The 72089-nt window shown below is 41.8% G+C and overlaps 1 long non-coding RNA gene across 1 annotated transcript; it reads left to right on the top strand.

Moving 5' to 3' along the window:
- Nucleotides 1–53140: 53140 nt before the first annotated feature.
- LOC143839061 (uncharacterized) lies at nucleotides 53141–65211 on the top strand. Its single transcript, XR_013231567.1, has 3 exons — nucleotides 53141–53234; nucleotides 58142–58212; nucleotides 64892–65211. It is a non-coding gene; the product is annotated as an uncharacterized LOC143839061 (long non-coding RNA).
- The last annotated feature ends 6878 nt before the right edge of the window (nucleotides 65212–72089 follow it).

Raw genomic sequence — 72089 nt, 5'->3', positions numbered from 1 at the left:
TTAGTAACCTCTACAGGATGCAATACTTCAGTGTCAAAGTCCTGTTCACTGGCATCCCTGCACTGATTGCTAATCTAATACCACTTTAGAATATCAAGAGTACATCCTGTCCTTGAGATTGAACCCTGAGATCAAGAACAGTATCAATCAATTTACCTTCTAGTTACATATTGTTTAATTTGTTTGTAGTGTCAGCACTTAGTTTGCTGAGAAGAGCACATTCTATCAAGATCAGCCAACTTGAAAACAGGTGTATTATCCTGTATCTTGCTGTTCATGTTTTATGTATGATATGAGTAGAGCAAAAGTAAAGCTACATAATGTGCTATCAGTTTATTCCTTTTTGGAAAGTTTGGCCTTGAAGTTGGCACATCTACAGAATTAGGTAAGGTGTTTGAGATGATAAATTAAATCTATTGCCACTAAATTGTTACCTGATGACAATTTTGAGCAAGTCCGGTAACCCTCATGTGGCAGAATGGGCCTGTACTTGGCTGCAGACCCTGTTCCATCCTATCCTGTAAGATTTTCCCAACACCTGGATAAGCTTTTCTTTCTCTCTCAGGGAACTCACTGCCACCATCTGACCTTTGTAAGGAATTGCCTGCTGGGAGGTTCAGGACTTCTCAGATCTGAGATCTTGTCTCTGTGTCTCCCACTGGGCAGTGTCTGATCACCATGGGGGCAGTTCATTGCCTTGTGCACCCCTAGAGAAATAGTCACTCCTTTTACAATAGCATGTCCAAGATGATGGAGGTCAGTGTGCAACTGAGAAATCCATGGTATAAAGCAGTGGTCCCCAACCTTTTTATCACAGGGGACCGGTCAATGCTTGACAATTTTACTGAGGCCCCGGGGGGGTAGTCTTTTGCCGAGGGACGTGGCCCCGCTGCCTGAACCCCTGCTTTCTCGCCGGCACCCCTGACGTACTGCTGCCCGCTGGGGGACACTGCCAACAGCAGCTGTGCAGTGCCACGCCAAGGGGGAGCCCCAGCCATGGTGGCTGCCAGAGAGCACCAAAGGTGAGCTGACAGCAGAGTGGCAGGGCAGCCCCCAAGATAACAGATGGGGAGGAGGAGCTGTTGCCCGGTACCAACTGATCCATGGACCGATACCGGTCACCGGACCGGGGTTGGGGACCACAGGTATAAAGTATTTATTAAAAAACAAATGTTCACAAACATACTTTTAGTATAGCACCAGATGGAGTAAGGGATTTAAATAAATGGAATCCAATGCATTCCTCGCTCCCTCTGTCTATACATGCTCTTTCAGATGCTAAATTATAGGACAGGCTGTTTAGCTTAGGAAGTTGCAGATCTCTACAGAGCTTTCACAAATTTGAACTTTTCTTCAGCTGTCCTCGGCTGTCTCCTCCAGAGTTCAGTTAAAACCTCTGCCTGTCCGGAGGAACTCAGCACCCCTTCCCCTGCCCCAATCCAGTCATACTAGGTCAAGGAAGCTTTTCCTGAAGTTTCCAGAATGATTTTCCTGAATTCCTTCTAGCATTTACTGCCCCCAAATCTCTGTTCCCTTCTTGAAAGGGTGGAGCTTGACCATCCCATTGTCTAGATCTATTAGCTTTTGAGAAAGTCTGGAAAGCAATTGAACTGACTTTCACCCTTCCTGCCTGTTCACTGCCCAGAGATGGGGGAAAAACTTTTTACAATGCAGAATGAATGCATTTCTTCAGACTTCAGTTCAGTCATAATTGAAAGAGACAGTTGAACATATCCCAGTTTACTTTTCTCATTTCCATCATACAAAGATACTTGGGATCAACTTATCTGCGGGGCAACCCACTGATTTTTGTTCTATCTTCTGATCAGGTCTTGACATGATTAATTCTATGAGACCAAATATGATGCTAAATGTAGGGGAAGAATCAAACCTTAGATAGAGAGGAGTACTCTTCTTCTGTCTATGTCATGTCCATTTAAAAAATCACGGACAATGGTCTGCCAAAGTGTGAGGAAGATTTGCGTGTTTGTTCTGGACCAGTACAAGTTCTCTGAAGATCATCACAAACATTAAGGTATCAACTTCTGGAAACTCTTTTAAGTCATATGGACATATCTCTCATATACCACAAATAAAGACACTCCTTATCACTGTGGCTTTTCTAAGGTTCAACTATACATTTTGTGTGACCCAACTTGACTTGCAGTACATGTGACATCCGCAGTACATGTGACATTATTCCCAACTTCCCAAGCACTGCAGGGCTACTTTCTGTGGCTGAATTTGGTACAGAGGAAATATAAAAATATAAGAAGAGTCCTGCTGGATCGGCTTAGGGATCCATCTAGCCCAGCATACTGTTTCACACAGTGGAGGCCCAACAAGATGAGACAGAGGCTGAAGTCTTCCCCTGATGTTGACTCCTGGAACTAGGACTGGTATTAAGAACTTGCAGATGCCTTAATGTGCTTGCCAATACAATTAAACTGAAACATCTAGTGGGCACAAATGCTACCCACTCTTATTTGTGGCTTAAGGAAGCTCAGTGAAACCATGCCTGTTAATAGAGCAAAGGAAAAACTCCTTAACAAAAGTACTATGAAGGAGAAAAAAGGAACTTCTTACCATTTTGAGAAAATTTCTGCTCAGTAATGAAGTGACCAGTTAGTCTTACTCTGTTTTATGAAGGGAAAAGAAATCCACCATCCCCTTTTATTTTACTTCATTTATTCCCTCCCTGTCTCTCCTGGCATCATTAATTTGATCAGCCAATGGTTCTCTGCTGGAAAGTGGGAACATTTATCTTTTCATTTTTATGTTTCTGGTTCTTGAGTATTTTCACCTTCTATACTAGCAAATCACACATTTTGTCTATATGGATGGACTATGACATAACTTTGTGTTTGAATTGTTCCACGAGGAACAAACTTGATTTTATTTGTGACAGCTCCTATGTTGATTTGGAAATGATGCTACCTGCTTATTAAAATCACTCACTAAACTGCAAACCTGAAATTCTAAAGCAATTACTAACATTACTAAGCAAATGCCTAGCAACCAGGCATTTCAGAAAGAATCACAATTAGCATTGATTAGAATACAATATATTAACTATGAATAGTATGCAATAAATGTCATCACCAAAGCATTTCAAGATTAAAATTTTCCATATGGTAATAGTAGAAATATTTCATATGCTCTTCTGCATACCAATACACATTAATGTCTCTATACTTTTTGAGAATTAATTTATCTGGATTTTGAAAGGAAGGCACAATGTAGAGCAGGGGTAGTAAAACTGCGGCCCTCCAGATGTCCATGGACTACAATTCCCAGGAGCCCCTGCCAGCGAATGTTGGCAGGGGATCCTGGGAATTGTAGTCCATGGACATCCGGAGGGCCCCAGTTTGACTACCCCTGATGTAGAGTAACCAGGGCTGACAATTACTCACAGTCCTCTGCTTTTTCATTCCTGCAATACGTTACAATCAATAAGTATAAACCTGTACTGTAGTGATGGTCAAACTGTGACTCTCAAGATGTTCATGGACTGCAATTGCCATGAGCCACTGGAAGCATGGCCAATTGGCAGAAACTCATGGAAACCACTGGGGCTTACCTCCTACCTGGTGGTTAAGACAATTAAGGTTTGGGGATACATTTTTTGCAAGTTAGACATTATCCATTATATGAGAATCTGTTTTGGAAAACAAATTACAAAGCTGAACAAGGTTAAATCTGAGTTGGCTTTTTTATCTTATTTTTGTCAAGATGCTGAATACTTGTCCCAAATTGCATTTTTCTACTCACAAAACATTTGCTTATCTTAGCAACTCAGCTATAGTACATAAGCAGGTAAAATCAAATGGTTTTCACATTCTCAAAATGCTATTGCTTATAAGGATTCATTTTAAATGGATCAATTTTTTTCAAACATTGTGTTGACATTAACACCAATCAATGTATTGCACTGTTTTTGAGAATGCCCCACAGTACTCTATAAATATAGAAGTACAGGGAAAATATTAGTGTACTGCTTATGGAAGGTTACTTGAGCAAGGGAAATTGGAATGCAAGTACAAAATCAGAAAATGTCAAGATTTGGAAAATGGATTTGAACAATGCACATTATATTCACTTTCCCATTTTTTAAAAGGTCTTTTAAACCACCTTTGCTTCACAAAGGCAAGCCAAAGAAGCTCATCATTTGCTTATTAAACAGAGTGTGAAAAAAATTAATGACCTTTTTGATTAGTTGTGCTGCTTTAAACCAATTAAGCAATTATATTTAAATACATTTTAACAAGCCAAGGCCTTAACAGAGATGTCTCTTTGAGGATCTACAAGGAAGGAGACAATTTGCCTCAGGTGTCAGAGGGAGGAAACCAGGTAACCAGAGAAACCTTAGGGCCAAACTAAATCACACAGATCTGGAAGAGAGATTCCACTATCCCCGAGGTAGCTTATTCCACCTATGAACAGCTGTCATCATCAGAAAATGTTTTCTAATATTAAAGTGCAACCTTCTTTCCCATAATTTGAATCCATTGTTTCTAGTCCTTGTCTCTGAAGCTGTATTAAACTAGTTGGTCTCTCTTCAACATGTCTATCACTGACATAGTTAAACACAGCTATCATATTACCCCTTGCCCTCATGTTCTCCAAGCTACACATTCCCAACTATCTCACCCTTTCCTTGTAAGGCATGGATTCCAACCCCTCAACCATCCTAATCTCCCTTCTCTGACCCCATTCCAACTTGTCAATATCCTTCTTGAACTGTGGCACCCAGAACTGGACACAATATTCCAAATGAGGTCTAACCAATACACAATAGAGTGGTATATGTGAGTAGGGGTCCCTGACCCAACCTACATACTTGTGTAACTTTGGAAATTAATATTATTAAGAATTATAGGGCCAGAGTTGCCTCAGGAGCATGGTGCAGACAGTTGAAGGGCATCAGTGCTCCCTCATTTTCTCAAGCAAAAATGGCTGCCGGGGTCCCCTGTTTGCTCCACAGTAGGACTCCATGTGCTACAGTCAATGTACGTGGAGATTTGTATCAGGGCAAATAGGGACCCCATGACTGTTCTGGCACTGCAAAATGTTGCAGGAGGGAATGTTAAAACTTCTCCTCCTCCTTCCATGATATACTAATGAGATTATTTTGGTACTAGTGTCATGTGTGATAGGACCCCACATCAATGGACTGTCATACTGTCCCCAATAACCAGTGGTGCCCCTCAACGGTATAGGCTTATGCCAAAGCCAGACACTGCTATAATCTTCCAAAACCCAGCTGCTCTCTAGCTTGGTCTAAGCTACAGATTTGACATGACAGCTGCAGTCTGAAACATATCTTGCCTTCTTCTCCCCCCACCCATTGTATTGCTGATCAAGTGGCTGGCAGAGTCAAGTTTTCCCAGGGGCTTCTAGGCAAGTGCCTTCGTCTCTCATTCTGACTCATTCTAAGCCAATCTGCCAGAGGAAATCACTCCCCCAACCCAAAAGTTAGATGTATTGAGATATGATAGTTTCCTTTCTTAAAGCTCATCAACACCCATCTCCAGATCCAGCCAGGCCATTTCTCAACTTCTCACTCCTGGAAAATTCCACCATGCTGTCATCTTGCTCATATCACACCCTCATTGTGATCCAAGCATGACCCTTTCATCTCAAAAAGATATAAAAACACTGGCTTTGCTAAGCCCAAATGTATATCTGATCAGGATCCATTCAGGTCACCCTTTATGCTGCTGGCTGGTCATGTTGCCTTTCTACATCCCCGCTCTTCAGGACAGGTAAATATACTTATTGCAATCCTATTCCCCCTTTGATTTTTCTATCCAATTGTCTATTAGTGTGCGTGATATATGTTTGTCTATCTCTTTTTATTATTTTTTTCAAATAAAGATTGCTCATTATTTTTACCATTACTTGTTGTCTGCCTTGATTTCCAAAGGATTCAATTACCTCATAAACATTGACAAACTATCCTTTCTTTTGCTATGTTACCAACCTCTAGCAAAGCAATTCCCCACTGCACACACATGTCTTGGACATCAGTAATGTTAGTTCCTTGGACACATGTGTGGCTGCAAAGCATATGGCGGCCACTCAGTCTTATGTGTGTCACATATATTATCCAGATTGGCCCTTAACAGCAAACGGAAATGACTTTGATGGGTTCTATTAAACTCAAATGGTGCTAATAAATAACTCCAGTTAACTGATTAACAGTCTGATCCTAAGAACACTTTCCCGGGATTAAGCTACATTTAATAGATCTGAGTTGAATTTTTAGATTTCCTCCCTGAAGCCCCAATTCCTCCAAAACCCATTTCACTGTTTATTTTGTTAGAAATGGGAATAGAAGAAAATAGGATGACTATTTCATTTTCTGTTTCTGTATAAACAGAAAGAAAATGGGATGAAGTTAATTCTATCAGACAATGACAGACTTTAGTAAAATCTACAGAACTGTTCACATGTATGGACCATGGAAAAAAGACATTTAAAAATTCAATTATAAAGGAAAGAGGGAAATCATGAGCACTGATCATTCTGTAACAGCATGTAACAGAATTTTCTGGTTTCTCTCTCTTATCAGGCAGTTACATGGGATATGTCCAGCTACCAGAGTTCAAACGGCTTTGTGGATTAACATGAGGAGTGGACAGAACTTCAATAACAAATAACTTCCATACAGCTATTTCTCTCTTTCCTTATCAGTAGTCTACCCTTGAGTGACAGCATCCATCTCCCCAGAAGCATGTCTCTAAGGTCTTTGCACCTTCTGTGACACAATACTTTAATACAACTTCAAAAGATTTTGAGACAGTACGGAGACAGGGGCCTTATTTGGTTTCTTACTGTATTGAATAACTTGTCTCTGATCTTACATCAATTCCTTCTTTGCTTGTCAAGTATCCCTAGCTGTAAATAAAGAAGTAGGGGTTTTGTTTGTTTGTCAACATGTTCTGAAAGAAAGGCAAAGGTAACCAATTGTGTAGGACACAGATTTATTGTAATGCTAGCAAGAAAGCCCATTGCAACCAGGAATGCAATGGGCTCTAGGACCCAATGGACACCAGACTCTCTCTCCATGGCAACAGGAGCCATAGCAGGTATTCAGGGCTGTTTGTAGCAGGGAATGAGGGCTCATTTGGGTCTCTCTCTCTCTCTCTCTCTCTCTCTCTCTCTCTCTCTCTCTCTCTCTCTCTCTCTCCCTTTCTCCCTCTCTCACAGCAGGAGCCATAGCAGGTAATCAGGGCTGGTTAGCAGTTTGGCAGGACTCTCTGTGTCTCTCTCTTACATGCTGGCTCCTGCAGTGTCTGAGAGCAAAGTGGCTAGCGTCTTGAGAGGGAGGGTGGGAGCTGTAGGTGAAGGGCCAAATCAGGGTGCAGCCAGCTTTGCTTTGTTGGCTGCACCCTGATTGGCTATATTCCAACTCAGACAGCCAGGATACTCTCCACCCACAAGGCTATTTCACAAATATTTAGGGAACAATGGATAAGAATGGCAGTGAACTATGAAAATGTGAAAGAAAAACTGTGGGCAATCCACTTCCTTGTTTATATAAAAAATATGTCTTAATGAAAAAAAACTCAGCTAATCAAAAGGATTCAGGTAGATAAGAGATACAGCCATTACTTTAGTATTGTCATTTAACAGAATTCTAATTTAGAGCATCCATTAAATGCACTAAAGTTGCTGAAGCTCTGAAGAACTGGCATAAGAACATAATGAATTGTTGGATTACAGCAATAGTTTATCTAGTCCTGCTTCCTTGTCAACCAGAGACCCTTTAGGACCAACAAACTGGACATGGAATCCAAGGTCTTCCCTTGATATTGCTTCCATGGGCTGGTATTGAGGTTCCATTTAGTCATTATGGTTATTGATGGATCTGTCCTTTAATCTCTCTAATCCGCCTTTAAAGCTATTTTTGCTAAGGTCATTACAAATAGGGATTGGCATGAACCATCTCGCGAACTAAAGTTGTTGATTAATTTTGGTCAATTCATGTTTTTCAAAGAGAAATTAAATTCATGGCAGGTTAATCAGGACAAACATTCCATGAATTGTCAAGCTGTTCATGGAAGTTCATATCAGTTTGTGAATGGATACATTTCCAGACAGACTGTCTCTGTCAAATTTCAAAGCAATAGGGGGACAGAACTTGGAGGGCATATAGAGGAGTATCCAGGGGAGGTCCTCTTCAACTTTTATCTCTCTAACATGCTCAGAATTAATTCTATGCACTCCTGAGCCTCTTCCTGTTGGAATTACAAATAGTCATTTTTTTCCTAGTGATACCTTCTTTGGAATGGCTGTAGCTTGGACACTGATAATTCAATCAGCACCAAACTTGGAGAGGAAGCAGAAGAGAGTGAGCTTAAGGTCCCCCTTGGGTTTGGTGTCTCTAACATATTAAGGGGGCATTCTGGCAAAATGTGAATCTCATGAAATGAGCCAATTCATTTGGCCCCTAAAAGTTTGCAACAAGTTGTGATTCACAAACAGGGCATGCAATGAACCATGAACCAAACTGCATTTTCCACAAATTTAAATACTTGTTGGGTAAAGAAATTTTTTTTTCTTCCTGAATTTACTGCTCACCACTCAGATACTGTTCACCTTAATTGTGCTCATTCATAATGTGTGCTTCCTCTAGAGGCCATATCCCAATGGTGCTGACTAGAAATGCTTGAGAACCTTCTGGATCAACTCATGTTTCAATGGTGTGAGCTAAGCATCAAACAAAATTATTAAGACAGTCCAATCAGGGTCTTCATTCTTATGTAAACAAGAGTTTGAATTGAGGTAAATTCATTGGGCCATCAAAGTGAAGCCGTTTTTTGTTATGTTTGGCATATAACCTATAACTGTTAGTGGAGTCCTCCTTTGTGGTGTTATGCCTTTATATATATATTGTATATATAATTTTTCAATCCTGAAATGTTTCAGTGCGGAAATGTTTTAATGTTTAGTGTTTTAGGGACCCAATTCAGATATAAAGAATAGGAAAATACACATAGAATTGTTTTAAATGAATGAATAAAATATTCCCATCAAAGTTGTCAGCAAACCTGTTCCTCAAAAGTTCCTCATGACCAAACCTGCTCCTCACGCCTTTTCCCCCACAGTAAAAAAGTTCCATAGTTTCTAATTTTCAAACAAGCATATTTCTCCCTCATGGAAGATTATTACTGTTCATCTGATATCATCTTTCTGATCAGTCAGAGAGTATTTATCTGTCTTGTCAATGTAAGTTTCCAAACTAGAAATTTAATTCATCCAAGCAGTTAAGTGCCACTGAAGTGCTTTCACACCTCTAGTGCTGCCTCATGTATAGATGGGTAGCCCTGTAAAAGTGATATTAAGTGACTGAATCATAAACTTTCCACAAGATTCCTACACTTTACTGGTAATATACCTTCTAAAAATGTGTTCATAATGCATTTGTAGCCTGGGATAATTTTGCATTAGAACAAAAGAAAAGGGAGAGTAAGAAAAAAGCAATAATAAAATGTCAGCTTTATGATACGTTCTATAAATGGAAACTCAATTCACAGAAGTCTTCACTGATGGTATCATGCTAAGGTATTCATTTCCCATAAAATAATCTTATGTTTTCTATCGGAGGTTCAAGCAGCATGAAGGAACCAATGACAGGGTAGTGAATTTACTAGAAAGTCAAAGGTCTCTCTTCTCAAAGAAAGCATCTGGCCAAGAAAAATATATTAGATGCTTCAAAAGTGGAGTTAACTGGCTATTGTACCCACACACTACCATCTTGTACAAAACCCTAGCTAAAACTCTACAGTTAATACTGCTGTTAATGCAATTTGGGTGATATGCATGAAATTATTTGTCACAATAATCCTGACAGGTAACATATAATAGGTTTTCCAAAGTCTCTTTATCAATACAGACTTTCCTCAGTCAAGTTCAGGGACTTGGCTATGAGTCTAGGGATACACTGGTATTTTGGGGATATATTTTGGAGTCTGGGTGTGGCATTTCGGGGGTTTTCAACATACTGGTAATCAGTTCTCCAAAATTATAGCAATACTCAGGCATATATAGAAAGATTAATGGCTAGGTCTCGGGTATGATTTCCTTTATTTTACAGTGTATCTGATCTAGCATCTTCTTGCCAGATCTTAGAATTTGCATGCCAGTTTGGTGTGTCTTTGATTTTCTGGCTTGATATCAGTTCTGTTGTTCTGCAGTACTGTTTCTTACTTCAGTGGTCCCCGACCGCTTGGCTGCAGCCCGATGCCGGGCCGTGAAGGCCTCAGAACAGGGCCACGGCTCCTTCTCCCTGCCCCCCCCGCAGCGAGAAGCTTGCCAGGCTGTGAGCACATCGCCTGGGGGGAAAGTGGGGGGAAAGTGAAGTGTGGCCGCTGGCATGGCAGTGGCGCAAACATGCAGGGCTGCAAACGTGTGCGCACAGCAGTTTTGCGCATGCATACATGTGCAGCACTGCCATGCATGCACATTTGCGCTCCCGGCGGGGGCACAAATGGGCATGTGCGCGTGCATGAAACTGTGACATGTGCGTGTTTGCAGCCCCGCCAGATGCAAACGTGCATGCAGACCAGGTCCGCGCATGCACATTTGCACCGGGGGTGCCACGCATGCGCAGGGCCTGGGTCGCCCTCTCCCCCCACCCCGTGGCAGCGGTCTGTGGCAACAAAAAGGTTGCGGACCGCTGCCTTACTTAATTTAATTTGCATTGGATTCTGTGGATTAGATGAATCACTGGTCTGATCCCTCACAGCTCTTAATTTTCTATTTGTATGCTGGTAACCAGCCACTATCCTGCTCAAACCCATTCCTCCACTTTCAGAGGTCAATGGAAGAGAGATGAAGGTTTCTGGGCTCATAAGTGCCCTGGATAAGGGAAGCCAACACCTTCCTAGGTCTGCTGAACAAAAAAAAACAATGAGTCTAGGTTTTATACCTGAACACCCAATCCAGCTCCTCCATGTATTTATTTCACAGCATTTGAATGTACAAAACTAGTTTATGGATGCTTCTGAATTTTGCTGTCCCAGTGCTTCAACATGAAAATCATGTTTAATTTCAGTTTTATTTCTCTTTTGCGTAAATTAAACCTATGAACCTTTTTTGCACAACTTTCTGTCTTCTAAAGCCACACATTTCCCTTTATTTCTTTACTGTTCCTCTACAACAAAGCTGCCCAGCAATCTAGTACAAAACCAACATTGATATTTTAAAAGTGACCCTGTTAGTTTTTATTTGTAACCTCTTGTGGTTAAAAAAATGGCACATGGTACATTGAGAAACCCTTAAAATATTATTCAGGCTTCAAGAAATCACAGAAGTGGGATCTGCAAATCCCAGGTGGAAGCCAGCAACCCTGCCACTTTTCAGGGATGCCAGCCTCCAGGTAGTACCTGGAAAACCCTCAGAATGAAAGCTCCTTTCCAGAGTCTAGGGTTGTGCAGTTTGGTCCAAATCAATCCGAATCACTTTGATTTGGAGACAGATTGCTCTGCAGTTGTCCAAAATGCATCACTTATTTAAAAACCAGAGCCAGATGAGACCACTTCAGAGAGATTTGGACTGCTTTGTCACCCATTGAAAGTCAATGGTATCATTTACTCAATGGGAATTTTGTGTTTTCCACTTTTCCCAGACCCTGGGAGGCTCTTCCCTGACTCCTGTCCAAATTTCAAAACGTTTGGACAAAGGGGTCCAATTCTAGAGGCTCCCAAAGAGAGTGCCCCTATCCACTATTATATCCTATGGGACAGACCCCCTGGTCCAATCTTTTTGAAATTTGGAGGGCAGTCATGAAGGAGCCTTCCATAGGTACCCTGAAAGTTTGGAGGCTTTAATATAACCCCCCTCCAGGCCCTGGGAAAAGCAGGAAAGCCAAAATTCCTACTAAAGTCAATGGTGCCATTGACTTTAATGGACACCAAAGTGGTTCAGCTGAAGATGAATCAGTCCAAGATAGCTTCATCTGAAGCCAGATAGATCCGGATTGGACCCTTAGTACACAAGCCTACTCCAGACTTCAGAGATCAGTTCCCCTGGAGGAAAGGGCTGCTAGGGTGGGGAGGTCTCTGGGCATAGTGCCCCAGGGTAGATCAGGGATGCCAGCCTCCAGCTGGGAGTTGTGGATCCTTTGGAATGACAGCACCTCTCCAAACTGCAAAGCTCAGTTCCCCTGGAGGAAAGGTGGCAGTCCCCTATACAAAAACACAGAGAGAGAAAATGAGAGAGAAAACACAGAAGACAGAAGCATTTTCCCTTCTGAAATTGGAAACCTTAGGGGCTTTTTGCACGCCTTCAAAATAGCACAATGGTTGCCAATTGAAAACGTTACTGATTTGCTGTTTTCCACAACGTCGTCGACAATCTGCCACACACCTGAAACCAATCTGCAAAACGCGCTTCCTTGTAGCGCTTTCAGGGAAATCCACAAAAGTGGATTCACCCTCCAGAAAGCGATACTCTCCTGAAACCAATCTGCAACACTAGCGAAAAAGACCTGTGCATTAACATTGTTGCGGTTTCTACAAAGTCCCTCCCCCTGGCTCTCTTCTCTGATCTTCCGGCGAAGCGATCGCCATTTTTTTTTCTCTAAGTGAGCGGGGATAAACGCACCAGCGAGCCTCTTTCTGTTTAGAGGCTTCCCTGGCTTCAGTCCCTCCCCTTTAGTCACTAAGCACAAACCACAGAAAAGCCCGTTTGCTGATGTATTTTCCCATTAATTTTTACACATTCAGTCAGCTGAAAATCGGGCCTGTGAGGGGGGGCGGATTTTTTTTTTCACTCGGAGGAAGCGTGGCAACGATCAAACGATCAAACAACAGCTCAAATACATTAGGCAGCTGGATGGGTCTCTCCGTTGCAACGAATCTACACAGATTCGTTGCAATGGGTCTGTTTTTTTTTTTTAAAAAAACCTTTCTTAAAGGGAAAGGGGCTGTTTGGGAGCATGCTAACGGCTGCCCATTGGCTGCTTGACGGCCAGGGGCGGGACGAGCTTGGCAATAGCGCTTCCTTTCTAGCGATTTCTGCCGAGACCGGAAGTCTGTGGGAAACGCTACAAAACGCAACTGGATTCCACTACAAAGGCAGGTATGCATAACGACGAATTCCACTATTTTAAATGGTGATTTTTCATTCAGTGACCAATTTGCTACAAAGATCCCGGTGCATAAAGCCCCTTAGTAACCACACAATCCCATCTCCATATAGAAAATACCTGAGTGTCTCCCTTCTTGGACTGCTCTGAGAAGTCATTGGCAGAAGGTCCAAATTTAAAGGAAAAGAATCCCATAGTCAATGAGCAAGTAAAAAAAGACATACACCATCCTTCTGCAAAAGCTTCTTCTGTCCTTTACCTACATCTCTTTAAGGCAGTGGGAATTTGTACAGCTTAGTGTGGCGGTTAAGAGTAGCAGCTTCTAATGTTGTGAGATGGATTTGATGCCCTGCTCGTCCACATGCTGGGTGACCTTGGGTCAGTCACAGTCATGTTAGAAACTGTTCTCACAGAGCAGTTTCTCCCAGAGAACTCTCAACCTCACCTACCTCACAGAGTGTCTGTTGTGGGGAGAGGAAGGTAAGATGATTATAAGCTACTCTGAGACTCCTTTAGGCAGTGAAAATCAGGATATAAAAACCAACTCTTCTTCTACTGTGAAGGTACAACTGGGAAACTGTATCTCCCTTTTGTGCATTTCCCCATTTCATGGTGCTTATATGTCCCATTTACAATTTCCCCATCTTCCATGCCAGTGGTCTCAAATTTGCTTTGTTGTGATGGTCTCGGAAAGTTTGCAGCAAGACCAAGATGGTAACCATATGGAAAGGGAAAGTCTATGTCTTCCTAGTCCCACCCACATCACCATTATTTTCCCTGCTGCTATTGCCTGTGATGGCTGCCCCAAAAAGCATTCCTCACTTCTCAGATTGCAAGTTACAAACCTCACATGATTTCCTCATCAGTAAATGAGGGCAGAGGCTTTTCCCAGGCACCCTGGGTCCCAGAGTGCCAACAAGAGGCTGTTTCTGGACCTCCTGCAACCCCCTTCAACACCAAAAGGCATGCAGAAGCTGCCCCAGGAAGTGCTGGCTCCCTTCCCACCCACATGTGCTCAAAGTTGAAAAAGGCTAGGAGGCCAGGGCAATGTACTGGCAGGTGGGCATGCTCCGAGGCCAACTCCTCTTCCACCCAACAAACTTCTGAAACTGGCAGGAATTTGGAGGCGGAGAACTGATCTTTTATTAAGCCCTTCCTGGCTGAGGGCTGCTTCCTGATTGGGGCTAAACTACCAGGGCGGCCCATACCTAACTTAAGCCCATTACTTACTCATAAGTAAAGATTCCCAGGGCAGAGGTTTTTTCTGGGCATGGGTCCCAGAGGGCCAAGCAGAGGGCTGTTTCTGAGTCTCCTGCAGCCCCCCCCCCACCTCCAGAAGGCATATAGTGGCTGCCCCAGGAGGAGACAGCTTGCTCCTCCACCATGTCCTCCCAGTTGAAAGTGACCAGGAGTCCAGGGCAACTTACTGGCAGTAGGGCATGCTCTGGGCCCAGCTCCTCTTCCATCCAGCAAACCTGAAACTGGGAAGAAATTGAAGGTGGAGAGATGATCCCTTATTAAACCCTTCCTTGCTGAGGTATGCCTCCTGATTGGGGTTAAACTACCAGGGCATGCCATTCCTTGCTGAGGGCCAATCAGGTAGGGGAAGAGTAGTCAGTTTGGACATTATAAGTTTTACATTACTGAAGGTTTATATTACAATCTACTTGTTCAAATAAATTATTACAATTAAGAGATAAATTAAAATACAGAGAACATTTGGCCTTTCTGAGGGATTGTTGAGAATGTAGGCTAGAATATGTAGTGAAGTTAAGAAACTAATACCTTTGGCTTGGTGTAGTGGTTGGTGTAGTGTTTAGGAGTGTGGTATAGCCAGTTTGGTACAGTGGTTAGTGTGTGGACTTCTAATCTGGTGAGCCAGGTTTGAATCTGCGCTTCCCCACATGCAATCAGCTGGGTGACTTTGGGCTTGCCATGTCACTGATAAAGCAGTTCTGACTGAGCAGTAATATCAGGGCTCTCTCAGCCTCACCTCCATCAGGGGGTGTCTGTTGTGGGGAAAGGAAAGGGAAGGTGAATGTAAACTGCTTTGAGATTCCTTTGGGTAGAGAAAAGTGGCATATAAGAACCAACTCTTCTTCTTAGCCAAAACATGCAATTGTTCGTTAAAAGTGACCTGTCATACCTCCATAAGCTTGTCTGCTGATTGGTTAGAACCTGGGAACTAACAAATCCCTAACTAGAGTTCAGGATTTCTCCTAGGCCCATTATGCACGGCAGCCGAAACGGCGATTTCGGGTCACGTGGAAAACGCGGAGGGGGAAGACGCGACGCATACCGGTTATGCACGGGGCGGGGCGCGACGGCGGCAAAACCCAGAGTAACCGATTATGCACGCGCCAATCCGGGCGCCGCTTCTGGTTGCGCCCCGCTCACCCGGAAGCTGCGCTTTCTTCCGCGTTTCACTGACGCGGCTTTTTCGGCGGCATGCACCGAAGCTGCAGCCGGTTGCAGCCGGCTCCGTGCGTTATCCGTGATTTTAGTCGCCGCCATTCCACCCCGAATGTGCGCTAAAACCCCCGTGCATAATGGGTCCTAGAGTTCTCAAGGCTCCAGAATGTCTACAGACACAACAAAACTTACTTTCAAAGACAATGTAAGCTGGGAATCCAAAGAGCGTGCATAGTATACTTCTAGAGGGGCATTGTCCCCATGTGATTCGTCATCTTTTCTCTCTCTGCCAGTCCTATAAACTGTTTACAAGTAACTCATGGAGGGTTATCCTGTGCTCGGTGTTGCTAAGTGTATATAACTTTTACACACTATTAAAATTCCAACCAATGGATATTGTCCATCACTGTGCATTGCTCAGCTTGAAAGGGAGCATCCTTATTGAAACCCATCTTACAGAAGTGAAGGAGGGAATTTCAGGCCTGCCAAAACAAGAGCTTTTTATTTCAGCAAACTTTTAAAAGTAAGAATCAGGGCCAATGGGAAGGAAGGAGATTCAAAGGATGTTATAGGTCAGTGGTCCCCAACCCCCAGTCTGGAGACCGGTACCGGGCCACGGCTCCTCCTCGTACTCCTCCCCAGCTGCTGCCTCAGTGGCTGCCCTGGCACTCTGCCGCTGGCTCACCTTTGGTGCTCTCCAGTGGCTGCCATGGCTGGGGCTTCCCCTCAGTGTGGCACTGTGCAGCTGCTGCTGGCAGCACCCCCCAGCAGGCAGCGGGAAGTCAGAGGTGCTAGCGGGAAAGCAAGTGGAGCAGGGGCACAGGCGGCAGTGGCAACGTCCCTCGACAAAAGACTACCCCCCCTCCTGGGCTTCAATAAAATTGTCAAGCCTTGACCGGTCCCCAGTGATAAAAAGGTTGGGGACCACTGTTTAAGCTACACAGCATTCACAAACTGAACACGTGCAGTAATGTCCAAGTTTTTGAAGCAGCGGGGACAAGCTGAAACTAAAAGAAATGTCTTTATTTCACCTGTTCCCACTAAATTCACCATTTTAATGACTGGAACCTAGTGCAAGACTAAAGAGAAATTTCTCACATAGTCATCGGGCCTGTCAGAGCACTGTGAAAGGTACAATATATTTTTAGAGGAAGTGCAACTTTGTATTCCTTCAAATTACCTCATGAAATGTTTAACATTTTGAGTGCATGTCTTATTATTTCGACCTCTCAGCAGAGTCCCACTCACACTTTCAGGCTCCATAAGACAATATATATAATAGCTACCTGGTCTCATTGGCCTGCTTGACATAATCTAAAGCTTTCTTGTGGAAAACCTTGTCTGCCCTCACAGGATTTAATTCCCTTTGGGAGGTTTTAAATCAACCTCATTTTTCTAGCGTTGAGACTCAGGCCTACAGTCTGTAATATTCAACATCATTTATCTATTTTAATTAAAACTTGACTGCAAAATTCATCTCTGCTTTTGTTCAGCGGGAACCAGTTCGGCTTTACACCAGCATGGACTTTGGCACTTCAGCCACCAGTCCAATACTCATTCACTGTTCATTTATTTCATACTCTACCCACTCATTCTGGCTGGTGCAGTAATTCCTTAACAAGCACTGTTAACAGTGATCCTTAAAAAATAAGCCTCAAAAATTAACTAGCCAATTCTCTTCCCATATCATTTAACATTTTGAGACCAGCAATAAAGTCCCTCTAATGTATCATTACAAGCTGTAAAAACAAGGGATACAAGTCACCCAAAATAACCCATCTTCTCTGAAAGTAGTGGGAGATCACACATTTTGGCTTCATGCACTGCCAACCTACTCATCAACAATTTGGTCATGCTACAGAAGCCTTTCCTTCCTGTTCAGGGATTTAAAGTAGAATATATTCATATATGCATCTTCCTTCCCTTAATGGCACTACAATGCAACACTGTTGAAGCATTTAAGGACATCTTAAAGACTGTGTATATTGTGTATGATTTCAATGGATCTTAGTCCTAAGAAAACGAGCATCCTTAAGTACTTACAGTGCAATCTATGCAGTTTCTTGAATAATTCTGCATAAATTTGTACTGTGAGGTCCATAAATGCAAATAATTTTTGCTAACTAGTCTGACGAAGAGTGCTTGCACTCAAAAGCTCATGACCTGAATAAATCTTTGTTGATCTTAAAGGTGCCACTGGACTCTGATTTTATTGTGCTACTTCAGACCAACACTCATTTGTTGCTACCTAAAAGGTAGACCCAGTGAACTTTTTTCTAGGATTGTTCCCACTCTCTGTAGTATTTCTTCCATCTTGGCAAAATATGTTGAGTATATTTGCATTTCTGCAGTTATTGGTATCACATAGTAAATCATTAGGGATTCCTGGTACATGCTCAGAACTTATGAAATTGTCTAGATTGATTTAAAAAATGAGTTTACTCAGCGTTCCAGTTCAATTAAGGTGATTTTACAAATGGCAATCTTTACCAGTACTCGCAGGAAGTTATATATACAAAGATTTGGAAGAATAATATACAGGAAAGACATATCTCAATCAGTGCCTAACCTCTCTTTAAAGATCCATCTACTGTAGCAGGTAAGGAGGGAGTGGTATCATCTGTTTCTATCTTGCCTCAAATCCCCCTTGCTGGGGTTTCCATAAGTTGATTATGACTTAAAAGCACATGTGTACATATGGCAGGCTGTTCTCCCCCACATGGGTAATGGCTGTCGCCTGTTTGAGGGAAATGTCAGGAAGAAAACAAGCACATTTCTATCTGTGCACATACACTTGGTGAGCATCCCACCAAACATTTCCAAATGTCTGCAAAGTAGGGGATGCTGGCCTCCTAAGGAATCCATCTGATGTTGCCTCTGTGGTATGGAACCATTGCAAAGTGTTTTCTTTCTACCCCACTCTGGTACTTTGAATGTTTGATTGGCTTCTTCCCATGACAGCACTGCCCCATCTCCTGTGTGTGATATTGTGAGCATGGCTGGTGTCACCCACATGGCAACGGTCTTCTTATTTTTGTGCTGTACATGCAGAAGAATGAGGTGACAAAAAGGAGTTACATGGAATGAACCACATCAGACTAAAGAGGAGTGTTCATATTTTGGAATGGTTCCTGTGTTGAAAACGTCCCCAAAGTAGAAAACTAGCACTGTAATAAAAGGGAGGGCAGAGGTTTTCTCCTTGCAATACTAATTTCCCATTTTCATGAAGCTGTATATGCATTCGGAATGAGAATCTGTCACCTGCAGTCTGAAGTGGTGCATTCCATTCAGTGACTGCAGTATTCTGCCACTTCGTTCTCTTACTCGTATACATCTGCTCTGATATCACCTGAATGGCATCAGAAAGGGATGTCTCTGTACAGGAGTCCCTGTACTGCTGAGGAACAGCCCTCAGTATTTTGCAGAAATGCAGCTGAATATTTCTAACAAATAAAATGAGGTGAGCATCTATGGGGCTCTGTTTTATCTCTTATTAGCAGTAGTGCTGCCTGGAAATATATTCATTTGAGACTCCCAGATACCTTTAAACATTTTTGCTATTATCCTTTTTGTAGCAATTCTTCCTTCTCTGGGTATGGTGCTTCGTCCTGAACTGCCACTAAATCTCAACCTTACCCATTGGTCTTTGTAGCTAAACTAGATTATCACTTTGCACAATACACACACCAGTGAAATGTTAATAATCACTATGCTCTGTAAAATAATTTGCAATATTACATGCAAGATATTCTGATTTTTTAAAAAAATATATGTATATGTGTATTTTTAAGATATGAATGACATGAAAAAATAAGTTCCTCTATAAAGCACAGAGAGTATCTAATGGACAGAAACATCAGTTTTAAGGTGTTTTGTATTATTAGTTATTCACATTACCTTTGCTAAGCCAGCCTCCTCATTTCATGCTTTGGTAGCTTTAAAGTTGTTTATTGCTCTGTTATTCCTTATCACCGAGAAACATGTTGAGAATTCCTGTCACTTATCTGTCTTCAAGGACTTATGTACTGGACTGGTGTGAGCATTCTATAGAGGTTAGAATGTCTTTGTTTCGTGCCACCAGAGAGCACTGTTGGATTGTTAAGAAGTGGTTGTTCTTTCCTTCCAGACATTAACTATAGTAATGAGAACTAGGGAGACAAATAAAAACTTTGCTAAATATTCCTTCTCTCAAACCATATGACAAATGTCACTGGTGCAGAAGGCATAATAAATCAATTGGTCTTTTTCCCCCCCTTTGCATCTAGAGCTTGGCATTCCTTTGACATTCTTCATCCTTATAAATAAATGAGAGGTCCAATGCTCCCAAGGTTGCAATTAGCAGCTTAGTTTCTACCAAACTCTCATAAATGTTGCTCTGTTTGCTAGCCCAAATGAGTTGACTATGTGCTGGGGCCCCTGGGGAACTGGGTGTCAAAGTCTCATCTCTGATTGCTCCATCTCACAGTTAGAAAGGCCACAAAGGTAATAAGCTTGGAAGCAAAGGGACATGCTGTGTGAGCACATGCCTGTTGCACCAATCAATCCACCTTTGTGGAGGCTGTTCGTCTAGGTTTCTAACTTAAGAGGCAAGTATCGCTTCATTGTTCTCAAAGGTCAAGAGAAGGAGAAGTAGAAAAAATGAGCTCAAAACTGAAGCATTAAGATGGTCAAGGAAAAAGCAAAAAAAAAAAAACCCAACTGAATGGCCATATGGTCTGTTGACATTTTCAGCACATCTCATGGGTTTTTTCCGCTATCAAGAATAACCACAAAGAGAAGTGGTACATCAAATTATTAGGAAACTGGCATTTATTAGGGCAAATTCATCTTTAATATTTACTTTCTAATTGTATCTGGTTTTAAAGCTTTCATCAACTTTCATAAACTTATATGATCTAGATACATATACATTCCCCAGTCCTGGAGATACATTGATAATCCTACATTATTATTCTGTTTTCCCTCAAAATTCCTACAAGTATTTATCTGAGTAGGATGCAGAAACTTCATGCTAACTGAAAAATAAGCAGTTCTTTTGCCATTTTGAGTGGAAGAAACAGAACTTATGGTCCAGTACTTGCACAAAGTCATGATTAAATTCAATAGATAAATCCACTTGAGAAAAAATATGTCTATAGGAACAGAATGCTCTAAAAATATAAGATCAGAACAGGAAAAAACTCAATTTTCAACTCAGAAAGAGGAAATGAGAAATTCTAGATTTTGTGTCCTCAGGGTATACAGTGGACAAGACAAAAATTACAGCTACAGACCTATAAAAGACGGATGCAAGAACAGAGAACCTTTGGCTGCTTAATTATCTCTCTGCCCTGCCAATTTATTATATTTAGGTGTCACTTCTCTGTCCAAAGTTACCATATTTATAGCAAATGAATATTCATACATTAACAATTAATTTCTGATGTTTTTTAAATGTATACACCTTTATAGAAACTATAGAAAGTTATATATGAAAGTTGTGCAGTCCATGACACTCTAAGTCATGAGTGACAAATTAAATGCTTGAAGCTTTCAAAAGTACTATCTTTGAGAAGTCTGTCAGATCTTAGAAGCACATCCAGGGGTCAAGATAATTCTGTAAAGAGACCTGGTGAGGAGACATTTAAAATGCAGTAGACCAGTTTGCAGGATGGTTAACAGTGCAATCCTGAACAGTTACACCCTTCTAAACCCATTGACTTCAGTGATAGGTACTTAACAAAATGATTTCTTTTCCACTGCCTAGAGGAAAATACTGACAATTTGTGCTGTATTTAGGTTTCATAGTGTGGTACAGGCTGGAGTCTGACTGCAATGGCAATTTACAATGATTCCTACTTCATCTGAAGACACCCTCATGCCATTCCTATGGGTCCACTAACCTCCATTTGGTGGAGAAGAGTGGACAGTACTGAAAGAGGGAGAGGCCAGAATGTAGTGTTCCACTGGTGGAAAAATTAGTCCCCTGAATCTTTGATATTCTGGTAAAAGCTCTGGTTGAGATTCTAGAGAACTAAGTAATACTGGTCGGCATATGAATTCTATCAGAACCACCATTTAGGAAACATGCTTTGTAAAAGTTATTTTGAACAAATCACTGATCATTATTTCCATGTTATCATGCATCATGTGTTCATCAGTGCACAACAAAAGAGGGAACACAATAATCCAGCCTGTATATACAATCTGGGAACCTTAGAGGTTGAGCATTAGAATATAATTAATTTTAACATACAAATATTTATTACTATTATTACTATTCATGCACACATTTAAGATTTTTAAAACATCAATATTAATCATACATTATTGGACAAATCCAATACATATTGACACATACATAAAGTGATCTCATACAAAAGACAAAATGTGTTTCATCCCCTCTTGGGGACTTCCTCATTGGTCTGATATTAAAATGCACTAATACAATGTTGTAATAGGGTGGCAAATGCAGTGGCAAAAAGAATTCAAAGAGGTTTCTACTAATATAAAATGTCTCCAGATATATCTCTCTGGGAGCCCTCTCTGCAAAATATTTATTTTCCAAAAATCCACCCTTATTATTGTCCTCTTTTTAGCCTGAGTGCTTTCTTATGTGTCTTTAATAATGTAGCAAAAAATGTAGTGGACAATAACAAGGGTAGAATTTTGGAAAATAAATATTTGTATTTTCACATGTAGTATAATCTGCTGCTCAACCTCTAAGGTTCATCAAACATGGAATGGCAAACTATTTTGCACACAGAAATGTAATAGTGCAAGTTCATGCTAGGTTTGTGCTAGTTAAAAACTAGCTGGCTCTCAAAATCATACCTCATATGATTTGTGTAATGGCTGTTAATATAATTGAATGAATTACAAGACGTTGACTATTTCGTTGACTCATAAAATAATGTAGATTGCCAGCCACAGGATCCTAGGCTGTCTTTTTCCTTTGTCTCTGATTGTTATATCTTAGTCATCTTTGTATCTCCAGCTTGAATAGTTCCCATTCCTGTCCTTAATTATTGGCTTGTTCCACTTCAGGTCCTAACTTGGTGCTGTGATTGTACCCTGTAGGGTTGATGGGTGTGTGTTATAATGACTTCTTTCTCCTTTGCAAACACACACATTTTTGCAGTGGAGTGGCATTGACATGAAAATGTCTTCCACATCATTTGTGGAAATCAAGCATTAACAAGAATCTTAATAAGTGCAATCATATTTTAATCCAAACCCATTCTGAGCTGAGTACTTTAATCAAAGCTCTTTCCAGTGCTTGCAGGAAAATAGAATTCTTTGATAATGTTATTCAAATTGTTTCTCTTCCAAAATAGGTCATTGGGGTGCAAGAAAGGAGGAGAAATCATGAATTCCCTCATTTCAGGAGAGAATTCCCTTCAAATAGTGTTTCTGAGGTTTGATAATACACGAATGTAATTGTTACTCTTGTACAAGCTCAGCTAAATTAAAATAATATTTTCATGGGGGGCAAGCATTTAGTAGATTAATGTCTATATTGCTATGCAAGTTTCTATATCTATGGCCCTGATTTTTCCAACTTCTGCATACATATGTAGCTGCTTTATGCTGAATCAGATTCTTGGTCTATTTCAGTTAATGTAGTCTAGTCAGAATGGTAGCAGATATCCAGGATCTCGGACATAGCTTTTTCACATCACTTACTGCCATAACCTTTCACTGGAGATGTGATGCCAGGGATTGAACCCAAGAGGTGCATGCCAAGCAAATGATCTACCACTGAGCGAAAGCCCTTCCTTATATATACCAAAGTGGATTCTGAGGATTGCTCCAGGTCTGTATCCTCATATTGTTGGCTATTTTAAAATTCTTGCACTTTAGCAGAACTCTACAACCTATGGCTCTACAGTCTAATGTCGCTCCAAAGGGAAACAAACATGACTTTTAAATAGAACAAAAATTGAAATGGTTAAGTATATTGTCCTGGCAGAGTTTGTATATGGAAAGAGACTGCAGTATCAGGCTGCTTAAAGAAGAAAATACTAAAAACCATGGAGAGAGAGACACACACATCTCCCCCTCCCTTATATCTTAGTCTCCTCTCTACTTTTTTCTTACCTTTGAGCCTGGTGGTGGAAGTGGTCCCCGTAAGGCATTCTAAAGCAGAGCAGCTCCCCAAAGTGACCAAACCCAGAACCTGTCCCGATGACTACCACTGCCTTGGCTGGGCCTACTGTAGCTCCTTGCAGTACTCACTGACATATGGGTAAGTTTTATTGGGGGGGGGGATTTAACTTCCCATTGTGTTTTCTTTTTTTCAAAACTGGAGAGTCCCCAAAGTTTGCAGATCAACCTATTTATGGTAAATGATGTCCCAATCCACAGATTTTGGTATCTGCAGATGGGATCACACTTGAGAAATAGGTATAGGGATGAAACAGGAAACTCAAATGCAACTCCTTACACTGTCATGAAGGTCATTGAGTGACGCCAGACAACCCAATATATGATGATAGCTCCTTCAGAAAGTCAGAGGAATTTCAGGATTTAAATTTTAAAAATGAAAGCAAAATGTGGCAAGTACAAAATCCTATTAAATGTGGTATAGCAGCGTGGCAGCAGTAGCAAAATGTAATCAGCACCCTCTGTTTTCCATTACCCCTCTAGAATGGTTATCTGAGGTAATATATAGACGTGATTAGAATTTTTGCCGCATCTGTTTTATTTTATTTTGTGTATTATTGTGTATTTGGGATTTTATGGATTTTATTGTATAGTTTTATTGAGGGGTTTATGCTGTAACTCTCCTTGAGCCTCCAGAGAGAGGAGAGTAACAAGTCTAAATAATAATAATAATAATAATAATAATAATAATAATAATAATAATAATAATAATAATAATAATAATAATAATATTGATAGTTTGGGGATTGAAGACTAGGAAGACAGGAAGCTCCATTGGGCAGGTGGTACAGGAATCCCATGGAAGAATGTATTTCAAGCAGTTTTTATTCTTCGACTATACTAGATGTGCACATAATACCCCACGATTGTGATAGTCTCATCTAAATTAATGTTTGAGATAGCTGAACAATAAAGAAAAATATTATTCCGCTTGGAACATTTGAGCAACTTTTTCTATAGCACATTGATGTTGTTTAATGCTATTATGTAGCAATTTATTTCCTTGGGTACTATCTCCTCTTGATGTCATTTTCTTCTCCTTCTTCTTCACCACCTACATTTCAACTGCCCATCCTGCTGTTTTCCTGGGTTGGCTTTGGCAACTCACATTGTTTTGTTTACAAACCTCATTATGTCACATTAGGATCATAATGTCATAGATATCATTGTCAGTGATGGAAAAGATAAAGGAGAGTAGGGTCAAGAAGAACGGCATCAAAAGATGGTGAACATGTACAAAATATCTTTCAAAAATAGTTGAAAGGGAAGGCAATCATTGACAGTAATGAAAACAAAAATGAAATAAGGCATGCCCTTTAAGCTCAGCCCTTAAATGGTGATGCACTTCAATGTTCTTTAGTTCATCTTAATTTCTTTCCAAAAAATCATTGAAGAATCTCTCTTTTAGTATTTATCCATGAAATGTATGAGCTGGGAGTTGTCTTCTGTCCTAGTGAATGTGGAAGGGGAACTAAACCATTATATTGTGCTTTAAAATTAGCCTTTTAATTATATGAACTCAGAATGATTTTTAAAGAAAACTATGAATATTCACTGCATGATGGGCAAGACTTTTATGATTTTATGGTTTTGTGACAGCCCCAGAAGCCATTTGGGTGGGAGTTAGTTAATTAATTAATTGGGTGGGAGTTAGTTATTTAATTAATTATATATTTTGTAAAACAATTATGGGGTGATAGACCCTATATGGTCATGTTGACCTGGGTTGGGGAGGGGAGGGGCCCCAGCCAAAGAAATCCTCACTGGCTGAGATTAATCTCACATAGTAGTGATTGGAGTCCAAAGAGGCAAGTACTCTCATTTTAACTTAACTTTGGCTTGCTCTTCTCATCATTGGCTTACTCTGTCCCTGTTTCTGGTGTGTCTGTATGAGGGGGGGGGGGCAGGTAGGAGCAACAGCACTACAAATTTGCCCCAGACCTGTTTCTGCAGGCTCCCATTGCAGGTTCCCTTGGTGATGAAGAGCAAACCTATAGCCATCTCTGTGAGCAGGTATGGTTCTATTTACAACTCACCTGAAAATATTAAGTGCTGTCACTCCCCGTGCAGTGGGAGTCACATCCAATGGAGGTGTCTGGATGATGTCTCTTATCATGACATGTGATGTCTGTGGGCATGGCAGGAAGGTGTGGCCTGCTGACATCACTTCCAGGGTTTCGTGAAGCCTGAAGAATGATCCAGGGGGTTCTCAGGAGTAAAAAAAGCTGTTCTAGAGCTATAAGAATTTGGAGGACATTTGAAATTCTCAGTTTTTAAAGTTTCATGTAAGCATGTGAATGCTAACAAGCAAAATATAGAGACTAACATACATCATCATCACTTGTCCCATGAAGACCAAATCTTCATGTTAATTCACAGAGTACTCTTTTAATTACAAATATTGATCACTGGTTTCATCTATAAAGTAATCATTCCAATCTATGTAAGTGCCAAGCAGTAACAACTGTTTTATAGTGATCCCACCAAGGGGCTTTCAGAGCAAGTGGAAAACAGAGGTAAATTGCCTTGCCTTTCTATGCTGAATCATGCTTGATGGTATCCCAACCATGTACTGTTACAAATACTCTAAATGTGTGTGTGTGGGGAGGGGATTAGCAGAGCGAGAGGGAGGTAATCTAGTGAGGCTCTTTCACCAGAGTTTATGAGGTGATTGCACCATTCTAGGGACCCAAGGCAGACAACAAAATATTAAAAATAAAGAAGAAAAATACACAAGACACATAATATATATGCAATTACAGTAACACAAGTATGCAGAGAGAAATAAAAAAATGGTTAAGTTTCAGGGGGGGGAAGGGGCAGCAAGGGGTCTATCATAAACAATCTAGATGTGAAGAGTGCAGAAAGAATGAACAGATTTTGGAAGCCCAAGTGAAGGGATTTATATATTTTTCCTAGCCTGATACTTTGGTTTTAGATAAAAGGTATGGTTGCCCTCTGATTGGTATAACATAAGATCTAGGATTGCAAAGAACAAAGTGAACATAGAAGAATTCTTGGGGGAGAATGGGAAGCTTTGGGACAGTTTTGGACCCGGGATGATATTCTAATATCTAATCTAGTTGATATAAGAGTAATAAAACTCTTGGCAGGCTGAGATGATGGCGGGGGATAGGAAGGGTTTATGAGAGGAGGCAGCCAAGCATTTTTAAGGAGTCTGCCAGTTAAAAGTGTAGCAATAAAACGGTTGGAATGGGGAGGATATCATGGAGGATGCTCTTTGTCTTGATTGAAGATGCATACGTACTTCTTAGCCAATGCAGGGATGCAGAATTCATGAACAGGTCAGTTGGTCATAACATGGTCACTGTTGCTCTCGTTTGAATCCATTGTGCTATTGGCCTGACTTGCCTAGGACAAAGTGGATATCAAGTGTGACTTGATTGCAGAGGCACAAGCGTGCCATTCCAGTTCAGCAGTAAGCCAGTAACAATACTGGCTCCACTTATCTTCCAAGCTCTGATGTGATTAGTTTATACTATGCTGCCTTCCCTCTCTTTCCAACCAAAAGACTGTTTTTATGGATAGCAATCCTGTGGTAGCAAATATAAGGACTATATTAATCAAAATAATATATAATGAATGGTACAACATGTATTATTTTTACATGGTCCTGGTGGACGCCAGATGAAGAAATTATTAGTAGTAGTCGGAGAGGAAGAAAATAATATTTATCCAAACAAGACTTTTGGTCATGAAAAATATTCTGTTAGCCATTGTGGATTTTCCTAGTTGACTGAGATGGTTGGTTTATACACTGCTCTCCTAGCAAGCAAGCTCCACAATATGTTTACACCACAACATGTAATAAAGTGAATGCAATTAATTAAAATTTAAATTCAAAATTCAATTTAAATGCACATTGAATAGAATATCAGCAACAACAGTCCCAGTTATAAACTTCTTCAGTTCTCCTGGAATGAGGCTATGGTTTGGGGGCATCTTATATTGGTGAGGGCCTGATGGGATGGTGCTCATTTCACAGGCCCCCCAAAAAGTCTTGCCTGAAGAGCTCTATCTTTCAGGCCTTGCAGAACTGAACCAGTGGAGGATTCCTGAGCATTCTGTGTCTTAAAAAGAAGACCTATGGTTCCCATGTAACATAGGAGTTTTCAAAAGGATGCACTGATGTGTCATGTGGAAAGTTCTTCCATCAATGGTCTGAATCATAAAAAAAACACAGGGCCATCTGAAGACCAGCATATGCCCTAGAGCAGCTGCATTAGGATGAAAGTCTCCGGTCTGAGACCGAAGAGCAGTAAATGACAAAAGCAATTCTATAGTCTTTGTGTATGTGGTTTTAATTCTAGGTCACCTTGTTTGCTACATTATTTACTTGAACTTTGTAAGCTGCAATGACTAACATCTGAGCTTAAGCTACTTGATTGTATTGAGTTTATACATCCTGTGTGATAAGTTGGCACTAAGAAGGATTTTGATCTTTAATCTGGTTTCCAGTATTCTAAAGCACTCTGATTGCAGCCACGGGCAGTACATGTTCTAAATGAGATTGGAGAGCAAATTAAAATAAATAATGTTTCAGCAAATTGCATTGTCCTGGCTAAACGCACTTAGCAGTTTCATTTTCCTTTGCTGAGCTGGTTTCAAGGAAATTAACCATCAATTTATGTTTTTTGATGGAAGAAAAATGCCCCTTTGTTCTCAGGTAAGCTAAGTGCTTTAAAGGCACATAGCACCTCCATGCATCCCAACACTACCAAGGCATCTGAATTGAAATGTTTTTTTTTTTTTTGGGGGGGGGGAATCAGAGCACTGAAAAATATATATTGCAGTGTTTGTTGCCAGAGGCAAGGCATGGTAAATTGGCTGAGGCTTTCTTAACAATCAGAGTTCACTTGAGTAAAGATGTTAGGTTTTTTTGACTGCTGCAGTTGTTGCAACCAGACACTAGAAAGTTTTGTATTTGCCTGGATTTAAGAAAGAAGACGAATTAATGAATTTGGAAAGATATATACTGAAGCAACAAGGGCTTATTGTTCTATTGATCTACAGTGCATGATTTTCTGGTCTTTATTACACTAATAACTCAGAGATTTCTATATACTTTGAAAGACAAGAGATTCAAAAACAAGATTCATTACCATAATAAATGGGGGAGGAGTGGGGAGACCATATCTTAGTGGTAGAACATCCAGGCCATTTCTGCACGTACAAAATGTAGCTGGGCAGCATCCAGATGTTGGTGGTATATTCAGCCATGTCCACATGATGCTGCGAACATCCAGAACATCCACCTACTCATGTCAAGTAGGTGGCTCACGATTCCACCATTTTAAAATCATGATTCCATAAATCCAGGAGAATGGATTTACCATCCTAAAATGCACAAGCCACCAATGAGCAACCAGTGGTCAACCAGCTAAAAGACCATATGGGTGGTGAAACACATGATAGCCTGGGCAACTTTGTCCTACCCTCGTACCCAACCTCACCTCTCCTCCATTCCTACCACCTTGCTGCCCAAGTGCCTCCTTCCCTCCTCTTCTGTCACACTCCCATCCTTTCTGCTCCTCTTCTCCCCCCTCACCCTACTGGTCCACCTGCCCGCCACTCAGAAAATGGCAGAAAAGCCTCTCCTTGCCCACATGTAAGAAAGTTAGCTTACAAGAGAAAGGTCCAGCCGATCCCTTCTGCCCAAGTTTCTATATGCAGAGAGTTATGTATCACAATATCAGTTCAAGATTTTTTTAAAGCCATTTAAAGCCTTGGACTCTTGTCCTCTTTCTCCCCAAGTGATTCTGAAGTGGGGGTGATGCCACCCAAGCTGCCACATGCATGCACGCACACACACACACCCACACACACACACACTCACTCACAAGCAGAAGATGCTTCCCCATGAGGCCTTGCTTCCAAGCCACCACCACATTCACCTCTCCCACATGCACACGCTCACCAGCAAAAGATGCTTCCCCTCAAAGCTGAGATGCCTGAGCTTTGCTTCCCCACGAGGAGGCAGCTCAGGTGGAGAGGGCTCATGGGGAAACATCTTCTGCTGGTGAGCAAATGTGTGTGCATGTGTGGGGGAATTGGCGGCTTGGGTGGCACCGCTCCTGCTTCAGAATTTTCTGTCATTTTCTGAGTGGCAGGCAGGTGGGCCAGTGGAGTAAGGGGGGAGGAGCAAAAGGGATGGGGGTGTAACACATAAGAGGCCGGCCAGCTGCATTTGGACTTTTTCCTTTGGTGCTCTATCTTCTGTGACAACACATATGCATTTCAATTAGTATGGATTGCCACATGTCAGTTTCAATTTTTCAAAAACAATTGTGCTGGGGAAACTTTGGAGACAAACTTCCGATTGGTCACCCCCATTGATTGACAGGCTGAGGAATGGTGAGTAAATTAGCATGTTGCTCTTTCTTGTGCCTTTTTTGCCAGTAGCGAAGAGGGGAAAAGGTGAGATGGAGGGGAGAAATAGCACCATTTACTATCCCACAGTTGTGGGCAGGACACAAAGCTCAATTTGGCACTCTGTGCAGAAATTGCCCCACTTTGTTAGCAGAAAATCTCAGGTTTCATCCTTGTTTTCTCATTATAAGTGTCTGGTAGAAAGTGGTGTGAAAGATCTCAGCTTGAGATGCTGGAATGTAGCTTCTAGTCATTGTAAACTGGGGTTCCCAATAGTTCTGACCCCATGGGCAGTTTTGGAATTCTGGCCCAGGGTGGTGTACAATGATCAAATGGCTCCCACAGGAGGTGGAACCAGTCACAACATATCATGATGCAAGTTATGCAGAACGCGGAGAGCAACTCTTCAACATTTCAGTCAGAAGCTCTGTTTAACATGTGTTTTAAAATGAACATATTTTCTTTAAAACAAATTCTTCAAGAAACACAGTTTGATTTCAGTCATGTGGTGAAGATCCTTGTGCTGTTGTGGCAGCTACTGCTAAGCCAATCAGATCTCCAGTGGCCAGCCAGAAGCCCTGCAGAGTAAACATTCCACCTCACCGTATCCACTTTCTAAAATCATTTGGTGAGTGCCCGGAAAGTGATTGGTGTTTGCTGTGGCACCCATGCATCCACACTGGGATTCCTGTTGTAGACAGTCCTGACCTTGGAAGATTAATGATCTGATGCTGTACAAGACTGCTTCGTGTGTATTCAGCAAAAAACAGAATACCTCAAGAACTGAGGCATATATATTTTATGAAGAATACTGGCCTAAGGAAACACATTAATAGACCATCCAAGATAATTCAGTTGAATGGAATGCTTGAATCTCTTGCTGCATCAAATGTTGTGGGGGTGGTTCTAATGTTATCCAAATGCCAAAAGAAATTTGAATTCTTTTAGGTTGCTAAATTTGATCAAAGCATAGATATCTATTAGTTCGATTAGACCATAAAGCAGAATGGATATGCTCTCAGAATATACATAATTGGTGAGTGAAATAAGACTTTTTGTAGAACTTGTCAGTTTATTTTACTTTTCATTTATTTGTGAGGTAGAGAGTCAGAGGGGTAGCTTATTACATCCTAAACAGTGCTATGGGGGAACATGTTCAACTTGGTTATACTTAGTGTTGACCAATGGGTGCTATTGGCCCCAAAGTGATATAGAAATAGTAAGGGTGGATTTTCTTATGGCTTATCATGGAGTTTGGGAATCCACGTGTCATTTACAACTGGGCTGTCTTAACGCCAAAGCAGAATCTCATTGAAAATGCTATAGCACACCAATGCCGAAGCTGCAGAGAACCCCAGATGCTAGACTAGAAAATAAGAGATGGATGAAGGGCAAAAGACAAAAGAACTGGGATACAGACAGAAATGCCTGAGCCATGGCATTTCCTTCTGAGAAGAAATGCTGCCATGTGATCTTCTGGGCAAAAGAGGGCTGGAACCTCATACCCCATGCTGCATGAACTCTCTGTGTTAATAAACTTGTGGACAAAGTTTGCCTTGTGATCTGCTGGCCACAAGAGGGCCGGATCCTTATACGCCATGCTGCCCGAACATCCTGTATTAATAAAGTTATGGCCATGTTTTGCCAAAGAAGGTTGCCAGTTTCAGCCCAGTGACAGTTGTGAGTTTCCCATGGGAATTCAATGCTGAAGTGCTAAAGGGGCCCAAGTATTGAGATGTTTGGATCATAGTGTGGGATTGCAGGAATGATCAGCATGGATGCAAACCACTGACTTCAGTGCTTGTTTTGGTTGGACCTAGCCAGTCAGGAACCAAATCTCTGCATGGCTAATTGTACAGAAGCCCAAAATCGCAAGCATAAACCGATGACAGTAAGTCTTCAGCTTCTTATATAGAGAAGTAGTTCATTTCAGCAACTTTAAAAACAAAGAAGTTATGGATCGATGACCTTTCCATTATGAATCTTAACTATATAATATAAAGTTTAAATGCTCATCTGGGAAGAAGAATGCTTGTCTTCCTACAAAGCATTACTGATAACAAGAACCCCTTTCTTGTGGAGCACACACTTGAATCCCACTGACAAGAGCAAATTTTTTAAAAAGATCCTTGTTAGTTCACTGTACTTCCTTTTCACAGTCCAGCTTTCTCAAATACATTCTATTTAAGCAGCCCATGCTAATGTCTTCAATTCCTTTAAAAAATTAACATTGACAATGCAAAATTTGTAAATTGTAAGAAGACAGAAAAAAAGTGTTACAATGAGTACATTAGATTATGCAGTGATGATATGCTGAAAGCATTAAATATAGACAAGTTACAGCACAAAGTAGTCTAGGGACCTTAAAATTTAATAAGCTATAGCTACAGGCAAAAAAATTTAGCAGATGTAAGAACTGAGGAAGAGAAAGAGAGTAATCTACCAGTAGCATTCATTCAGAAGGCAAAAGGAACCTATCAATGGTAATATATTCTTCTTCTTTATGTTACTTAATGGTAACTGATGCCAGAAACTGACAGAAACTGACACCAACTACACAGATTTGTTTTAGATGTTTAAAAAAAGATGGAAAAGAATGTGTAAGTTCTTCATCCACTTTTGTCTCCTGCTTATTGCCACTGTCTATCTGATTCCATGTTGCTTCTACAGTTTGCTGGTTGCTTTCTGGTTATTTTCATTGTCATTATTGACTGTTCTTGTTGTCATTGTTGGAAACCTGTGGAGTAGTGATCAGCAACACAGTGTTTGCTGATGACTTTGCTGTTGTTCATTTGCTTCTTTCTGGCCCATTATGCACAGGCCAGAATGCCCGTGTTGGCGGCAGCAGCGCTTCAGGAAAAATCACCGATAACGCTCGCTGCTGCCGCCAGTGTGGGAGCCTCCCTGCCCAGGGCTATGGAAGGCCTGCATTAAACAAACATGGGATCTTCTGTAGCTTCCTGGGTAAGCCAGGGCTGCAGCGGGCCGGCACTGTGCATAATTGCCAGCGCCGGGCCTGTTGGCCTGCCCAGCCCCAACCCTACGGTGTCCCTGTAGGGACACCACATGCCCGTGCGGGCTCTGCAGTGACCCCCTGCCCCCACATGGGCATGCGGAGGGGGCCTGGGCCCCCCGACTCCCCCCAGACCATCCAAACCTCCCCCCGCCGCTCTGGCTTACCTCCTGGCCCCAGCGTTTAGCGCACACACGCACTACGCCAGGGCAGCCCAGTATGCCCCGCCGCCATGCATAAAAGTCATCTCTGAGCTTCTGGTCACTAGAGCAAAGAATCACTCTTAGCTTTCTTCAGTTCACTGTGGTAGAAGAACTCATAAGAAGAATGATGGTTGGCTTGCAACTTCCTACCATTATGTCATTGGCCATAGTACCCTATAGCAGCCATTTTTGTAGTGGCACCTATTTCCTGATGTCAAAATTCTAAAAGCACCCACAGGATCAAGAAGATTGGAAACCTCCTGCTGTAGAGAGTGGAAGACAGGAGATAATACAATTGAGAGAGACAAAGAGATAGAGAGAGAGAGAGAAAGAGAGATGGAAGTAAGGACAGACATATGCAAATTTTGTTCTTATATTAATTCCTATAAAATTTAAGGCACCTTACAGCTTTATACAGATATCAGAGATCCCCTTACCTTCATGTCCATCACTTTTCTCTCTCTTATCCCTGTTACATTTTATAGCTATTTTTTCAAAAAATTAAAAACCTGTTCATGTCATGGAAAAGAGTGAACACTTGAAATGACAACTTATAAATGTTAAAGCTAAAAGTACCTAAGCAGGATGACAGCTAAACCTCAAGAAGACAAAAGTGATGACTACTGAAGAATTATAAAACTTTATGCTGACAAATGAAGAAATTGGAATTGTTAAATGTTTCTGTTTCATGGCTCAGTCATCAACCAATCGGGAAAGGGAAACTGCAAACAAGAAGGAGACTTGGGAGGACAGCCATGAAGGGACTAGAAAGACTCCTTAAGTGTAAGGAAGAGTCACTGGAGACCAAGATCAAGATAATTCATGCTATGGTATTTCCCATTACTATGTGTGGATATGAAAGTTGGGCAATGAAGAAAGCTGACAGGAAGAAAATTGATTTGTTTGAAATATGGCATGAGAGGAGAGTTTTATGTATACCATGGGTCACCAAAAAGACAAATAAGCAGGCTTTAGTACAAATCAAAGCTGAATTCTGCCTATAAGATAAAATGACTAAACGGAGGCTATAGTACTTTGGTCACATGGTAAGAAAACAAGACGGAGGCAAAGACTGTATGCTATACAAAGTTGACGGTGGTAAGATGACCCTACATAAGATTAATTGGCTCAATAAAGGAAGTCATGACATTTAGTTTGCAAGACCTGAGCAAGGTTGTTAATGACAGGACAGCTAGGAGCTCATTAATTCATTGGTTCACCATAAGCTGAAAGCTACTTTTGTTTCTTCACTTCAGTTCTCTTTACATTTTCAGTGGTTTTTGGTCTTTGCTTTTTTTCTATTGGTTTTATATATTTCTTGCATACTCTGTCATTTTATATGCAATTTTTGTGATATCTGTACATATACTGTGTATCACACATTGCAAAAGATGACGGAATGGAAACAGTAAACACAAAAATTAGGAAATGTGGTTCAATTATATATGAGAAGGAAGTGAAATAAAAATGGGGGAGGGTTCTAGTTGATATAGCAAATGTGAGAAATTACAAACATTGATTATATTTCTAGGCCCTATTCATAACTTGCCTTAATACCCCATCTAAGATATAATTTTACTTGATATAACTGACATAAAATCCAAGAAAACCCAAGCAAAACAATTCTTAGTCTGTTCTCTTGAATGAGACCTCCTCCCCAATGTTTTTTTTGAGCTTTTCTCATAAGCCAGACACTTTCAATTCTGTATATGAGTGGCTGAGACTTACTGGGGCTGCCAGTTGATGTTGCAGATGAGCAGGTATGGCTGTCAAGATGCGATAGGATCAAGCGGCATGTCTTTGTGCATAATGCGTGGATGTGCTGCACATGTAGAGTAGAGGTGAGGTTCAGGACCTCATCACCTTAAAAATTGCCACATGCATGGGCTTGCTCTCTTTTGTCCAGAACCACAATGGGAACAGCTTCTCTTGTGCCCACCCTGTTATGTTGTTAACAATGTTTCTTATTTACCATTGTCTGGGGTTATAGGTAAAGTCATTTTTTGAATTAATCACAGCTGGCAGTTTTGCATGGGATGGAGCCTGTTGGGGGGAGTCCTGTCTACATATTAGACTGGCCAACATTGGGGTCTCCATAAAAGGTAGGATGTATGTGAATGAGCCCTGACCTGGCTGGCGAGGCATAGGGATCACATTGCCAGGCAGTTTGGGGTCAGCAAAATAAGGTCTGGGCCCTTTGGTGTCCCACACAGGTTGATTCCATAATGGAAGGATCCCAGCTCGCAAGGGGATCCATGTTCCCAGCTGGGAACTCTTGCAGACTCCCCAGGGCATCTTTAGAGTCTGCGGTCTTGCAGTTAGCTGACTGCTAGGTCAGGCTCCCTCTCTCATGCTGTGCCAACTCTCCTGGGATAATAAACCTGTGGCCTTGCTTAAGCCAATGGTCATGTATGTAGTGTTTTCTTTGAGCCCAAGATGTCCTCCTATCAATCAATAGGTTTTCCAGCAAATATTTGCCAGAAACATGATCTAAAATGTATATGCACTGGAATTGACATTCTTTATATCCAGATATACAGGTTTGAAATTGGTATGGTAATGCTGAATTTAAAAATATTGGCAACCTTGAAAACCCTGAAAATAAACCTAGAAGTGGCACTGTCATATTTGGATGACACTCTAGGATCCACCCAGAACTCTATGGTTTCTGGGGGAAGTGATGTTGTACCACTGACATGGAATCATTCCCATTGTTTTCGTTCTTGCCCCCTCACACTCCAGCTAGTTGCCAGCTATTGTCTTTGGCCGAAACACTAGACTGCACAGTCAGGAAACCTGCTGAAAAACTTTATAAATTGTTTGTATTAAATGGGAAGCAGAATGAATTGGAGGCAGATGTGCATGAACCAGATTTTTAAAGTTTGAATAAACCTTCAGAGAACGGCAGTGCGCAATACACTCCCAGGGACAGGCACAATGCCTACATTGAGGCAGTTCACAACCTATGCAGGGAGTTATTCTTTAGGCAAACATTAAAAATTGCTTCCAAATAAGCCTAGAGTAGCTAATCTAATTTGTTTCAGTTTTCACAATAACAAAAGGAGAGAATTCACAAAGGAGCCAGTGATGCCATTAGGGTCAGCAAAAATTGAAGGTTTTATGTTCGAGTTCTAAGTACTGTATTATATGAAGGGAAAAAATGGGTTAATAAAAATGTTATGATCCACTCATTGTCATGACAATTGTGTTTTTACAGTCAGCACATTGGCAAGAGTTCAATCACAGGACACAGGGTTCTCATTTTTTTAAGAATTTGCTGTATCCTACTATATTAGGCTGTTCTCTCAGGCCAACAAAGAATGAATGATATTCAAGGTGATCTATGAGACTCAGGAGAACAATACACTTTTCTCTAGGGCTAACACTAGGTTTCCTTTTGACATATTTTCTATCATGGTTGCTACACAGATACTTAAGCCTCTGTCACTGGCAGAGATTGGTGCCAAAACTATGAGGGCACCTCAATGGAAAAAGCTGAAGTGCAAGATTTTATAATCCAAAACATCCTGGAAGAGTCTGCTCATCAATCCATGAAAAAAATCAGTTGTATCCTGGAAGAGATTGTGGAAGGGAACACCTGGCATGTTAAGAAAAAGAAGGTCTCAAGGAAAGTGAAGCCCAGACCTGAAATAATGAGAACTGCAAATATGAATGTATCCACACTCACATGCACACACAAAAAAGGAGCAGGTACTTTTCAGTTCTCCTTCACCAAGTCCACCAGTGGCCCTGGAAAAATCTAGAATGCTTCCAGGTGCAGAGGAAGAACTCATGTCTTGTTGGAATTGCAACCAGCAAGTAATTTGGTGAAAGCAACTCTGAAGGATTGTTATTAAGCTGCTAAACTGCATCTGCTGATGTGTGGGATGTGGTCCTGCCTGCTGCCTAGATATAGAGACTTGAATATGCTGGTTTTCTAACTACTCTTTAAGCTTTTGTGCTATGTTTCAGTAAGGAGACTGGAGCCTATGAATATTATATATTTTTGTAAATAATCTTTTACAGTAAAGATTACTGTCTTTTAAACCTCATAGTGCTGCAAGTCTGGATCTGTGTCCCATCCACAAACATAACTGATAATGACATAGTTTCAAAATGCTGTTACCCTGAAGCTCTATATTTCTGGAGGGACTCAGGACCAAGCCAAGTCTGAGTCCCAATATGTCTGCTTCCTGGATTTCCTTCAATAACCATTAGAAGCAGAAGGGAGCTGGATCTGAAATTAGGCATTGTGGAATTTGAAATTTTTTGTTAATAAATGTGATAATAGAAGGAGGGAATAAGTAAGCACCTTTTGAAAAGGTTGGACATACAGCTGAGATCAATCATTATATTAGTCAAGATTGGTCCCTCTCCACATTGGATCTCATTCCTTCAATTTTATCTCTTTATCTTTATAGTACTTTATATAATATTATCTACATGGCATTCTTTAATGATAGGCATATAAGTATTTTCTATAAAGAGCCAGTGGGGTATAGTAGTCAGTCAGTCAGTAACCTTTTATTGGCATAAAATATGTATAAAACATATAGAAATAGGACTTAAAATTGCAATGAAATAATAAAATAGGCCATGGGGTTACATAACTGAACAGATCTTAAAATGATAAGATAAACTATAAAAGATAAAATACAAAACAGGCAGCATATTATAAAAGCATCTTGGTTAAGACTCTGGCGACGATAATGGTTACCTCTGTATCTCTGTCAGAGAGCAGGAATTGCAAGGTCATAGACTTTCTTACAGAGGGCTTGGTTTCCAGCAAAGCAACAAAACTGTCATCCCGACATCACTCATATAAGGGGCAATCTAACAAAATGTGTGAGGGAGTCAGGGCAGCCAGAACCACACGGGCAGAGTCTCACATGGTATGGAATACGGTTAAACCTTCCCTCTAAGACCTTTGAGAGGAAAGCATTCATTCATGCAAGGATAAAAGCTCTTCTCAGGGGTGGGACATCAAGAAGATGTAGATATGTAGTTATAAGATTTCTCTGCAGAGTGACACCAAAGAATGCTGGAGAGCAGACTCAAGGCTGGGTAGGCATGAGTTCCTGATACTCATGGTCTAATAGTCTCTGTTTAATAATCTGGAAGATTACATTTTTCTTCCAGAGGTAGTAGGGAGTTCAGATTAATGACAACGGAGACTAATTTTTGTTCAATAGCCTGGAACCATCAAAATTTAAGACAAGTTTTAGACAACTTTTTAGACAAGTTAAAAGGCTGCCAGTTTCTGCTCTAAAATAGAGTCTGACCCTAAATTTAAAAATAGCTATCCAGGCCCTTGTCTCTACCTTAATTTTGCCAAATTCTGTGCAGATGGCATGATAGGAGACATAATTGGGAACCCCTGTAATTTGCCTATAGAAAGCAGATTGAACATCCTCAACAGATTTATTAAAAGCAGGAACCCATAAGGGGCATCCAAACAGGAGCTAGGACATCATTTTGGCATTTAAATTTTAATTGCTGCAGGAATAAATTGGTTGCCTTTCACAGAGAAAAAGAACTGTTTTATCAGGGAAGATGAGGATTTGGCCAGATTGACAGCTCGTTGGCAGTGGGAGTGCCAGTTCTGGTTATATTGGAAGGTAACACCTAGATACTTAAATGTTTTGACTTGTTCTATTGAAGTGCCTCCAATAGACTAAGTCATCAGGTGCCAGCTCTTAGAGAAAACCAAAACTTTTGTTTTACCATAGTTAATTACTAACTTATTATCTTGGCAATATTGGTAAAAAGTGGATAAGTATCACTGTAAGCCAACCCTTATATATGAGAGTATTGTAGTATTGTAAGCATACAACAACAAAGGAATATGCTGGGAACCAAGTGTTAGGGGATGACCATTAATATATTCTAATTTTTGTGCTAAATCATTAATGAATAAATTAAACAACAAGGGGGGGCAGAATACAGCCTTGCTTAACTCCAATGGTCATTGACATCTTAGAGGTTAAGTCTCCCTTTGAGGAATACCAGACTTGACAGGAGTTGGACATATAAAGTTTTTGGATGAGAAACAGAAGTCTCAGTTCCATACCCATTAATCACAATATATTCCTGAGCATATCCCTAGCTGTCTTATCAAAGGCACTTTTAAGGTCTATAAAAGCTGTATAGAGCCTCTTGCTGTTTTGGGTTGTATATTTCTCAGCCAGACATGAGAGAATTAAACAATGATCTATAGTAGAGTTACCCTGCAAGAAACCAATCTGCTCTGGATCTATAATTCTTTGAGAGCGAGCCCAATCAGTTAGGCGCTGTTCAAGATGTTTCCCATAAATCTTACCTATAATTAATAATAAACTAATAGGTCTACAATTATTAGGGTCATTAAGGTCACCATTTTTTAACACAGAAACAATGATTGAATTCAACCAAGAACTTGGGACAATCCCATGTAAATAAATTATGGTAAATAAATTGGCCAAAGGTGGAGCCCACCAGTTGAGGTTGTTTTTTAAAAGTTCTGCAGACTGGGCATCCTGGCCTGTCTTAAGGCTCAGAATTAGTTCCTCTACTTCGTCAGGCAATACCGGGGGCTATCTTGGGACATAAGTTGGAATGGAATCATTCAGCAGATTTCCTGGAGCTGCTGGGACATTAAATAGAGCAGTAGAATGATCAACCCAAACTTGGGCATCAATAATGAGTTCTAAATTACAAGTCTTCCCACTCAAGGGTCCCCTTACAGCTGACCAGAATGTTTTGGAGTTTTTGGATCTAACGATATCAAATAGGCAGGCCCAATTATCATGAGAATAAAGTCATATCGTATCAAGAGTTCATATAGTTCAAGAGTTAGCTGTGTCCTGAGGAGATCAAAGTTCAAATCCCAGTTCAGCTATGAACCTCAGTGGGTGACCTTGGGCCAATTTTCTCTCAGCTGCAACTACCCATCAGGCTTGCCGTAAGAATAAAATGGAGGAGAGGAGAAACGTATATGCCCCTCTCAGCTCCTTGGAAGAAGTGCAGGATAAAAATGTAATAAATATCTATAAACAGCCCGTGGCGCCACGGGCGCCACGGACTGTATAAAGGAGTAAGGGGTAGTGGGGAGGAGTTAGGGCGGGACCGGTCCGGGATAAAAACTCGGGGGGGGCCAATCAGGAGCCGCGAAGCGGCTCCTGATTGGCCCCTCCGAGTGTCAATCACGCCCCAAGCAGACAATGGGGAGCCGCGCGAAGCGCGGCTCCCCATTGCCTGCTTCACTCGCTCGGAAAATGGCAGCCCGCCTGGTGAGAGCCTCGGCTGGGGGGTGGGCCGGGAAGCCTTCTCTCGGCCGGCGGAGCGGCCTCGCAGCGTTGTGGACGCTGCGAGCCCGCTCCGCCGGCCGAGAGAAGGCTCCAGAGAGCCTCGGGGGGGTGGATGGGTGGGGGGGGAAGGGAAGCCTTCTGCCGCCCCAAGGAAGCCCCCGCCGCAAACACAACACAAGACTCCAGCCGCCGAGAAGCTGCAGAGAAAAAAGAAACACCCCCGGAGGAGCCTTTCGCCGCTAGCGCGACGAGAGGCAGCAGAAAAAAAAAACCCTGTAGGAGCTCCAAGCCGGCGCGCCGACGAGAGGCAGCAGAAAAAAAAACCCTGTAGGAGCCTTTCGCAGATCCAAGCAGCAGAAAAAAAAACCCTGAAGGAGCCTTTCCCAGCTCCAAGCAGCAGAAAAAAAAACCCCTGTAGGAGCTCCAAGCCGACGCGCCGACGAGAGGCAGCAGAAAAAAATTAACTCTGTAGGAGCCTTTCGCAGATCCAAGCAGCAGGAAAAAAAACCCCTGTAGGAGCTCCAAGCCGGCACACCCACGAGAGGCAGCAGAAAAAAAAAACCCTGTAGGAGCCTTTCCCAGCTCCACGCAGCAGAAAAGAAAAACCCTGTAGGAGCCTTTCCCAGCTCCACGCAGCAGAAAAGAAAAACCCTGTAGGAGCCTTTCCCAGCTCCACGCAGCAGAAAAGAAAAACCCTGTAGGAGCCTTTCCCAGCTCCACGCAGCAGAAAAGAAAAACCCTGTAGGAGCCTTTCCCAGCTCCACGCAGCAGAAAAAAAAAACCCTGTAGGAGCCTTTCCCAGCTCCAAGCAGCAGAAAAGAAAAACCCTGTAGGAGCCTTTCCCAGCTCCACGCAGCAGAAAAGAAAAACCCTGTAGGAGCCTTTCCCAGCTCCACGCAGCAGAAAAGAAAAACCCTGTAGGAGCCTTTCCCAGCTCCAAGCAGCAGAAAAAAAAACCCCTGTAGGAGCCTTTCCCAGCTCCACGCAGCAGAAAAAAAAACCCCTGTAGGAGCCTTTCCCAGCTCCACGCAGCAGAAAAAAAAACCCTGTAGGAGCCTTTCGCAGATCCAAGCAGCAGAAAAAAAACCCTGCAGGAGCCTTTCCCAGCTCCAAGCAGCAGAAAAAAAAAACCCTGTAGGAGCCTTTCACAGCTCCACGCAGCAGGAAAAAAAAGCACCTCCTGGTGTCCCCTGGGTCCTAGCGCCCATTGCATTCCTGGTTGCAATGGGCTTTCTTGCTAGTAAGTTACAATAAAAGAGGAGGCTTTAGATTTTTTGCTTGCTTGCTTGTTTGTTGCCAATGCTAGGTCTAAAAGCTGAAAGCTCCCAAAGGTGAAAGATTTCTTCTATCAATATGTGCAGCTGATATATTTCTTCCAGTTGCAAGTTTCCTCAAGCAAGCTCCACATGATTTTCAAAATAAAAGGCAATCTGAACTCAACTGTCAGGCTCATGACATGATGCTAACAGAGAAAAAAAGAATTCTAAACACTGTCTCTGCATATGAGAGAGAGAGAGAGAGAATGTGTCTGGAATAAAATAGCAACTGAAATTTAGTATTATATTAGGATTAACCACTAACATACTATGTGCAAAGCAATTTCATTTGGGCCATTTTTGAAGCATGTTTCCCTGAAACAGTTTTGTTTGTTCTATTATAATTAATACACCAGATTCTTTCGTTTGCTTAGGCTTACTTCTGAGAAAGTATGCTTAGCATTTTGGTCTATGATGGTGGAATGAGTTGTTAAGTTGCAGCCAATTGATGATGACCTTATAGAATTTTCAAGGCAGATGAGCAGAGGTGGTTTGCCATGGCCTAGCTCTATATAGCAACACTGGACTTCCCTGGTCTCCCATCCAAATACTAACAATGGCCAACCCTGCTTAGTTCTCAACACCTGATGGGACTGAATAAGCCTGGGCCATTGAGGTCAGAGCTTGTTCTACAATATATGCCAAATCTCCCTAGTGTTGTACACAGGTAGTTGGATCAAAAATGCTATTTTAGAAGAAGAAGAAGAGTTGGTTCTTATATGCCGCTTTTCCCTACCCGAAGGAGGCTCAAAGCGGCTTACAGTCGCCTTCCCATTCCCATTTACCAGCTGAATGGTAGTTGCCCTGTTGGAATAGCACTTTTGCAGGATTTATTGGGATCCTTCAGGAACAGGGGAGGCAGGGAAATTCTATTGTGCCAGATCACTCTGCTGGTTGCATTTTATTGATTTAAACATTTATGTCCCACCTTTTTGACATGGGTCAAGGGAGATTATAATAATAGTTAAAAGCATTTTCAGTTAAAAGCAAAAATAAAATAGCAAATCCCAAATCTCTCTTCCTTCTTCCAGAATAATAATTTGTTAGGACCTGTCTATCCATAAAAACTCTCCCCACCAAATAAAACTGTTTCTTCTTTAAAAAAAAAAACTGGGTATTTAATGTTTAAAATATAATCATTTTTTTAAACAACTCATAGGTATATAGGGCTATTGCAGGTCTTCTGCACAGCATGAGTTTCAGCTGATGGAGAGAAACTCTGTCTGATAAAAAGTGTGAGGGTTTTTTTTTAAGAACTCTGTTGTTTCATTGAATACATCAAAACAACATTTCACCAAATAAACAGGATTCTAAGTTTGTTCAGATGTGACAGATCATAATAGACATTTCAAATACCAAAACATATCCTGCGGAAGACCTAACCACAATCCAAGCAGCCTAGTGTCATGCATATCCAGATTCCATCCCAAAGGCTGGTTGCAGATCAGCATGATCTGAAGTTGATGTGACAGCAGCAGTGTCATGCCCTGCAATCCTTATGAGCCAGGCGGCAACATCGAGTGCTGGGATTTCATTGTTCAGAAAGAAACCTGTGAATTTGACAGGCAGGCACCTACCAGTCAGCCCCACACTATTATTGAGGTCCTTATAATTGTATCTGTTTAACATGGTTATTTATGTCTATTGGTGATCCAAATGTGAAGAGAACCAAAAACAGAAGAGAGAGCATCAAACCATCTTTGCTGGCTGGTGGAAGACTTGGAATGCTTCATGGGTTTTCCACTGTCGTCCTTTCCAAAGCAGCCAGTCCGGATTTGTTCTGATTTTCCACCACTTTTAACAAAATGTATCCCTCCATCTCCCTTTATTGTGTAAGGCCAAAATGGACAGGATTAATATTTATATCAAGGGAGAGTCTTGCGTGGTTTCACTGAATGAACCTGACCTACCTTTGTAGTTTTAAAGGCGAACTGCTGTTCTATAAAAACCCACCTCTGGGTTTTAGTAATTTACTTAGTTTCAAATGGTTAGCCATGTTGGTCTGAAGCAGCAGAACAAATTTTGAGTCCAGTATCACATTTAAAATTAATGAAGTTTTATTCAAGGTATGAGCTTTCGTGTGCACGTACACTTGGTTGTATATGGAGAAGTATGCGTGCACATGGAAGCTCATACCTTGTATAAAACTTTGTTGATCTTTAAAGTCTTACTAAACTCAAAATTTGTTCTAATAATTTACTTACTTGTTTCATTTGTATCCTCTCTTTCTCCCCAGTGGAGACCCAATGAAACTTATATTGTTCTCCTGGCTTCCATTTTATAGTCAAAAGAACACTGTGTGCAAAAGAACATGGTAAATTAGACAAACTGTGTATAACTGGCAAACTTCAATTACAGAGTGGGAATTCATTCCTGGGTCTCTCAGAACCAGTTCTAACCAGTACACTATATTGGCAAGGCTTGAAGGATGGGAATTCTTCTTCCCTTCCTGTATGGTCTTGACATGAATCACAACTTCACCTAGGTACAGTTTTTATAGACTTAAATCATGAACTTAATTGTTTCTGTCCTTCTTTTTCTACCAGGTGTTAAGAAGATAACTTTAATTAGACAACCAATGTCTTTGATCATCTAGCATCTTTTTGATACATTGGCCTGGAACCAGCAAAAAATTTCTGTACATGAAGGGATTTCTGTCTTCAAAACATGTATTACACATCTGCCACAGGTCAACTTTCCCTGTAATGCTAAATGAAGGATGGAATCAAACTCCCCCCTCATTCCGCTCACAGAAGTCCTTTTTTAGAACCAAACATTTTTCTAATTAATCTGAATATTTTTGTATGTGTACATGATAACAATGCTAAAATCCTTTATCTTAGCTAATTTCTTTTAGAGAGGCTCATAGAGGGAAATAATTTTGTGCCCCCCCCCCAATAAAACTGTACAGGTATTTCCTGTCTACTCATAATGCTAAATGGAATATATGAAAATAATTTCTTGGAGCATATACAAAAGTTGGTCCTATGAAGCTAGCAATTTCAGCTTTGTTAAAAACCAATTCCCCTTAGTCATTAAGCATTTATTTCCTCCTTTATATCAAATGCATTATTTATGGTATCTGAACATGTTTGGGGTGATGATAAATTATATTTGTTACATTTATTCCTTTGTGAATGGCCAACTATTCCACAATTTTAAATTAACAAACTAAAAAGATATGAAATTATTAATTTGAATCCAATGTTCTTCTCTAAAAACTTCAGCCTCATGTTGGAATAAGTCAAGTGGCTTGGCAAGTATTTTAACATCTCTTCCATTAGAAAGTTTGAGAGTCCCAACATGCAATGTATTTAAATCAATCTTCTGTTTCCCTTTTGGAAATTATTTTAATGTATTCATGGTAAAACAGTAATGACTAGGAAAGGCACTGGCAAGGCCACCCTGTATTGAGTCTGCCATGAAAACGCTGGAGGGTCATACATGGCCCAGTGCTTGCACAGGGGATACCTTTACCTTTTATTCATGGTAACAAAGGAGTTAGAAGGAAAGATGGCAACTAGATTTGAACTAGATGTGATCTTTATTGAATGTACATCAACAGACAGGAAAAACCACAAAGGAGAGCAGTTTCAAAGACAATACAACAAAATACAAGGTTGGGGAATCACACAAATGTAAATTAAGGAAAAGCAACAAGCAATGACAACTATTCTTGGAAGCCATCCCTTTAAGCTAATTGTTTTCTTTTTCCATTGCTAGTCCAAAATAAGGGTGAGAAAATGCAGGGAGTAGTAGTAGGAAATAGGGGAAATGCAGGTTAGGAAGATAGGAACATGGTGGGTTGAGGTTTGCCCTATCATCTTCCAACTGAAGATTTGAGACACCAAATATAGGTTCAAATGAGTATTTTTTTAATTTAATTGTATTCAGCTTCATTAAATGGTTAATCTATGTCACTGCTTATATTTATAAGCTGACAATTATGAAAATGTGCAGTGCTGGGCATCCACATGGACTGCCTTCTTGACAGATCCACCCCATCTCCAAATTGGGCAAGAATTTACCACCTGCATTGCTATCACTGCTTGAACATCTCTGTGTACAGAAGGGCACCTATCCCCTGATGTTCAACAAAGCTACTGTGGGTGTACCAAAAAAACCAGTATTTTTTTGAGTCCAGTAGCACCTTTAAGACCAACAAAGATTCATTCAAGGCGTGAGATCTCGAGTTCAAGCATTCTTCCTCAATGAACTGACCATCATAACAGTAGAAATCTATAAGCAAAAGTTAATCCTGTTACATTAGTAAACTGTGTCACAGCATCCACACACAGCCACATGAGAACTCCCTGCCAAAACAGCCAATCAGACCTCTCGAACCCATTTGTAGTTCACAAAGACATATCAGAAATAAAACTGTCAAAGCCAGTGATCCATGACTCACACCCTACTATTTACTGCCAGCCCCATCTGTCTTCATACTAGTGTGAAACTTTCTTACAAGTAGAAGCTAAGCTGGCAGCTATCGTGTCCTGGGAACAGAAAGTAGAATTCAAAATTACATTATATATTACTAACAGTCACATAATCCCAATTAAAATAAATTGTGAGGTGTGTGAATACACAAGTTACATAAGGTTAGCATGCATAGTGAGATTTAAAAAAAACCTTTGTCCTTGTTGAGTCCAGGGTATTTCAAAGTATTGACTGTTGTAATAATTTGGGTATATTTGGGGGGGGGGAAATCAATATTTCCTAATATTCCTGAATCCCAACACTGCTATGCTATTCATATTCAGTAAATATTTGGGAAACCTGATTTTTTCCAGCTCCTTTATATCCTATGAGGACCATAGTAGTCAGTGATAGGCTTGAGAAGTGGGCTAAACTGAATAAAATGAAGTTCAATAGGGACAAATGTAAAGTTCTGCATTTAGGTATGAAAAACCAAATACACCAATATAGGATGGGGGAGAATTGTCTTGGCAGTAGCAAGTGTGAAAAGGATCTGGGAGACTTAGTAGACCACACATTGAACATGAGTAAACAGTGTGACTTAGTGGCTAAAAAGGCGAATGGGATTTTGGGCTGTATCAAACGGAGTATCGTGTCCAGATCTGGTTCGGCCTCACTTAGATTACTGTATTCAGTTTTGGGCACCCCAGTTGAAGAGGGATGTAGACAAACTGGAGCGTGTCCAGAGGAGGGTAACAAAGATAGTGAGGGGTTTGGAAACCAAGACATATGAAGAAAGGTTAGGGGAGCTTGGTCTGCTTAGCCTGGTGAGGAGACAACTGAGATGGGATTTGATAACCATCTTCAAGTATTTAAAAGGCTGCCATATAGAGGATGGAGCAGAGTTGTTCTCTCTTGCCCCAGAGGGACAGACGAGAACCAATGGGATGAAATTAATTCAAAAGAAATTCCGTCTAAACATCCGGAAGAAGTTCCTGGCAGTTAGAGCAGTTTCTCAGTGGAACAGGCTTCTTCGGGAGGTGGTGGGTTCTCCGTCTTTGGAAATTTTTAAACAGAGGCTGGATAGCCATCTGACAGAGAGGCTGATTCTGTGAAGGCTTAAGGGGATGGCAGGTTACAGTGGATTAGCGATGGGATTGTGGGTGTCTTGCATGGTGTGGGGGTTTCAAACATAGATGTTGATGCCTCTCCTCACCCCTCCCCATGTTTCAAAAAGATTAGACCAGGGGGTCCAGTTCAATTGCCCCAAAAAAGATACCCACATCCTCCATTATTTCCAATGTAGGGGGGAAAGGGGATGTTAAGGAGATTGCAGTCTTTTTTTACTTCCTTCTCCAAGCAGGTTGGACAGAATTCTGAAGGCATTTAAAGAGTTTGTCCCTTTAAATGCTGGGAGATCACATAGAAGACATTTAAAGGGACCGCAAACCTTTTAGATGCCTTTTAACTTTGGCTATCTAGTGGTCCACAAAAGTCTCAAATATTTTTGGAATTTTTCAGGCTTAGCCATTTCAGATAGGCCATATTCAGCCTGAAAGATATAGATATAGATATAGATATAGATATAGATATAGATATAGATATAGATATAGATATAGATATAGATATAGATATAGATATAGATATAGATATAGGAAAGAGTATATTAAGGTCATTTCTGCACATCTGTAAAAATAGCGTTATGCCAGCCGAATAGTGTAACGCTAAATATAATTGCACCTTACCTACTCACCTTTTCCCTGTATTGCTCTTCTCTGCTGCCTTTCCACACAAGCACTGTTTGAAATGGCAGAAGTGCGCAAAGTGCTTTACAAGCAACTCTCTTCCACCTGTCAATCAAGCCAGGCAACCAATCCCCTTTCTCAATATTTTAAGGGCCCGTGATGCCTGCTTATGTTTTTAAAAAATCCAATTCTTATCTCATCATAGAGGCATAGTGCTTTTTTAATGCCACCCATTATGGATTCACAAGTCTTGAAACTTAAGATAAAAAAATTCATTCCTGATTTTTTTTGGGGGGTGGGCTTTGGAGAGGCATGCTTTGTGTTACAATTTAGGGAGAAAATTATTTTTGGCTTTGCCTGCATGCTTGTACACCTATTCATTGCTCCAGGCAGTTAACTTAAAAAAAAAACCTCCCATCCCCAGGAGAAGGGAGAGGGAGGCAGGTGTGATGGTCGGAGTTCTGGAATCTGGACTGCTGAAGGTAGTGGAGGGTCATCCGAAATGTGATGCTGGACTTTAAATTCCACCTCAGTGCTCCTGTTTAAATATTTCACACCTTTTGTTGACAGCCACAAACCATAACAATGAGGAGGGTAATGAGATTACCTTTGCAAAGAATGACTTGATTAGAGTGGATTTGCACTACAAAGGACTCTCTTGAACACAGAAGGTTGTCCCATAAATACAGGTTGTTTATGAAGGGATCCGAGAGATCCCAGAAATGCATGTTGTTTATGAGGGGAGCCAGCAGAATCAAAATTAATCCAGGGTGTGTATGTGTGTGCACATATGTGCATGCATGTGATATTTTTCCCTTTAAAAATTGGTTCCCTTATCAGGAAGTGCGTTTTAATTTCATGTATCATAAATTCAGATTGGATTCAGAATGGAGTCTCTGTACATTTCTGCCTGCATAGGGCCCTGGGATCTTAAAAAGCTCTAGAAAGTATTGCTTGGCGGGGTGCGGGGGGAGTCTTTGGGTAACACTAAGGAGTACCAGAAAGTATTTTATTACTCTTTTTTAATTATGCTCTGTGATGTAAGACTAAAAGAAAACCCAGGAAAAGGGAGATAAAATAACAATAAATGCAAGGTTTATTTGTTTCTCTGCAGATCCCAGCCCATGAAAGGTAAATGACAGGCAGAGTGCGTTCTTTGGACTGACTGGCTAAGAAGGTGTAGGGGGACAGTGGGTAGTGGGAATGAGAGGGAAAGACTGCTCAGATTGGAGCCAGTCTGAAAGGAGACTCAGACAAGTCTTTCAGGTAAGAGATACTCAAGCTTGAGGGAAAAATCTGAATTCACTGGAGAACAGTAGTGGACAACAAATAAGGGACAGGCTTAGAAAGAGTTTTGGGGGATGAAATCCAAACTCCCCCTAATGGGGGAAGAGTCTTCTGGGAAAAGAAGCATTCCCAGTCTTCTGGGAAAAGAAGCAGGTTCCAAGAGAGGTGAATAGCCTAATACAAGGGAGTTCTGAAAGGAAGTGTGGGATTTGAGAACTGAGGAAGTTTGGGCTAAGAAAGAGAGATGTGTCAGTGAAAGAATCATTCTCTAGCCTTGAGAGAAACTTTATTCACCTGAGGGGATGTCTTTAAGGCTTTGAAACTTTCCCAGAGGAAAAAAAAAAGTACAACTCTCTCTGTAACAAAATCTGCTTCGCCGCCATCTATTGAAACTTCATACATTTAAGAATATTCATCTAGTTAATTAAATTCAATTTGTTAGAGAAAATAACGTTTCCTGCCCCCTTCCATCATATTTGGGCACAAAAGGACAGCATCATATGCTCAGACTTAAAAACTGAGGTAAATAATAATTTTATAATGACCACCCCAAGCTAACAAATGGTACTTGGTAGAAGTACCATGGAGTGAAAGATGCTTCTTTTGTTGCAAGTAGTTTCACCTGCTGATTGGAAACATTCCCTGTTAGTTTTATTGTCTCTTAACCCTCTCTTCTCCTTCCTCCCTCTGAGATGAGCTATTTAATGCAGACAGTCAGATGCAGGGTAACAAATATTCATTAACTAGCACTAGTTACTGTTAGTTTCAGAATAGAGAATGTTTCTTTTCCCCTTCTTTTTATTGTTGATTCAGTAAACTCAGTTAAGCTTACTTCTTAGTAAACATGCATAGAATTGACCTGCCAAGCTTATTTTGTAAATCACATTTGCTTATTAAAAGCCTTGCATAAAATGAATTAAATGTAACATTGCTTTTTGCTTAGCAAAAAATATTTTCATTCTTCTGGAGTTTATTGTGACTGCTCATATAAGCTACGGGATTACAGTTTCTAATCAGTGCGGTGTTGGCTCTTGTTTCAAGTTTTATTTTGGTTTTTACGTGCATTGTTATCCCAGTTTTAAAACCAGCTATGTAGATCTCATTCATATGAATGGGAACATTAGTGGCAGCAAATCCATCACTGTTCCCTCAGTGGTTTCACTTGCAGTTGGTTATCAAAAACTGCTTTCACATCAGCAATTATGTATTAAGCCACCATGACACGTGGATTAAAAATGAATTGCTACAAAATGCCAGAATTCTCACTTTGAGGGGAATTAAATGGAACACTTTTCCTTGGTGCCTTAATTTTTTTTTTAAATCCTAAATATACAATAAACAATTTTGACAGAAGATCAGCAAGCAAGAAATAAAAACATGAGCACGTTTGAACTTAGCATTTTACCGAATGCAATAAATAATTATTGCAACAGAGAGGATTGTTGAAAATGCAAAACAGAACCTGCAACTCCCAGTGTAAAAGATGTTGACACAAATAAAACTGCAGTAAACCTAAACACCTGCTATAGCTTCTGGATTATTCTAATTGAGCCTGTGCAAAACAGAAAGAATGTCCTATGCCTCTGGCAAAACAAACTTGACAAAGATTTACCAAAGGAATAGGACAAAACAACAATCTATTCCACTCGCTTATTGAGTACTGTTAGATACAAACTTATAGAATAATAATTTACATAGCTACTAAATTTTAGCAGTTTAAAGGGAAATAATATACCAAAGATGAAGTGAGTATTGTTTCTACAGTTAACAAATGATTTATTTATTTCACTAGGGTCAAAGCCCATTGTATCCAAGAATACAACGGGCACTAGAATACAACGGGCAGTGGGAAGAGGAAGGGGAGGAGTTGTCCAGTCTGTAAGGGCATGGGGTTGAATGTGTCTGTTGTGTGGGAGGTTGTGGTGGCATGGTGGCAAATGAGGGCATGGGAGTGGAGATATGTCAAGAACCTGTGGTTTGGAATGTTTGTTGAGTGTGGGAGAAGACCAACCTTTGGGAATTGTGGCATAGTGGTTACAGATGAGCTTTCCAGAGCCATGTCTTCAGATATGTGAAGGGAAAATCAGACTGGAGACTCTTCTTAGGGGAAGATTACATGGCAACCAATTCCTCCCAGTTCTGCATCATTTCCCTTCTTGTGTGAATTAGGCCACAGACACCAAAAATGCCTCTCTGCACTAATACACATGGGGTAGTCACAGTACACAGGTGTCCACCCTGTTCCTTCTTCTCTATTTTTTTCACTGTTGATAAAATGTTATGTGCCCACATGCTCCTTTGATGGTTGCTCCTTAGAAGAAGAATGGATTTTTGTACCCTGTTGTTTACTACCCAAAGGAGTCTCAAAGCAGTTTACAAACAGCTTTTTCCTTCCCCACAATAGAAAACCTGTGAGGCATGTGGGCTGTGAGAGGTCTGAGAGAACTGGGAATGGGCTGCAGTGACCCAGCAAGGCCTCAGGTGTCTCAAAGCATTTTCCAATCGTCTTCCCTTCCTCTCCCCATAACAGACTCCCCATGAGGGAGGTGGTGTAGAGAGCCTCACATGGAAACCCTAAGAGGAAGACTCTCTGTGTGCATCAGTCTTGACCTTAGTAAGGTTTTTTATACTGTTTTGTTATTTGCCAGTCCAAGGTTGAAAAGTCACTTTAGTTCACATGTGTCTCCAGACATTTACTTGTTCACTATTTACAGTTTCAGGGTGTAAATATTTAGATCTTCCTGCACTTTCCAGACTCATGACTGATGCTGGTCTGCCTGTCTGCACCCCAGAATACAAACAGTTGCTGCTAAGGGCTGGCCATATCCCAGGAGGGACACAGCTGCACCACTCCCTCCCTAATGCAGGCATAAATGGCTCCTTTGAAGGCTGGACTCCGAGGCATTGTATGATTTTGAAGCCCCACCACCAAACTTCCAGGAATATTTCCAACCCAGGGGTAGCCAACCTCCAGGTGGGGCCTGGAAAGCTCCCGGAATTACAGTTCACCTGCAGAGTATAAAGATCAGCTCCCCATGCACAAAGAGCTAATTTGGACAGGGTTGTGGTAGAGAAGGAACATTTAAGGCCTCCCAAACAGGTTGTTGTTGAATTTAAAGACTTGAGGCCTAGTGCACAGGGTTGTTGTGCAGATGAAACAGGAGACAAAAGAAACTATGCAACAGCATCCAGCTTCATCTGCAGAATAACACTGTGCAGTAGGCCTTAAATCTGCAGAGAGTTGCAAAGAAGGAATACACATGGCTTGGATGTGTCTAATCCCCGGGCAGAGCAGTATTTTAAGTGAGAAGGGGCTTTTCTGTGGCCTCCCTGTCAGCCAAATGTTTGGCAGAAGGGTAAAGTTCCAACCCCCCTCAAAAGCAATGCCCTCAGGCTCCCCTGCATTACTCTTGGAAAAACCTCCCTCCCCTCAGTCAGGGCCTGTCAGAGGCTCCTTCACAGCAGGCCTGAAGGGAGGGGGGAGCCCACTCACTTGCCTCCTCCCATCTCTGTCAGGGTTCTGAGACAATTTACAGTTGGACATGACAGTTAGGACAGCCTTGAGGCGAAAAGGGCTGGCGTGGCCTGTCCAAGCCTCTGTTCTCATTCCCCTTGACAGCCCTACTGACCTCCTCTCCCTGCGGTGGTCAGGAGCAGACTGGCAGCAATGTCTCCAGATTGCCCTGGAACTCTGATCTGTCCTGGTGAGGGCACAATTGGAAGGTGCTTTGCACCTTCCGATTGGCCCCTCTGCTTGTCAGTCCAGGGCCAAGGGGCCAATCCAGGAGTTTTGATCCCGGACTCAGCCCACCCCAACCCTTCTTACTGTTTTATTAAGAGGGACAGACTAGAAATTTAGCCCACTGTAGCTAAAATACAGCGCGTACTAGTGGATTTGGAAGGAATAAGGAAGGAAAGGAAGGTAGAAGAGGGAATGATAAAGGAGGGGAAGGGGTGGGTGAAAGGATGGGTAGAAGGGAGAAAGAAAGGAGGGCATAAAGGCAGAAAGACATGAAGGGGAAAGAGAGGAAGTGAGAGGGAGAGAAAGAGAGGCAGGAAGTAGATAGAGAAATAGAGGAAGTCAGGAAGAGGAAGAAAGAAGGAAGGAAGGACGGTAGGGAGTTAGGTGGACTGGGAGTGGAGGGGGGAAAGGACGGGGGTTGCGAAGTGTCTGGTGGGGGGAGTGGGGTGCAAATGGGGGGGGTGGTAGGGGAAGAGCGTGGTGGAGGAGAGGTGTGGGCGCATAGGTGCGTGGATTGTGGGAGTGCCTGTGGGGGGGGGTTTGGGGTAAGACAGCGATGGGTGGGTGGGTGGATCCATGGGGGGAGGCGGGGGGAGTTTTGAGGGGTTGGGGGAAGATGGCAACGGGTGGGTCGGCTGCTGGGGGGAGCATGGCGGCAACTCCTGGGGGTGGGTGGGCAGTTTGTTGGGAGGGGGGAAAGCGGTGTGCAGTGGTGGCAGTATGGGAGTGCGAGTTGGGGCAAAGAGCAGGGAGGGTGGAGGTGGGGGTGGGGGTGCTATGGGGGGGGTTACCTTGTCTGTCGCAGTGACGGCAGGGCTCCTGGCTGGCTGGTCAGGGGCGTACGGTGCCACTCCCTGGTCTCCAGGAGGCTGGAGATGGGGGGAAAGCTGGTGGCGAGGCTTGGGGAGGACCCCTTCCTTGTGAGGCTCCTGCCTCGGCGGTTGGAAAGGAGCAGGGCTGCCGCATCATTGACCCATCTGCGAACCATCTGTGTAGGCAGTCCAGGGTGGGCCAAGTGTCCTGGTGAGCTCCTTCAAAGTAGGGCTGGGGAAAGATGATCATATTGTTTATGGCTAGAACCATGGTTCAGTGGTAGACCATCTGTTTTGCTTTGGTTTCTTATTTGTATCATTTAGTTTCAGAGGGTTGCCATATTGGCCTGCAGTAAAACTGCTAGATTCAAGTCCAATAGCACTTTAGAGACCAATTAAGATTTTGGAGATATAAGGTTTTAAGAGTCAATGCTCATTTTGTCAAATACCAGTAAAAGGGAGCTTTGACTTTTGAAAGCTTTCACCCCTAAATTCTGTTTGTCTCTAAGGTGTTACTACACTCAAACCTGGTTATATTTACATCAAAGTTTGTGTTGCAGGCTACAGAAAACACATTTTTCAATCCAACAACTGATAAATGGATTGTTCTTTTCCTATCTGCTTTCATACATTTCTCACTTCCTACTTTTCCTTCACAGACAATATTACCAACTGAAGATCCCCTCCCCATCTGCTGCCCCCATAGTTTATACCACTGTGACTGTCCTAGTGTACACTAAAAGGTTCAAGTTTTGGTTTTGACCTTTAAGGCCCCTTGCAATCTGAGACCCATATACCTGAAGGATCACTTAAGGCTTTATGCTTTGCATTACTAATGCGTTGGTGGTTCCTGGCCCCCAAGAAGTTTGCCTGGCCTCAACCAGAGCCAGGGCATTTTTGGTCCAGGCCCTGAACTGGTGGAATGGGCTCCCAGAATTGCTGAGAGCCTTGCAGGGCCTGTAAATGGAGCTTTTCTGCCAGGTCTTTGGTTGAGGATGGATCATGGAAGATTCACTGTACCACTTCATCAGATTAGAATGATTTGGCACCCCTGGAAATCTGTGCCCTGAGGCATTGAGAGATTGGAGGCTGAATGGGGGTGGAGGGCAAGAGGGAGGGGGAATGTAGGATGAGTTTGATTTTTTCACCTCCACTGCCAGAGTTACTATTTTGTAATGTTAATTTATAAATGTTTTTATGTGATGTGCGTTTTTATTCTGTAATCCAATGGTCCCCAACCTTCTTGCAGTCAGGGACCGCCTCTGAGGGTGGAAGAGAGCCGGCGGCCCAGCCGCTGTAGCTGCATGTAAACGTGCATGTGCAGTTGCCGCGCATGCATGTTTTCACCAGCAGGGGACGCAAACACGCATGCGCGGCAGCTCCGCGCGTGCGCGTTTGTGTCGCTGGCGTGCCGGCGGCCGTGCCTGCCTCTTCCCCCCCTCTCGCTGTGGGGGGGGGGAGGCAGGCGCGGCTGCTGGCGGCCCAGTACCATGGCCTTTGCAGCCCGGTTCCGAGCCGCGGACCGGGGGTTGAGGACCCCTGCTGTAACCCACTGCAAGACATTTTACAAGAGTGGCGGGTAATAAATCTAATAATAAATAAATTAAATAAATAAAAATAAATGTCTACTCTACTGTAGCTTATTATTCTGTTATAAAGTCTAAAGATACCCTGGAAGCAATCTGAAGCAGGTCTACTATGTTATTTAAGAGGGCTTATTCCCAGGAAAGTGATCTTGGTAGTATAGCCAGAGTTTTTCCAAGCTTTCCTGCAAGATTTGTTTTCCAAACTCTATCTTTATTAGTTTCCTTTGAACCTAATCTACTTTATTTACATCCTTTACAAAAACGTCTGCATATTTTACTGTGTGGTAGCTACATATCTCAAGACCAAATCCCATAATTTTGGGGTACAAAAGTTTTCCCCACATAAACTCCAAAATGTTTGTAGTGGCAGAAATCATTGTCTCTGATAGTACTAAAATATTCAGAGTGTGAAAACAGAGTAGAACACAAAGCAGATTACTACTTTTGCATAGATTCTTCCCTCTCCTTTAGTGTATCAAATTATGATCACTGGCATGGTTCCTCTACAATGTTATATGTAATTTTGTGGCAGTAAAAACTGTTTGGAACACACAGTATTAGACAACTAGCAAACTTACATAAATGTTAAAAGAAACCATCTAAAATTAACATTTTCTAATATTTTGTATTGTATGTCTCATACATTATTTTAATTTTAGGAAAAACTGATATTTTTGGCTTATAAAAGGAATACATAGCTACAGCAGGCAGAATTTTTAATGAGATTCTGCTCATAGAACTACATGCCCTTGCATCACTACGTAACACTACCCAGCTTGGTTTCTACTGGCTTGACATTTAGTTCATTACCTAAAATTATTCTCCAATTTGATATTGATAATATAAATAAATAAATAAGGACTCCTATCAAGACCTGTGTGTTTTCAACAATGTTGGGATGGGGAAGTTGAGTTGTGAAGCACTGATTTTAAAAAAATTGTCTTAAATGCAGCAATTTTTAATTTGCTTTTCTAATTGAGAATCAAGGAGGAAGCTCAGGTCACAAGAGTAGGGTGGCTGGCATTTGACCACCTTCGCCAAGCCAAACTACTAGTGCTTTACTGGGCCCTGGAACACCCAGCCATAGTGATACTTGTGACAGTCATCTCTAGACTAAGGTAACCAGATTGCCCCACTTTTGGAGGGACATCTGGGAAGCACCTGGCAAATTGTACTTATCTAAATTAAAATATATATATTACAATACTATTTTTGCATTCTATGCATTCTATGACATTTTTGTTGCTCCATATAGTCCAAATTTTTAATCAAGAACCCCCCCACCAGTCAATGGTGTCCCACTTTACCAATATTAAAATCTGGTCACCTTACTCTAGACTGGACTACTGCCATCTGTTCTACGCAGGCCTGCCCTTTACCTTTATCCAGATGCTACAGCTGGTCCAAAATGCAGCGCTCAGGGTCCTCACAACAATACCATAGAGGTTTCATTTCCAACTCTTTCTCCAACAACTGCCTGCCAAATTCCAGATCAGGCTTAAGTTTCTGGTAATCACTTTCAAGGCCATACATGGTCAGGGCCCAGTGTACCTGAGGAACTGCCTTTCTGCCTACACCCCCTCAAATAGCTTTGCGTTCTTCCAGCTCCAACTGGCTAGTGATCCGTGGCCCCAACCAGGCCTAGAGCCTTCTCTGGCTTGGCCCCCACCTGGTGTAATAAGCTCCCAGAGGAGATCAGGGCCCTAACGGAACTAAAACAGTTCCGCAGGGCCTGCAAAAGGGAGCTCCTCTACCAGGCATTTGGTTGAGGTCAACTGGGACCAACAACAGCCACTAGGCTCCTGAACCTCCCTCCCAGGAATACATGTGCCTGAACTGAACTACCATGTACCTGTTTGACTGTTATCCTTTTAAATTGTTATTTTCTGTAGTTATTATTATCATTACCATTGCTATTTTTCTATTTGATACAAAAAATGTATTGCTCAATGTATTGTTCCTTTACATTCCATGTGAATCTCCCTGAGCCTCAGGAGAGGGTAGTATACAAATGTAATAATAAATTCATTAATAAAATAAATTATACAGTCTAGGTCACTGCAACCAACGGGATGGGATAGCCAATAAAAAGTGCAGTAGGGTCAGAATGGTAGAAATCTGGAACTAAGGAGAAGTCTGAAACAAGGCACAAGTGTCCATGTTGTCTGTTAAAGGCAAAATTTTCACAACAGAATAATATGCACAGCAACAGTTAATACATATTATGTACAGTACGTGCACTGTCCCCTTCCATTTATTAAAGTATCTTCCCAACCATTCTGTTACAATATAGTCCTATTACCTTGATAAAAACTCCCCCCTGAGTAACTGAGTTTTGCCTGTTATGCAGAATGACAGGGAAGGGAGGGCCTTAGTGACTTTACCAGACAATCCAGTCCATAAGGTGGAGGCCACATGTAAGGGCAGTTGCCCATCTGCAGAAGGTCCTGACCTGAGACATTTCAGAATCTGATTTGCATCCAGATACTTTTTTTAAAACCTCCTCCCTACCCTTTTTGTGCTTAACAATCAGCCTGCTGACAAATTCTAGGGAACTTGAATGACTGCACTCACTATTTTGTAAAAGTTCCTTTGTTGCTAATAATAAGCTATTAATTACCCCACTGTGTGCCAAAATATAAGAAATGTCTATCCAAGACATGTAACATAGTTCATGTTTTTACCTTAGCCTGAATGAAGTTCTTCCAGAGAACATAAGCAGCTCTTCTGTTGATGAAGATCCACTTATACTGGAGGAAGGTCAGTAGAATGGTAGGATAACACCTATGTCTAACAGTTCTAAATTTGTCAGAGGATGTGGCACAATGGCCCATTATGCACGGCCGCCGAAACGGCGATTTCGGGTCACATGGAAAACGCGGAGGGGGAAGACGCGACGCACACCGGTTATGCACGGGGCGGGGAGCGACGGCGGCAAAACCCAGAGTAACCGATTATGCACGCGGCGATCCCAGCACCGCTTCTGGTTGTGCCCCGGTCACCCGGAAGCTGTGCTTTCTTCCGCGTTTTGCTAACGGGGCTTTTTCGGCAGCATGCACCGAAGCTGCGGCCGGTTGCAGCTGGCACTGTGCGTTATCGGTGATTTTAGTCGCCGCCATTCCACCCCGAATGTGCGCTAAAACCCCCGTGCATAATGGGTCTATGTGATTTTAAATTTAAAATAAATTTAAAACCTCCATGAACCCATAATATTTTATTTGAATTATGCCTTTCTTCTGATGCGTACCTTGTCATGCAATTTCTGAATAATAATAATAACAAAAAACTCCCACTTTCATTTTGCATCTTTATTTAAAACTGTATCCAGTTTTGCCACTTTCTTATTTTCCTGATATGAAAAAGGAAATTCAGGAATGAGATATTGTTGATCTATCTATATATATATTAGGCAATGGAAGACAAAGACCATTATTACTTCTGTTAATGAAAGTTTCAAAACATATGAACAATAAATCTAACATTGGTACCTGACAGCTGCAATTAAGATATGGCCATTATATTAGCATAGTCTCCTTTAAAAAATCAAATGCACCAAATCTACATAATATATGTACTGCGCGCACCAACTATAATTGGATATATTGCTAGCAAACAGTATGCTAAAGCCCTTGTACCGCTTCTTGTAAACTTTGATTGATCATCTCTATTTAACTTATGCCCTTGTATATATCTTCAGAGACCTATGCTGAAGTTACTTTGCACTAAATGCTCTATGTTTATATTAAGTTCCTAATGCACCCTGGTGTCTTTGGGAAAAAAAGCCTTGACTAAAACCTACTGTCCTGTTGTCTTTTTCCCCCTTCAAATAGATAGTGGAGGATGAAAATCAGCTTAACTGTCAAAAAGACAGTGGCCACAGAAAGCGACAATAAAAACACTCATTATTGCCCGAAGCAACGGGCTGTCTGTTTGTAAGGAAGACTCACACTCAAATGATTTAACATATTGTTATTCTGGAGGTAAAACTTTGATAATGGAAGCAATTTAGAAAACATTACAAAGTGGTATTTGAAAGGGAAGGAGGACAAGGAAGGACATGTAAGGACATTTTAAAATGGTGCGGAGAAGAAAGCAGGAATCTGCAGTTACATCAATAATTATTGTTTCTCTTTAAAATTATTTCTAAAGCAGGTTTTAAAACTAAAAAAACATTCTAGGGAATAGCAACATGCATTTTTTTATACATGTGAGAGTATGCATGCTCTGACCATTTGCAAGGTCTTTAAGAGCAAGGTCTTCTTATTTACAAAGGCAATATTCTCTTCAGTCCATCAACCTGAGACAGCTAAACTCTAGGGATCCTCAGAAGCGTGATCTATGGTCATTTCCATAAATAATGCTAAATTATTTATGAACTGAGCCAGGGAGGTGTAGTGGTTAAGAGCAAGGGCTTCTAGTCTGGAGAGCTGGGTTTGATTCCCCACTCCTCCCCATGCAGCCATCTGGATGACCTTGAGCTAGTCACAGCTGTTAGTGCTGTCCTCACAAAGCCGTTCTGTCAAAGCTCTCCCAGCCTCACCTACCTCATGGGATGTCTGTTGTGGGGAGAAGAAGGGAAAGGTGTTTGAAGGACAAATATAGAGTCCAGTGGCACCTTTAAGAACAACAACTTTTTATTCAAGGTATGAGCTTTCGTGTGCGCACACACTTCCTCCGATGCAATATAAGGTGTTTGTAAGCCACTTTGAGACTCCTTTGGGTAGTGAAAAGTGGGATATAAACTCTTTTTCTTCATATCCCTATCAGTAAGCATTATGGAAAAACCTCAGTTGACTACAATATATACATTCAGTTTATAAATGACTTTCTACTGCTTTCAGGTCTATATTAATGTCACTCACAAGTGACACAAATCATCAGCCACAAGGAGTTCTCAGCATCACTGGCAGAAATGCCCATCCAGAGTTTTGTTGCTGTCCTTTTATTTCATTACAAATAATATATATATACAAAGGGTTACATTAGATGTCCATCTTTCACTGTAACTACCACTCCCCAGTGGTTCAGTTCCCTATAGATGTCTTTGATGAGGATTGTAGCACTGTCTTCTTTTCCCAAGGGTAAATACATTATTTTGTTTTTTCCTCTCTTCCTGCCCATCATGTTGCTACTTCTGCTCTTTCTTAAATTTCATCCGTTTGCTGGATTCATGACCTTCTCTCTCTTCCCTTCAGATTTAAATAGGCCCCTGATAACAAAAAAGCAGAATATACAGGCAAGATATAACCCACTAGAGAAGTGCTCGGGGCTATCCATGGGAAGGGGTGGTATACAAACTTAATAATAAAAAATGAAGTCAAGTGCTTTCCACAAATTCTTGAAGACAAATCCCAATATGCAAGTAGGCCTGGCTCAGTAGCTAGCACATACAGCTGTGCCACAGCTTTCCTTGCAGGGGGAGGGAAGGGAAAGCTGAAGACAGGGGCAGATAGGTACATTGGTTGCCGGGTTAGAATGACAATGTTGGGTTAGAAGGGAAAGAGTGAAAAGGGAAAGGCTGTGGGGACTGCCAGGAAATGGAAACAGGAATCAGTGGGACAGGAGGAAATACAATTCCCCCCCCCCCCCACAAACACACACACAAGTCTTTGAGGAGTCCCCTTTTATATTCTAACAGAGAAGAGAGAGAAGATGTCCAGATTTAAGGATGCTTATATCTAGAGGCTGGACCTGTGAACAGATAGGGCAACTCTTTCTACATACCTGCACAACATTGACAGGGAGGTGGGCATTATTGCCCCCCCCCAAGGGAGATGCTGTATACATTACTTCTATTGACATAACTGGCCAGAGCCTTTTATTAACCAGAAGTGTTGGTTGAACATAGGAGAGAACCTGCCCTGTGGTCAGCTGACCACACCCCAACCTGAGCTTTTTAACCCTAGTGGCCCCATCAGGAATCCTCTCCTTTTCTCAGCTGGAAACAAGGGTTCCTTAGCCAGTAGGGTTCCTACCTGGTAAGTGTTCCTCCCAAGGTACCACCAGAGTTGCACACCTCCATTGGTCCAAACTTGGGCCACCCAGCTGCATGATGCCCAAGCCTTTCCACAAGGTTAGGTTGTTCACTCCCAGGCCACCTCTTAGGAGGTCTCAATCTGGGAATTGGGCCATACTCCCTGGGAATGGGGCTATACTCCCTGAAAACACAGGCTCCCGTGTCATCACACCAGCTGTGACAATAGATTCAAATTCTCCAGAAAACCCATATCGCCAACAAGTAACTATAACAATAATTGACAACTTACAACTTCAGCAAGGGAGGGTGGGAGGGAAACCTCCGTCACTGTCAGATCCCAGAGGTGAATGAGGCAGGGCTAGCACATGTGGTGCTATTTATAGCCTGCCTCATCACTCCATATGCTGACGCATGCCGTCCAACCATCCTTGATATGCCCGCAGACTTGTCATTTTCTTTGCTCCTCTTCTTCTGGAGCCTGCTCCACCTCCTGTCAATAGGTGGCCTCAGTAAGTCAGCGCCTTCTTTTCTCAGCATAAAAATCTGAGCTCTTTTAAAAGGAGGATTTAATGAGCCTGAAGCTTTGAGCAATAGATGATCTCAGTTACTGTCTTTGGCAGCTGCAACAGACTTGGTTTTTGTCAGTCAAAGGTAGGATAAGGGACAGGGTTTTTATCAGAACTGTTTTGACCTCACATTGATACCATATGACTTGTAGATTCATCTAGGTCTGGCTGCTCACTAATGTTTAACAGCACCCACTCTATAAAACCCAGTGTGGTGTAGTGGTTAGAGGTTCAGACTAAGACCTCAAAAAATGTACCTGACTTGGACACTAATTCGATGGCCATAGGCCACTTAGACATTCTCAGCCTAATTAACCTCACAGGCATGGACAAGATTGACCATTAAAAGCACCCAGATATTAGCACATGAACTAAACCCTTCTATGATTCTATGAGTCAAGTTGAAGCACATGGTGGTGCCCAGCAGAGCTTTGTTCTAAAAGGAGGCAGATAATAGGACTCAGCCCACAATGTGAAGCAAGGCAGATTGCATTGTCTGGTCTATATGAGGCAAGGAAACCAGAACCTGGCCAGGCAGGCTCTCTTCCTCCCACTTTAGGGGTGGGATAACACACCATTCTTTGCTTAAACATACTTTACCTAGGCATGTGCATGGGAAAATATTTCAGATCATTTCAGATTTGGCCAGAACTGATTCAGCAAAATCTGAATCAATTCAGCCAAATCAAAAGCAGTCCAATTTTCCCCCCTGCACATGCCTCTCCCCCACAGTCACCAGAAACAGAGATGGTGTATCAAGCAGTGGACGTGTCATCACTAGCTGCGTGATGAGCCTTTTAAATGTCTCCCACCCTCCAAGCCTTCTCTGGCAGTGGAGCGTATTCTCTGTTGCCAGAGAAGTCTAGGTGGGAGGCATTTAAATGGCCCACAATGCAGCTGTTGATGTCCTTCTCACCCTTCTCGAGTTAACTAAGGAATTGAGGAGTCGTGATCAGCTGCTTGGCAGGTCCTTGAAATGCTTTCCTCCAGCATTCTCTGGAAGCAGAGAGGATCTCCACTGCCTGGGAAGGTGGGGGAGAGAGAGAGGCATGTGCAAGGGGAAAAATGTTGTTAGAGAAGGCTGTGGGGAGGCATTTAAAGGGCCTGTCAAGCAGTTGATCTGCCTTGCACTGCCTAAGAAAGGGGTGGATAAATGTCAAGGGCACAGCAAGCAGTTTATGTGTCATCATCAGCTGCTTGGCAAGCCCCTTAAATGCCTTCCCCCCAGCTTTCTCTAGCAGTAGAAAAGGGGAGAGAGAGAGCACACAAGTAGCTGTGTCATCATCAGTTGCTTGGTGGGCTTTTTAAATGCCTCCCCTTCAATCTTCACTAGAATCACTAGAGCATTCTCTCCTCCCTCAGAAGCCTGGGTAGGGGAGACATTTAAAGGGCTCACCAAGCAGCTGATTGGCACACATATACTTCCTTCCTTCTCAGAAACTGCTTGAGAAAGGAAGAGGAGGCATAGAACCTCACCAAATTATGATCAAATTGCTGAATCACAATTTGGCCATCACTGATTTGGACCATTTGAAGTACAGGTATTGGTGATTTGGCTCAGATAGTCTAAAATTACCTGTATCAGCATTGATTTGGGTACTTTTTGGTTCTCCAAACTGAATAGCTCATCATTAATTGTGCTACTATTATTCAAGGTAGTATTTGTACTTCCTTACCCCAAGTATAACCATGGGATAAACACACTTTTCCAGCTATATGAAATGTATCACTTAATATTTATTTCCTACCTTACAATTTCTAATTATAGTAAGATATTTGTACTAGCACAACTAATGATTCTAAGAGCAATGTCTTTTTAAAGCCATGAACGGGCCTTCTCTCTTAGTGAAATAACAACTTGGACAGCTTTTAAAAGAAAAGGCTATTTTTGCTCCTTTTTCCTGAGCAGGTTTTTTTTTTTTGGTCTACCCTTCTGGAAATTTGAAATAACCAAGCAGTTAAAATTCATGATCTACATTTTGTGTCATTATTATTGCATTAGCATGAAATTATGGTCCTAGTTAGTCATAATTATACTCATAATTATTCAATTTATCACTATAGATCCTCCTGGAAATTTTATTGGAGGGGTTATTAACATTAATAAATTGTTTTTCTTCATATCCGTATTATTAATTCAACTCATGTATGATAGGAACTATCAGCCATAAAATTAATACTAAGCCTGTACTTCATATAGTTAACTTAATGAAGGATAGTCTGATAACCTTTTGTAATTTTCATGAGTTGTAGTGTATCCTACTTCCCCATAACTTATAGATATTAATCTATAAGCCTTAATGTCACCATTAAGTATGCTTTTATTTTGCCTGAGCATGAAGTTCAGCATCACTACAGCTGCACCTGCCAACTATCAACTATCAAGGTGGTCTACGTAAGATTTCCAGGAACTCTCCTGTTTGAGCATTGAATGACTTAGCTTCACCCAGGTTGCTCCACCATGTACGTTCAGACTATTAATAAATCGATTGACGTCACCCTGTCAGACCTGCAATTCTATAACCCTTGCTTAGCATACACATTTTAATAGGTAATTTAGATGTTTTTCTTTTTCTTTTTTAAAATCCTGATGTATATATCACCATTTATATGACTGGTGCTTTGTGTACAGTTTTCTGCTCCGATGATAGCATGTCTGCATTGGTTTGAGTGTTGGACTAGGGTCTGAGAGATCAAGTCCATTACCTCCCATCAAGTTAAAAAAAGACAACATACTACACTTCAGACAAGGCAACTTTATTTATATCGGAATAATTATGAGATATATGCATATTATTACAAGATCTTAGGCAGATATTTAGTGAGACTGCGTTGCTGGACGAATAAAGAAAAACATTGGCTTGAAATAAAGTTTGTGTCCATTTGCACTTTTCAGATCACTTTTGTGTGCATGCACACTTCTTCAGATAGGAAGAAGAAGACTAATTTGGATTAAGCAACTACACAGGAAATGATGGGCCGAAGGCAGTCAGGAAAATCACCATCCGTGGCAGAAATCCATGTACCTGCTAGCATGAATCCAAGCCATTCATGGCAGTTGTGATTCGGCTGAGGGACCTTTTGGATCACTGCTCACTTTCTTAGTGTATATGCCTCACTAGCTTTACAACACAAATTTTCATATGACGGGAGTAACAAGATTTTTTTTAAAATGCAATGTGTTGAAGGCAATTTCTTAAAGAATATATTAAAACATTTTCATCCCTTCTTGTCTGGCTTGCCATTAATGTGCAGTGCCTCATTATGTTGTACATTTCTTTTTAATATGAACTTTGGTTTCTATAAACTGAACATTGTATAGACTGCCCAATAACTATGTCTGAATTGTGATTTGTACGCTAAACTGCTGTTTAGGAAAGGAAACCCTCCTGCTGTTCTTATTGGGTGTTCTAGTCACTTCCCAGCCTGATAACTGTTCTTCGAATGAGGAGGTGGAAATGAAATGTCCTGCAAGATAGATGATCTCCTTTTCCTGCTTACACTAGCAGCTGTTGCTCTGCCTCGCTTCAGGATGCATTGTGAACTTAGCTCCAGGGGAGGGATAGTACAGATTTGCGGTATTTTTACTCTCAAGTTTACTTTACTCTTTAATAGAGCAGAACCAAAATGTAAGCAATCTTCAGCAGGTAGCACATTAAATAGTAGTGATAAAATATCCTAGCAATTCATTAGACTGTCCAACAAACATGCTAATGCTTTGATGCAGAACGTGTGGCAAACAAGTTGAAATATTTCTTTTATCTTTAAACCACCCGTGGCACAGGGCACCGCGGACTAAATAAAAGAGTAAGGGCTGTTGGGGAGGAGTTAGGGCGGGCCCTGTCCGGGATAAAAACTCGGAGGGGCCAATCAGGAGCTGCGAAGCCCCTTCGAGTGTCCATCCAGGGCCAGCAGCCAATGGGGAGGCGCGCAAAGCGCGCCTCCCCATTGGCTGCTTCGGCCGGCTGGGACTCAGTGCAGTCTGCCAGACCACGCCAACAGTCCTCCAGCCGGCCTGCTCCTCCTCCTGATTCTCCCGCCCGCTAGAGCAGCCTCGCCGTGTCGTAGACGTGGCGAGGCCACTTCAGCACCCGGGACAAGCCACAGCCATCACCCCCCGTGAGTTGGGGCCCACTCCGCTTTCTCCTCTGCCAGCCGCCGTCGCCTCAACAAGCACCCCTCGCTGCCGGCCCGCACACAACTGAGGGCCTGCCGGCTGCACCTGCCGCGGCCACACGCACCTGTCACTGAGGCGGTGCCGCCCCCAACGAGCACTGGTCACCCACCTTCCTACGCTGCAAGGAGCAGCTGGCCCACTGTCCCACCCCGTCACGAGCAGCACGCCATGTGAGCCGCGCTACCGCCTGCCGTACGGGACTTGGGGAGGGTGGGGGGTGGGAGCCGGCCTTCTCTCGCCCCCGGGAGCAGCCTCGCTGTGGTGATGCCGCTCCCGGGGCCGAGAGAAGACCGGCTCCTAGCGCCCATTTTCTTGCAGAATAAAATGCGCTTTATTTCTAGTCTTATTATAAAAATCAAACAAATAAGCTGGTAAAATACCTGGGATATTGCACAAAAAACAAACAAACAAACAAACATGCAAACATGGCCAGGTTTATACAGAGACAAAATTCATAAGTAATATGATATTTCACGAATATGTTCTAACATCAGGGGTTGTTCATAACAATTCGATGCTCTAATTAAAGATGGCTTTCTTTTATTTTAGTAGCTGATGTGAATGATTTCTTCTCATGATCCTAGAGAGCTGCTCCCTGTCAGAATAACCAGTACTGACCTTGAAAGATCAGTGGTCAAACTATGGATCTCCAGATATCCATGGACTACAATTCACCATGAATCCTTGCCAGCATTCAATGTGGCAGGCTGAATACAGAAGTAAAAGAACAAGTGTCAGACCAGAGGAACTTTGCTATTATCACCTTCCCCCACCCTATTATTTTCAAGTTCTGTGGCTACATAGATGTAATCTTTAAGTGTGTGCATACAGTCAGAGAACCCATGACAGTTTCCACATGAATACTTCCTGTGTTTCTGTAAAGAAGTTGTAGAGCCACGGAGAGATCTGCCCTGTCTGCATAGTGAGCTGCTCAACATTAATAGTATTCTGGGATGGACAGGAGAATGTAAAGACTGCCATTCAATTGAACCTATGGGAGTGCTACTCCAGCATACAATTTCAGTGGGGGGAAGCACAGGAGGAGTTAGTTTAGGCCTACCTCAGACAGAGAAAAGTAATAGCTCAGGTCCAGCTCAGCAAGAGAGCAGATGGTTTAAAGAGTAGCTCTGGCTGGTAGTATGGCAGAGTGGCTTAGCTCTACTTCTGGCCAGGTGCCGGACGCCTTTCCCAACCTGTGTGTAATCAGTCATAGTTATGACCATTGAGTTCAATAGATTTAGAAAGAAATCTGTTTAGAATTGCACTGTTAGGGACTTTTCCTTTTTATATAAGTAAATTTCCACTCTTATTAAAATGTGTACCATTAAACACATTCGTTCTACAAATTTTTCTCTTCAAATTACTTTTCTTCCTTTTAATACATTTGTGAAATGACCTTTCCGAATGAGACACTTTTTAGTTTTTTATTAATCATTCTGCCACCGTTGATCTCTAAGTAGGATAGATTCCAGTAAGTATAATTTAAATAATTGATTGGAAAGATAAATGCCACTTGCTTGATTATTTTTGAATTTTTCCTCAAGGCATCTAAATTGTAATTCTGTGGCATCTTAGAGACTATTGAGATTTTCAGGGAATGAAATTTTAAGAGTTGAAACTCCCTTCATCAGGATACCATGAGGGAACATTGACAAGAAAATGCCCATACCCTGAAAGTCAAGTGACCCAAGGCAGCACCCTGTACATGTGCATTACCACAGAGAAGAGGGTGGTAGTGCTGGTGGTCAAGGAGTCCATGCTGGCTTTGCCAGCATTGGAAATTTATAGCTGTAGCTGCTGGTTAGTGGATGAATATTGTAGTGAAGTGTCAGATTGTTCATACAATAGTTGCCCACATCATTTCTATAAGGTCCAATGTTTTGTGATCAGTCCAAATTAAAATATATTGTGTTACTAGCCAAGTTCCTCTCCCAGGCCTGTTTGTTAGCTTTCACACTTCATCTTGTAAGGGAGAGGGGAGCCTGCTCCTGTCTACAGTATTCCTTGGAAAGCCTGTGGTTGGTTGGGGGAAGGTCAGGAGGTTATGGTTGACTTTCTGTTGTTGTTGTTGTTGTTGTTGTTGTTGTTGTTATTATTATTATTATTATTATTATTATTATTATTATTATTACCTGCCACTCATAAGCAGGCTTGTGGCGGGTTACAAAATATCCAATTAACCTCCTCCATTAAAACCCCATTAAAATGGACAAGAAAGTACCAATCCAGTAAAACCAACAGTTCACAACATGGCAGAAAACCCCCAACCCCTACCTCAAGAGGGAGGAGGAAGGAGAGATAAAATAATTAAAGTTGGAGCTTGACATTAGGGGACCCCATTGATTTTCCCCCACTGCCACAACCTCAATCTTAGACCTGGCGGAAGATCTCTGTTTTACAGGTCCTGCAGAATGCTGGAAGGTCTTGCAGGGACCGAAGCTCACCCAGGAGCTTATTCCACCAGGTCGGGGCAGGACCAAAACAACCCTGGCCCTGGTTGAGGCTAGGTATGCTTCTTTGGGACAGAAACTGTATCCTCTCCTGGAAGAGGACATTTCCTTTGCATTTCCTATTTTCCTCCACTTACTCCATATATACTGCCCGAATATATTTGTATGTTTTGGAATACGATGTGTTAGCTATAAAAACAAACACCTCTGTTATAAGAACTAAGTAGTTAGCTTTTTTATGCATTTGACTGTCAACTAGGTATGGATGATTCAGCTTGAATAAGCCCAAAAGCTTATTCAAATACCTTTGAGGCTTATCCAAGTAGAATCATGTACCACATCAGTTTAAATCAGATGAATCAGAGAAGCCTAAACTGATTCAGTTTTGATTTGGCTAATTTGAGATTTACCTGACTGAGAAAGATCGCATGGGGTCTATCAGTGTCTCCCACATAGATCCCTCTGAAGCTGTTGAGAGAGGGCTCTCCACAGCCACAGAAGGGACTGCAGGGAGAAAGACTCTGCCAAACCGCTGATCCTTAGCAATTAAAATTGTGCCATCAAGTTTCAGCCCCATGAAGTTCCACCTCATAGGATTTTCAAGTGAAGAGCAGAGGTGGTTTTCCATTATCTTTCTCTTCATAGCAACCCTAGTCCTCCGTAATTTCCCATTCTAGCACTGAACAACCCTGCTTAGCTTTCAAGCTCTAACAAGGTCAGGATTATCTATTTTTGCTGTCACATACCTTGTAAAAAGTGCATTCAAATGCAGCAAGGACTTGACATTCCCTCTGGAAATTATTTTGATAGAAGGTCAAGAATATTTGGGAATGACCAAAAAAAAAACCCTAAAAGTTAAATGGTTATCCTCAAATTAGTTTTTTTTAGAAAAAATGATTTGCTTTCTTAAAGCATCCATTATTAATTACTAAGGATGAACATGAATCAGCTCACAAGCCAATATTTAGCACAAACTTGGGCAAATTTAAAGCCTGGTTTGGATGTTTGGGGTCATTTAAACTTAACAGCTAATCCGTGCAGGATCAACAGCTGAGCCCCCACTTCAAAGCAGGGGGAAACAAAACTAACCAGTGAAATGGCTGGCTGCCATTTAAGCCTATCAGCCATTAATCTCATCACTTTTACTCTCCTGCCCTGCTTTGAAGTGAGCAAAGTGAGAAGGATGGGTCACCCCTCTCCTTTCTCATGGTTGCAGTGAGCTGTGGCTCTGAAAAAGGTGGAACCAAAGTAGGTAGGTGGATAGATGACTAGATAGAGCATGTTAAAGCATGCCTCCACCTCACAAATATGGAAAAGAAAATGACATACAAGAAGGAGCAGCAGAATTATTTTCTTGTGGAAATGAACATCATATGATATCTGTATGAATGCCAAATGATTTTTAGTCTGTTCATTATCACAATGGATGCTAAAGGGCATTTACTGTAGGAAAAGTAATCACAATGAAATCCCATTTAAACTGAATTAATAACAACAGGACATGAGTGCTGACAGACGACAAGAGTAAAAATAAAGGGAGGGGATATTTTTGTTTACAATGCACATGAAATTGAATCACTGGCCTGACTTCTATTGACTTCTAAAGAAGCCAGACTGTACACCCACAAAATAATATTGCAAAATCAGATATAAACAATCCTTGGAGGGTTCTTAAGCAGCACAAGGTACATTTAATTCTGATTCTCTAAATGAGAAAAAAGTTAAGCTTGATCTATTTACAATGCCCCCCCCCCCCGCACACACAGAGCTATTATGTAGACACTGAAATGCTGTAACTTTGTAAAGGACTATAAACAAGATGTTGTCTATGTATAATATTGTTCATTTAAAATGTATATAAGAATGTTCATTAAAATGGAGCCAATGAAGTCATTTGCAACATTTATACCCATACTGTCAAAAACGAGGCTGGAGGCCTTTAGAGGAGTCAATGGAGATAGAAGCGGAAACACTTTATACTAGGCACTAGGGACAAAGACCATTGCATTCAGGGTGAAAGAACTCTGTGAATGACCCTTCCCAGGACCTGGAAAGGCTGCAGGCTGGGGGCCCCCGGGAAGGGAACTCACCAGCAGAGCAGCTCTCATGCAGCAGAGATCTGGAAGTGGAAGGAAGTGGAAGGAGGAGGGGGTGGTCAGGGGTGGGGGACGGAAGACTGGCTGCTGGACAGACAGACAAGCCAGTTGGAGGAGGAGACACTCAGGAGTGGGACAGCCACTGAATGCATTGAAGAAGGAGGAGGAGGAGAAGGAGGGTTGGTTCTTATATGCTGCTTTTCTCTACCCGAAGGAGGCTCAAAGCAGCTTACAGTCACCTTCCCTCTGCCTACAACAGACATCCAGTGAAGCGGGTGAGGCTGAGAGATCCCTGATATCAATGCTCAGTCAGAACAATTTTATCAGTGCTGTGGCAAGCCCAAGGTCACCCAGTTGGCTGCATGTGGGGGAGTGCAGAATCGAACCTGACTCGCCAGATTAGAAGTCCGGACTCCTAATCACTACACCAAACTGGCTCCTGAGACATGCTCCTCCTCCAAGGCCTTACAAGAAATATATTATATGGATGAATAAGATGTTTGCTTTGGATTGCTACGGTTAAAAAATCTCAGAAGCAGGGCCGCTTTAGAGACAGATTGCTCCGAAGTGGTCTGAAGCACAAAATCCTGCTGAGAGACAGATTCAAAGTGGTCTGTTTGAAGTGTGCTTCAGACATGACCTTTTAAAATTTAAAGGGAAAGGCAGACAGAGAGGGAAACACAGACAGCTTTACCTTGGTGTTTCTTCCCTCTCTGTCTTTCCTGCCATTTACCCAGGCTCCACCAGGCCCTGGAACAAAGTAGGGGGGGTGGAAGAAGAGAGACAAATGGCTGGGCTCCCAGTAGAAACCCAAACAATCATTGCAATGCATTTTGCATTGCAAAACCAAGGTCCTGCATCTTGCTAAGCTTGCTTGCTACAAATTAAGGCAAAGCAAGTGAGGGGGGTGGAGGCTTGGGGTGGAGGTTAGCCTATAAGGAGGCATGTTTTGGAGAAAAACATTTCTTGGCCTATCATAGAAGGTTTTTCCTTTTTTGAAAATCTGTGCTTGGCAAAGAGAGTATATAAGGCTAGGGTAAGGTGACCAGATTTCAACATTGGTAAAGTGGGACACCAATGACCGGGGGAGGTTGATTAAAAATTTGGTCTATATGGAGCAACAAAAAGTTTCATAGAATGCATAGAATGCAAATATAGTATTGTAATATCTATTTTTTAATTTCAACATAAGTACAATTTGCCATGTGCCCCCAGATGTTCCTCCAAAAGTGGGACAATCTGGTCACCTTAGGCTAGGGCATCTTCTTACCTGATTCTGTTGCTGGCTGCTGCCTCCTGGCCTGTGCTGCTCTTTGCAAGCCTTTTGCAACATTGAAGTTGTGCAGAATGGACCTTCTTCTTCTATTTCAC

The sequence above is a fragment of the Paroedura picta genome, chromosome 5 (assembly GCF_049243985.1).
Source record: "Paroedura picta isolate Pp20150507F chromosome 5, Ppicta_v3.0, whole genome shotgun sequence".
Taxonomy (NCBI): Eukaryota; Metazoa; Chordata; class Lepidosauria; order Squamata; family Gekkonidae; genus Paroedura; species Paroedura picta.
Note: the sequence above shows the minus strand (reverse complement) of the source record. Positions and strands in the feature narration are given on the sequence as shown.